The 61,081-nt window shown below is 41.1% G+C and overlaps 1 protein-coding gene across 3 annotated transcripts; it reads right to left on the bottom strand.

The window, feature by feature from the left end:
• Positions 1-4,666: 4,666 nt before the first annotated feature.
• On the bottom strand, positions 4,667-21,693 carry NUDT4 (nudix hydrolase 4). 3 transcript variants are annotated; one of them, XM_081061569.1, is made up of 5 exons: positions 21,201-21,693; positions 11,221-11,331; positions 10,007-10,051; positions 7,792-7,879; positions 4,667-7,508 (listed from the first exon to the last, which is right to left on the bottom strand). In XM_081061569.1, exons 1-5 carry the CDS (start codon positions 21,297-21,299, stop codon positions 7,306-7,308), a joined length of 546 nt encoding a protein of 181 aa, XP_080917695.1. In that variant the 5' UTR covers positions 21,300-21,693; the 3' UTR covers positions 4,667-7,305. The 3 variants fall into 3 exon arrangements, with proteins under 3 accessions (XP_080917695.1, XP_080917696.1, XP_080917697.1); XM_081061570.1 differs by having other exon boundaries at positions 7,792-7,876; XM_081061571.1 differs by having other exon boundaries at positions 11,221-11,371; positions 21,201-21,416.
• Between the last annotated feature and the right edge of the window lie 39,388 nt (positions 21,694-61,081).

Genomic DNA, 61,081 nt, shown 5'->3' with positions numbered 1-61,081 from the left:
AGAGCCAGTGTGTTCACTGAGCTTCCTTAGGATTTAAGGGGTTCTGGGAGAGGGCGATGGAACGTTTGAAAACTGGTAGCTGCATCCGGCTTTGGGCCTGTTTTCCTTGGTCCACACAATGGCTGGGTAAGCCATTTTGAATTCTGTGCCAACATTTTTAGAAATTGGGAGATTGCAGAACTTTGGTAACTTGAATGATGTGGCAGCTGTGGACACGACCCACTTTTGTACGTGGCACCTACTTGGAGGAGCAGAGCAGCGGCCACCCTAACAAGAGCTTGTCCTTCTCTTCTCCAGATCCTAACATTGGCCCAGTCACCTCCCAGCCCACCTGCTGCTTTCCGTAGTCCTGTTCCCTTAAGCCTTGACTTTGTAAGTCCTCAGCTAAAGGACACCGTTGCCTTCTTTAACATATACGCGTTTAGTATGTGCCCCGGACCAGACTACTTGTTGGGGAGGATTAGCTGAATGAGACCGGCCTGTGGCTTTCTTCCCCTCGTGGACTTTTTAATTAATAAGGGAGGGGACACGGACAAGCAGCAGTTGCAACTGTGTCATGGTTCTCCAGGCCAGGCATCATGTGCTTGGGAGGGGCTGCCCTCTGGATCTGAGCCAGGTGAACACGTCCAGGCAGGGGGACAGCGTGTGTAAAAGGCCTGGGAGACGGAGAGGGTGCACGTAACAGTCAGTGGCTTCTTGAAAATCAGCTCTGGCCGTTCATGAGCTTTTCCGAAACCCTGAGGTGTTGGTAGCTGTGTTTTTTATTTGATTTTAAAATTTTGTTGTAGTCTCCTTTGCTGTGATTTGCTTCCACAATAGTTCTTGGTCCTCTCTGAGCAGCCTAGTAAGATCTGAGGAGTGTAGAACTTAAACCCTGCTCTAGACCAAGAGCATACTTGAATACAAAATTCAGAAGATGGAATACAAATCAATACAAAAGCCACAGCTCTGTGGTTTAATACTGCTAACGGAGAGTGTGGGAAAGGAAATGGGGTATTCTATAAGACACTGTAAACACAATTTTAGCTAAATAGAACCAAATGTTGTCATGGGAATGATGGGAATCGGCCTTATTTTTTCTATTTGATGGTCCAGGAATCTTTTGGCTACTCCAGGCACATCAATTTCTGTTGCAGTAGCAAAGGTTTAAAAATACACTTAACCTACAAAAGCTGGCCAAAAGGAATAAAAGAAAAAAAGCAGCCATAATTTATAGAGCAGCTAATTCCTCAAGTCTAAATTATTTAAGAAAAATGTATTTCATTGGATAATGTATTTTGGGGCTGGGGGCAACATTTTATTTAGCTATTTAGCATGCTGCTTAGTTTAAGGAATTATACCAGGGGTTTATTTTTTAAATGACTTAATGATCACAAAAGCAAAACATGTTGAATGTAATAACTTGAAATACAAAGAATAAAAATCTGTAATCCCCCACCAAGACTGGTGATACTTTGTCTGTTTTCTTAACTGTACCCCCTACATTAATTTCCATTTTATCATTGAGATTGGAAATTAGGAGGATTGGTTCCGAGAGTTGGCTTCGCTAGAGCTTTGTTACAAATTGGGTCAGTTCCCATTGGCTGCAAAACTGGCAGTTGGACTAAATTTTTTCCTGGTAAGTGTAGAACTTGACTTGAAGAGTTTGGGTCCTCCCTCCTTTCCCCAATTTTGTCTTTGCCACCCTACGGCTGATCTCATTCCACATGTACCTGTTGGTGTGGCATCTCAGGTGAACGTAGAATTGCCACCAAACAGAACCTCTGATGACTACAGTCGTTTCAGTTTCGGACTGATTCTAGAAGCATCTAGTAGTTGTCTGAATATTCAGACCTTGTAGCAGAGCAACAACTGAAATCCTATTGTCTTGCAAAAGTACATTTTATGGTTCTCATTAAGAAGCTTTTTAACATTTTTGCTGATCTTCATATCTGGTGGACAAAACATGTTTTAGAAATTACAAGTGATAACTTTATGTCCCTACCATGTAGAGGAACTAGTGTATTTACTTTTTACACTCCTGATCCAGTCTCGAGAACCCACCACATGACGCCTTTTGAAATAGTTCCATGATCTAGATTAGTAAATCCCAGTCTTAAATTTCATTATAATCTAGCAAATTTACAGAATATTCAGGCCTTATGTTCAAAGAACTACTCGACTTACTCAGACCTGTCAAAAGCAGCTTAGACATGATAGGTTGTTGCACTAGACTTGAACTTGGTGCTGTTTTCCTTGAGTTTTGGCAGGAAGCATTAGGACTATGGGTAACCAAGGCAGAAGGGCCACATTCTTGCAATCTGTTTTTTTTCCCTTCTAAAACAGTAAATATTTTGAGCTTTGCAGGCCATTGATCTGTCTCGAGTAAGTGACTCCATTCTGCCATTGTAGTGAGAAGGCATCCATAAACAATTTAAATGAATAGACGTCTGAGCTCTGATAAACTAATTTTCACGTCACAAAGTACTTTTTTTTTAACCACTGAATGTAAAAACCATTCTGTGTGGGGGCTGTACAGACGGACTGGGTTTGGGCCTGTAGGCTGAGCCGGCTTCCCCTTGGAGTGATTGATCACTCACTGCTCAAGTGACAGAAGCAAATGTGTCTCTACTTCCTCTTTTAAAAAATGGTACGTGGCTGTTAATCTAATAATTCAAGTAAAGTCTTTGTGCAGGTTTCCTTTTTACCCTTTGATGTTAATATACATATTTTGATAAAAGCCATATACAGATTGAGCGTTTATCAAGTCGTTTTTTCATGTAAGAGATGATCATTCTCACATTGCAAGTTTCTCAGAACGTTCAGTTTAAAATTACAATTTGACAAGTTTTTTAAAAATCTGAAACATGTATGGGCTCCTTTTTAGAAAGTGACCTTTAACAGATGGTGCTGCAGTGAGTGCCCTCCTTTTTTCAGTGTTATTGAAAGGACCTCCACCTGTGGCAGCATGTTTCTGTGCTAGCAGGATCTGTTGACTAGATGACCGTGATTTTACTCCGTTTGTAATTTAAATTGATGCCAGTTTTATAAATCATGCAATACACATCTTTGACCATATTTTGGTTGTGCAACTTGTATTTGTTGACTAGATTCCCAGAATTGTTGGGTGAAAAGGTTATATTTTATGTCTTTATAACATTCCATTGTATTTACTAGTTAACCATTACCCCTTTAGGCGTGGGCATTTTATTTCCATGCCTTACCATTTTAGTTGCTGTATCTTGGTACATAAATCTTTGTCCACATTCCAGGAGATTTCTAGCATAATTACTTGATCAAAAGGCACGTTTAAGTTTCTTGATATACACTGATGGCCAAATAAAGTATCACTTCACTAACTTGAGTGAATTTGAGTAAAATTGAGAAAAGCAGGAAGACTTAAACAATACTTTTGTACACGTCTGGACTTGTATTTCGTAAGAACCAGGAAATGTGATATTCAGAGTGTAATATAATAGTCCACATATTGGGAAGTGTAACTTTGGGGATAATTGACATCACATCAAATAGAGGAATTTAAGGCTAGTTTCTAGCAAAAAGACATGGAGCCTTTGATTAAATTTGGCCTTTGTTACATGCAGTCTACAATAGGCCTTAGGGCCTTCTCATCTTACTGCTAGAATTTAGCCAGTGGCACTAGTCAGAAAGATATTACCAATAAGCGGGAAAAAGTAGCACCCAGGATGAGATCACTTTTCAGCCTGATTTTTGCTACAGCTCCATACGAAATGGAGTATTTGGTGGGGGATCATATTTTTAAATAAAATGAAGAAAAAATCTTGAGAGACATTTCAGGAACTTCTGATGTGTAAATAAACACCTAACTCAGTCACTGGCTCTACTAAATGTAAGTTCCCTGTGCTATAGCATCAACCTAGGCAGAAAGCAGACACTGATTGTGCAACTGCTGGTCAACACTCAAGTTTCCAGTGTGACAACCGTAACGTATTAAGAATTTATGAAACAAAGTGTTGGTTAGAAACGGGACAAAATCAACTTCACAGCAACATTCCAACTTGAACCAATTCATTAAAAATTATATTTTAATAAACTAGTCCTGTGTCATTTTGTCTACAAAATTGTGCTTAAAGAGATCTGTATAGAGAATTCTTGTATTTCAACGTGAAAACACTGGAAAATGCCAAGGTTTCTCTTTTCCTATAACTGAAATGACATTTGAGTAGAACTTTTATGTGAGGATTCTAAAGTTGGTCTTGGGTAAACAATATTTAGAGGAAATACAATGGCAGGCAGGGTGCCTAGGGCCAGTTACCCTTTTAAAGGGAGCTGCAATAATTAAAGTGCTGGTAGGGTAGCGAGCATCTACAACACATGACAGCAAAACAGCATAAGTCAAGAGCTCTTGAAAATTATTAAAACGGCCCCATGAGGAAGGGAGAAGAGCAATCAGACAACCACAGTGGTACACCATTCAACTGCTGTCTAAGATGAGAAATACCCATTGAGAGAGTGATGGAAACACCTGCTGAGCAGTTGCTTTTAACCTGGCTAATTCCACTAGTAAGGACCATACATGGAAAGTGTGTACTATGTATATGTACTGCTACTGAGATAACAGAGCCATCAATGGGAGAAACGTAATGTTACTGTGGAATGCCAGGCAAGTTTTCATTTGGATGGTCTTATGTTTAAGGAAAAAAAAAGATACTTTATTTCCACTTTTATTCGATGTTTCCAAATATAAAAAAAGTCAAGATTCTTACACCAATTATCTCCAATGAGACCATGCAAAGCAATTCAAAGTGTATACAACAATCATCCCCCCCTCACTTTTGCTGCTTTATACAACTGTGATCAACAGAAAACTGAATGGCATGTGCCTGGTTGGAAAATTTCACCTGTTTACAAAAAACAAAGCCAACAAGGAACATACAGGATAGTTGCTACTTTGTGTCTACAAGTCAATTTACAAACTTAATTTTACTTAGGAGGCACGTGGGGCTGGAAATTTTATCCAACTACTGCACAGAAAGCACAACAGTCCAAACACTGTAAACTTTGGAGCGTTGAGATAGTAGACACTTTATCTGTAGTAGATTAAACTGTTGAGCCTGAAAATGTAGGCTTTTTCTCTTAACAGAAATTTCCTTAGGGCCTTTCCTCAATTTTGCTAGCCTGGGTTCCAGAAGAATATGAAGAAATCCTCCTTTGAAATGTAAAGTGTGACAACTGTGAAGTATCCTGTTGCATTGTACACATTTTTGCTAGTTGCACAGACAAAAGACAGCTGGTTTGCTAAATAGCACTGAAGAAAATCCTGACCCAGTGGCACTACTTTGTCCAAATGTTTCCGACCACAGAAAATTATACAACAATATTTATAGGCTCACTTTTAAGAGATGGCTGACATTAATACTGTACATATTTTACAGGTCAAATACATAGTCCACGAGTTTATAAAATAATCATGCATTAACTCTAAAAATTCATGTACAAGAAAGATCCCCCAAGTACTTTTGACAGCATTTCAGATGGACACAGTCTTATATACAAAAACAATCCAGTTCCTCTGCTGTGTGAAGTATGTAATTTAAAGAAACTTCAGACATTACTGAGAAAAAAAACTTAGTCCATTGAAGATTGATAGAAAGTGTCAATCTGTGGGTTTTAAAATGTTTTCTTTTTAAAAAAACCACCCAAAATACATAACCTCTGTACAAAGAAAAATAGAAAAATTCCGATGATCACGTTTGATCACACTACATAATTTAGAATGAAATGTCATTGGTTAAATTACTCATTCTTTTGACAGCATTAATTTGTGAATTAATGTTTATATTTAGTTCAGCTGCATTTATGGCACAAGATCTCACTTTTAAAACAGTGGCACCAATTTTCGTTAAGTGTAACAGCACTTATTTTTAGCAGCTCTTGTATTTTTAAAGGTTAATAATTTGTAGAATGTGTAACTATACTTGTTTACTACTTTATTACTCACCAGTTACAATTATTTACAAAAAGCTAATGTCTATATATAGAATGATCTTGCCCTTGTCCCCCACCCCGTATCTTATCCAAAGGTTTCTCCTACCACCTCATTTTTGACCTTTGGGGAAGTGCAGGAGTTTCAAGAAGGTACCTGTGTATTTTAGATAGGATTCTTGATTTGAATAAGTATAGACAAGTAAAAGACAAACTAATTCTTAGTTCAGGTATGTTCCAGTGCCCCCCAAATTAGCTGTATGATAAATAGTACCTATTGACAGTCTGTAAAAGGTGAAACAATCTAAGGTGCCTGAACAATCTAAGTCTGTAACAGCTGAGCAGCAAGGCAATTTTAATCATGATGCAGTCACCACTGACTGGCATTGGAGGTTAGACTCCAATCCCCTCTCTGGTTATTGGTAACCAGAATGGGTAACTAAAGAGGTGTCACTGAACTAAAAACAGAATACATTTTGAAAGCAATTCACATTGAGGAAAATACAGTTCTTAAGTATTCTGTGTAAAGGGAGATTATGGATAAAATTGGCACGTTTGCTCCATGTGTTTTGCTTACAATAATACACCTCCCTTAAAACTCGCCAACTACACAGTTAAAATTTTGTTAAAGGACAGTTGAGTTATAGGGGAATTGGCCATGTATGTAGCTAGTGACATGAATACCAGTTGTAAAAATTGAGACAAATGAGTTGATCAATTCCTGAAAATAGCAAATGAAGTCCTTTGTCAAAATGGTTATTGCACCATACAAAAAGAATCCAAATCTGGAGTTTACGAATTAAAATTGTGATCCGATGAAACAGGTTTTCAGATGGATGGATTTTTTTTCATTCTGAAATGTATTTTTATTAAAGTTCTATGTTTAATAATTATTTATAAAATTGTTTTAAGTTGTATGAATGGATTTTTTTAATACCAAGAATTGGTTTTGGAAATTTCCAGAAGGATTTGTTGAATACGTTAATGCTGTGAATGAGAAAACAATTTAGGGGTAAAATACACCCACAAGTAAGTTGACAAAAGAACCACAGACTGACGTTACATGGACAAAAAGCTGGGAAAAATGCTGTGAGAAAAATGACAACCAAAATAACACGGAGTAGGATGGGGCAGGAACACAGTTAAGGCATCTAAAAAAAAATCCACATGGCTTTGGCTTATAAAATATTTTACACTATTAAAAAAAAAGATTTGAAAGCATCTGAAAAATATGCAAATTGTTTGAAAATCCTGCATGGCAAATTCAGACACTTTGCAAACGTCATTCAGATGTTTGCCAAGGAAAAGAAGCCTCTCACTGTGAGACTGCACATGGTGGGAGAGGCCTTCCCCCCATGCTCTCTATCTTACACTAGACGGTAAGCCAGAGGTCTGTGCAGCAGTAACGAACAAGGTGCTAGTATCTGGGAGAGAAGGGACTGTGGCATTTCCATTGGATGGAGAACAACCCAGCTTTAGTTTTTCCAGATACTCTGCATGGACAGGCTTATGACACTGGAGAACTTTGATGGCATCTTCTACTTTGAACCACTCTCTCTTCCTTCCTAAGAAAATAGTAATGACATTGATCACTATAAAATAAAGTCAAAAGTAAGCCATACCCTGTTAACAGGGCCCCTCATTCTTCTCCCATAATGACTTTTTTTTTGGAATGGCTCAGACGAACAATATATTGAAGAAGAATTTTAAAATAATTCAAATATGGAGATATATGTATTGACCTTTCCTTCTCTAAAAGAAAGGTAACCAAAAATAAGATAAAAATGGGATACAAGTATGCAATATTTGAATTAAGAGAATTCAGATAGCAAAAGAAAAGGAACTTACCTATATTAACAGAATCTTCCCAATCTTCTAATATTTCCGTGACAGTAAGAACATAAACGTATGTTCTGTGCTTTCGATCTTGGTTCTGCTTGAATGTAAAAAGGAAAGCATTTTAATCTACAGGAGCCAGCCATGTACATATTTTTGAGGAAAAACTTCAGTGGTGGCATGCTGCTGATTAGCCAACACAGGCAAGTATACCTAATAACAGTTCTATAACCCAGTACAGAAGTGAGTTGATTATGTAAGACAAAACATTGAACATGGTGAGACTAACTCCCAATACTAAACATTTTAGAACTTTGATTTCTGCCCATCAGGCAGGTAATCTTCATAAAGAAAATCTTAACATTGGAATGGAATTTATATGAAAAGAACGGCATTCCTGTCATTAGCCCAGGTCCTGCTGTTCCCGGGGGGCTAACGCCCACAGCCTTTCACCGGGACGGAACAGTGCTTCCCTCAGGACCTCCGTATCTTCAGTGTGGTCTCCCAGCCCATTCAGAACGATCCTCTGAGCTTTCCGAGACGCACACAAGCACAGCCCGACTAACCCAGGCCAGGGCCTCTCACCCTTGGCATCATGCCATCACCCAGGATGGGTGGTTTTTTAAGAGACATCAATTCAGTTAGTTTGAGATGAGGTAGTTTGAAAGCTTCCAAATGAACTGCACACAGCCAAGGTTGAGAATACCTGGTTGATCCAATTCTGGAGCATTATTTTTAGTCCTATATATTCAAACTCAATTTTACCAATATTAAAACTGCCACCTAATCTTGTCTCGAGGTGCAACATTAAACAAGTTGGCCTGAAGATGAAGAGGGCTGCTCACCTTCATCTCAGCTCGTTAGCCTTGGGCCCTGTCGTCTCTACAACTAGAGATAATGGCCCTAATTTTTTCCACCACAAATAGCCCGAGGAATCCACTCATTCAAACTATGTCTGGTCTTTGGGAAGGAATAAGAATAGTAATAAATTTGAGGCCTCTCACATAAAACATTATTGTTCATTATTTTTAAGAATTCGTTGTCTAATCTCTATGCCTGGCAAACACTACCTTTATTATGTTATGTTTACAAATACATGGAAATCACAGGGTTGAATGAGTAGGACAATTCTAATTTTCAGAAAAGTGACAATGATTTAAATAGTAGTCTATGAAAATTCAATAGTAAAAACGTTTAATACTATTACCAGTATTATATAAGCTTTATTTGTACTGTGAAAAGTTTTCTTCAAAAATCCTGTCAGCATACTGACAAATGAGCTATTTGTACCATGGCTACTCTGAATTACAAAAAACTCTCAATATGTTTTTTAGTTTAACCAGGAGGTGGTGCTATTTAACTAGCTAAAGCAAGTGCTGAATTCTGGAAAAGTGTGAACAGTATCTTAACTTTACTCTCAACAATTGTGTCCTGGGAATCAATTCTACCAAGTTCTTTTAGGATTTTTTCCGAAATCCTGTAAAAAGGCTTAAAAATCAAATTTTTAAAAAGTGGAAAAGTGGAGCTTTTCTGGATGAGCTCCAGAAAAGTGGAGCTCATCCTTACAGATCATGGGAAAAAGTCACCATGTGTGGTATACCGTGGATGTAGGTTGAATCTTGGGTGAAAATCTCTTTCAGAATAGTGTGGGTCTCATGACTGCCCTCATTTCTCCCCACATTCCACCCACAGAATACCTACTCCTTCCAAATTCCCTCCCCACAAATTGCATTCTGCGTTCAGTACTAAGGGATTATACAGAAGAGAATTCAATGCTTTCAGCATCTGTTCTATGTATCTGAGCTTTGTACCCCCCCTCACACAGCCCTTAAGGATAGTCACTGTGTATACTGTCTAATGTTATGTGCTTAAGGTAAGGGTACATTTTCAGACAGTGTCCACCAGAAACCTAAGCCCTTATGTGATACTGAAGAGACTGTACCTCCTAAAGTCTATACCTAATAAGTATGCAGTGAATCAAGAGGTAAATCTTTCTACATCAACTCCACTGTATTGTCATAGAGAAGTAACTACCACGATAATAAAGCTGTATATAACTGATGGTATAGGAAGGTTAAGACATTTGTGCTTCCCTCCCTGCTTATCCTTAGACTTGCCTACAGTTTTAGGGCAATGTCTAGTTCAGGCTGCTGCCAGATTGTCTGGCTGGTTAGGAAGGAATCATGAATTCTCTTATCAGCAAGCCAAGGATTACTTTGTAACTCACCTCAAATATGCCCAGCAGTCTGCCTAATTTTCCTTTGACTCCAGCCTGTTGAAAAAAGATGAAATGTAAAAATCTTACCTTTTCGTAACAAAGTTGGTATGAAAATTACTTTCTGTCTCTTTCAATTTTTGAATCTAAACAATGGGCCCCTGCACCAAGCCTGCTTCTGTGACCTTTTTCAGGCTGTGCTAAGGTTCACGGCCTGTGGTTTGTTGCAACACGTGATTTCATTTGGCCCGGCATGCATCTTGTTGATCAGACTCATTGTCATTTATTTGACAAGAAATAGCAAGGACTGACCGAAAATGAGACTTTCTACAAATTTCAGGACTAACTTCCTGAATGAAATCACTTTTCTCTGTGAACTGATACTCTTCCCCTTTCTTAAAGGCCCACCTTTCTTTGTTCCCAGCCTCAGGAGGTCCAACTCGTTCTGTGCTACCCAGCTCCTGCAGAGGCCTCCTTATTTTACCTAATACTGTAAAGGAATGACTGGCACTTCAGTGCCCCCCATTAAAGGCCAGACTGTGACCTAACTGGTACATGCTGTCTTCTCTATCTGCAATGTGTTCTTCCCTCAGGAAGCTGCTCATCCTTCAAGACCCATCTCCATGAAACCTTTCTGACTACACATCAAAGCCCAGTGAGAGCTTTGCATTTGTTTCCCATTTCAGTAACTCTTTCTGGCACTTAATCCATACTGTTTTGCCTGGGAGTAAAAGCAAGTTGTATATTAAGTGCAAGAAAACAGCAAGATGAGTGCTTTTGTGCATGTATACGCACCCTATTTTACTGAACTTCCATACAAAACAAGTAAAATAAAAGCAATTTGCTTCTCATTCTCTTGACAAAGAATCACGGCACCTGATTAGTGTCTCTATGTTCTTGCTCAGTGTGATACCAACTTGCTCCGGGGTTATATACTGATCACTGACCAGACTTCTGTCTGTTAGGCAACTGTATATTACACAACTCGGGGGGGCTTCCATATTGACTTTAGCTGTTGTACAAGGTGTTTAGCAAAATGCCAGCAATAGTCACATGCTTAAAAATGGTGAACTAGGCAACAAAAAGGTACCCATGTGACCTGCTAGTCTTCTTGCCTTCTCCTCAGTGTACGTAGCAAAACCTTGTTTGTGAACCAGAAGACTATCCTATAAAATCCCAAAATACAGTCTGTGTGAAAAGAACAAAAAAACCAGTGTTCGCCTCACCTCTTCGTAAACCTCCCTCACGGCAGCACCACCAGGCTCCTCCTCGGGCTCCATTCCTCCTCCTGGGACGATCCATTGGTCTGGGTACCGACTGCTGCTCACCAACAGCACCTGCAAGACCCACCAGGACCATAAACTCCCAGAAGCAGCACTGTGCATATAAGCAGCATTCTTAAACCTGGGACACAACACTTACCAGGTTGTAAATCACATCTAGATTAACCCATTTTTATATTTCATTAAAATTATTAGAGGTAACACATACCACAGAAAAGCAATTGCTAGCCTTTGTAAACACTCTTTCTGAATTCAGAATTCAACAATAACATGATCTCATTACTAAATAATTCTTACCAATGAAATCATTTCAACTACCAGATTCAATGAGTAAAACTCTCTAATTGGGTATTAACAAAGGATAAAAGCAGAAACTTAGTTTAGTAGCTCCAGAGCTGTATGTACTGACATTTGTGGCCACATCCATTATTCTTTAGTTATAGAATCTTATTATTCTTCCAAATTTAAGGGTATGTGACCATAGTTGCCCTGTTCCTTCACCTATAAAATGTAAAAATACTTAGAAGATAACAGATGCTGTGCAAAATAGGAAAATTCACATATAGCTGATGCTGGGTACCTAATAGAGAATTCCTGTTTTATTTATACTTAAAATTAGATGGAAAGAAGTACCCATCATATTCCAAACCTGTATAAATGATCAAAAGCCACTCCGTTTGGATAATAAACAGCCATCATTTACAATCTAGGACAAGGTTGGCAAGCTATAGCTTACGGCCTGTTTTTGTACAGTCTGTGAGCTAAAAATGGTGTTTATATTTTTAAATAATGAAATTCAAATTTCAATGTCCATAAATAAAATTTAGTGAGAATCCAGTCACATTCATTTCTAACATACTGTCTCTGAATGTTTTTGTGCTACAACAGCAGAGTTGAGTAGTTCTGACAGGGACTGTATGGCCCGCAAAGCCTAAAACATCTGATCCTTTACAGGAAAAGTCTGCAGACCCCGGATTGAGAACAGCATTCAGTAAGCTTGAAATGTACAAACACTTTGAAAAACAAACGATATTATCACAGTACTATGTATCACAGAGTATACTGGAGGCTCAAAATTTCAGCATTACCTGAAACAATGATTACATATCCATCTTATTAAAAACATTTTGTGGGCTAGGCAAGGTTGAAATTCACCCAAGTTACCGGGCTGGCTCTGTGGCTTAGTGGTTGGAGCGCTGTGCTCCTAATGCCGAGGTCACGGGTTTGATTCCCACGTGGGCCAGTGAGCTGCGCCCTCTACAGCTAAGATTGTGAACAAGGCTCTTCCATGAGCAGATGGAGGTTGGTGTGGGCTGCTGTGTGCTGCCATGAATGGCCAGTGGCCAGTGTGAGTGGCCGGCAGCCGGTGAGAGCTGCTGTGAGCGACCGACTGCCTCAGCCAGGGGGGAGCGCAAGGCTCCTAATACCAGCATGGACCAGGGAGCTGTGTCCTACACAACTAGACTGAGAAACAACGGCTTGAACCGGAGTCCGGGCCGGTTGGAGCTTGCGTGCTCCTAATGCCAGTTCGATTCCCACATGGGCCAATGCCAAATGGCTAGGTTGGAGCGCGTCCTCAACCACAAGGTTGCCGGTTTCGACTCCCGCAAGAGATGGTGGGCTGCGCCCCCTACAACCAACAACGGCAATTGGACCTGGAGCTGAGCTGCGCCCTCCACAACTAAGGCTGAAAGGACAACAACTTGACTTGGAAAAAAAGTCCTGGAAGTACACACTGTTCCCAATAAAGTCCTGTTCCCCTTCCCCAAATTAAAAAAAAAAGTCTGATAAACCAATGACATTTATGAAAATAACAGATGTCTTACCCAACTTGAACAAAATGTCTGTAAAATTACTTTAGTATAGTAGTACTGCCTTCAAGTAAGCAGTTCTTATCAAATTAATCGATTTGGAGCAAAGTTTAATCCCTGCTGTGGGTCCATTTTTAGACACGCACACCAGTAGTTCTATCTGCCCAGCTCCCTCCTTACTGCCAAAACACCTGCTGGCCCTGAAGAGTTCGCAGACAGCACTGGACTCACCTACTTAAGTAAACTGCCAGGAACTCAACCTTCCCCCCAAACTCCGGAAAATATGGTAATGCCGGTCCAGGCACGTAACCTCCCGAATCTGAAAACAAAGCAGCACACCTGTGCCTGTGGACACGCCATCAGCGCAGAGTAGTGATCCATTAATGCTCAAGGGGTCTGAACATTGTTTCTCTCACTCTGGACCTGGTTAGGATTATGCTTTCCTCTAGCATTATTCCTTCAAGTAAATAACTGGCAGAGCAGTGAGTGGCAAATTGAGAAAAAAGCACTCAAAATTAACACAATGGTTGACAAAACCTTAGCTCAAATACTAATGGCTGACAGTAAGGGTATCACCAAATCCAAATATAGCAATTTTGGTAAAGTGAAATGTGAGGTCTTAAATTTAAGCTTTCTTAAGTATTAGCAAATAGGGCTTATGTATCAAAATCAGAATTGTAAAGAGGCAGAATACGCAAACCTGCCAAAAATTGGAAAACATAGGTTTGAACTTGAAGGTGTTTGTAACTACACAGAAGATCATAACCACGATGTGTTTCATTCCTTGCTGCACATAATGATGGGCTAATAAGCTACCTTTTAGTGCCCCGGTTTCATCATCTGTAACAAGTAACTAGCCTTATAGGATTAAGTGTTAATGAGGATGAAATATCTTAGATTCTGGCCAAAGCACTCACTGTTGGCTATCTCTAGCTCTTCTGCTTTCCCACCAATTGAGTTGAATCACCTTACCAAGAATTAGGCTTGTTCCCCAAATTTTGCCATTTGTACTTGTTTTATTAATTACTGGGAGTTAATGATGAAGTGAGGACAGAAAGGAACTATCCAAAAGACGCTGCAAAAACTTATTAGAGGTGGGTTACTAAAAACTGCTATTAAATTAACTGTGGATGAGGCTACTATAAAAGATTGGAAAAAATACAAAACTCCAAAGTCTGCAAAGGTCTCTAAGTTCAGAATCTACCTTAAACAAAGTGAAACTGCAAATTAGATTTCACCTTTGTATTTTATTCAAAAAGGAGGATTACCAAGGGTTTGTGGTTATTCAAACCATGCCATTCAAATTGCCATTAAGACTGGCAAATGAAGGTTAAGTTTTTATGTTAAAATAAAAATGTTAAGGCACAGAAGCATTACATCTTGCATCAAGGTGAAACTAAATGGTAACTAACCACTGGTGGTCCTGACTGCAGAGCTGGAGGCCTCTATCCTGGTCACCAGGCGTGGGTTAGGGACAATCTGGTTCTATTGCCTGGAGAAAATTCTTACTACAAAATTCTACGCTCTCTAAGCAACTTCCCTGATTATCTTCGTAATGGGACAGAATGGTGCAGGTGGCTAGCACCCAAAAAGTACATCTTCATTTAGTAAATAGGAAATTTCAAAACCATAGATATTCATAATGTTTGAGTCCTAAAAAAAATGAAACTCAGTGTCATGTATCTAGGTCAATGACTGTTATATTCCCATTTGTTCAAGATAAGAACTAAAGTACATAAGGTTAATAATGTTGAAAACCCCATTAGTATAGTCTGTGTCTGCTTTTCTGAATTAACACTTAAGCTTCCAATTTAAAACCAAATCTTTATAAGACACCATTAACATATGACTACACTTCTCTTCCAGAAGTCAGTGACATTGAACCCCTGCATGGTTCAACATCTCCCTTCATAAATTACTACTTAGAAAGCCTCAAGAAAACACATCTATATAAATTTTGGACAAATGATTTCAATGAAACCAAGAACTTATCGTGTGTTCACATTCCAAAATGATTAAATTTGATTAAACCATTAACTTGAAATGCATCGTTCCAAAAACGATCAATTTAAATGAGTCATTAATACATGTGGTACAGAAATAATCATAATCTAAATTACTCCCATTTCGCCGAAAATAAGATATAGCTGGACAATCAGCTCTAATACGTCTTTTGGAGCAAAAATTAATATAAGACCTGGTATATTATTATATTAATTATATTATATTATTATATTATATTTATTATATTATACTATATTTTGTATTATACCAGGCCTTATATCATAGTAAAATAAGACTAGGTCTTACATTAATTTTTGCTCCAAAAGACACATTAGAGCTGACTGTTATTTTCGGGGAAACAGGGTAGCTTAACAGATTTGATAATAAGCCTTTGATAATGGTACAGATTTGAAAACCAGTATGTTTCATTAAGTACTTGAATACTCATCTGGAGTTCAAATGAAGCCACATTTGTGTGGGGAGCAGAGGGCAGGGGGAGGGAGGGTGGTAATTAAGAAAGAGCAAGAACTGAGGGATACACTCCATAGACGAGAGTAGTACAGAACTATGGTGGGTCTGCCAGGGAAGAAGGAATGAATCTGCATAGCATAAGCAGAGATAAGGACAATGAAAGCCCCTCCAACACACTGGAAGAGTCTAAACCCACAGAACCACACCCCAGAGCACTGTTATTCACCCCCGCCCCAAGCTCTCTAAACATTTCTGTAACAGTCCCAATCTACTAGGACTCTAATATAGTATTAGCATGCTAACTAATGCTCTAAAATGGGATTATTGAAGTGAGCAAAGATAGGGGACTCAGTAAGAGGATACACCAACAGCTGACAGACCCATCCACGGGTCAGTCGTAGGTTTTAAATTCCTTTTCAAGTACCTTCCTGGGTATATTAAACTTTGTATATCCAAAAAGATGACGGTCTGTCACATCAGTGACCAGATGACAGAGATAAAAGTAGACATTCGATGTTCCAGATAAGTCAGGGCTGAGACCAAAGGAAGGATTTATGAAAAGGAGGCTAGCCAACCCACTAGGTTGCAGAAGGACACTGGAGTCACACTCGCAGCGCAAAGCCAAAGCTCAGAGTGGTGTGAAGCAAAGACGCTTCCTCCTTGCTCCAACCCGACCACATTCATATACGCACTCCTCCTCTTTCAGACTGTACCCCTCTTCCCGTGTATTGGGCAACAGTCAGAACAAAACACCATTTACCTGACATTCTTGAAAAGTTATTTCTCACACTTGTCTTTTTCTTAGAAACCTAATGTTTTAAACATTTGGAATAGAAGTATTTTTCATTTTAAGTAGTGGTAGTGGTCGACGTGGAAGCAGCCCCGCGGTACTGAGTGGAGGGTTGTCTGCGAATCGGAATGGTCTGTAGTCTAGATCTATACCCTACAATGCCCAACAAAACCTCCCCACTGGGACGTGTACGACGATGTATACTACCTGACGTCCTATGCATAAAGATTTGGTTTTAAATCGCAAACTTAAGTGTTAGTTCAGAAAAGCACATGTAAGAAATGCTGTTCAAGGTCTATGTAATTCAGTCACGGCTTCAGAAGCTCGAGGTACAGAGCTTGTTAGTCCCCTACACCAAAGGGCCCCAAGGCTGTTTCAGCTTTTACTCTTCTAACTGCTGTTCTTGGTCACTGCCTCTGGGAACAAGTAGCCACTACAGATTATCCCTCCTTCCCAGTAAAAACGTAGCTAACTCTCCAGAGAACCCCTCAAGTGATCCCTAAATCAAAGAATGAAGAGTTTTGTGAATTGTAGCTATTTAGAAGCTGTTTCAGGGTGGTTGTTCTTTCTTCCCTCATTATCATGAACCAGGACAACATGAATGGTTAAAACACCTCCACCACAGTTAAATGTCCTGTCAGCATATAGCCAAAATTAGGCCAGCAGCATATTAAAAACACCCACAATGCACACAGACATTTTAAAAGGTCATACTGTAACATACAATAATGGTTATTATATCCAACTAACCAGCCACCTACTGCTATTATTAAACAAATTAGTACTACTTTTTGGACTATAGAGTCACAGTGCTACAGGAGAATCAGAAATAACAGTTCGTTCTGCAAAAATGTGTTTAACCCAAATTAGATTATATGGGACTGGTAGATTGATGTATACCAATAATGGTCAATGGGGTTGATCGTGACATTTCACGATCCAGCATGCCAATGTTCTGAAGTGATGGGGTAAGCTTTTACAGAACTAGAGAAAGCCCTGGAGATATACCAAGACCGTAAGAAAAAAACAGATGCAAATTCTACAGAGGGAAGTGGCGGACTGAGTGGCCGAGGAAGCCCTTCTTTAGGTCTGGGCAATGTGCAGGCATGGTTGTAGGGGTTGGTGACATTCCCGTGTTAAGAAATTTCCCTGTGTTTAGAAAAGGCTATCTTTGAGTATTTATTTAATTTTAATGCAAGCGGCCTCAATTTGAAGCAAGGATCATCAAGGACTTAAAGCTCTGAGGAAGTGTGACCCCAGAGAGTATGTCTGAAAAAGGTGGACTGTCTGTTGATTGTAAGTGTAAAAATGCCAGTAGACATTGAATTGTACTGATATTTCTTATCAGGACTGTTTTTGTTTATTAGAGGTCCGGTTTTAGAGTCCCATGGGTTCTGAGACTCGGGTAGAGTCCTATCAAGTCTTAGTTTCAGTGCATCATTTTATTTTGTAGAACTCAGACGTTTCAGGGATATACCTTCGGCAGTTAGCAACAATCTGTAGAATGCAGCCCCTGGCTCAGGGAGCAAAAAGCTAATTAGAGCAGTAAGTCCAAATGGAAGGGCAGTGGTCAGTTCTTATGACTGTTTTATCAGGATCCCACCCAGAATCAAGTCATTTCTATTTCTCTTTAGCACGCTCGCCTATTTTGCTATCATTTGCAAACTTGAACTATCATTTGTTCTATGCTATCCTAAGCTGCATCCCAACCAGACCACACCAAGGATTTGCTCTGTTTGTGATGCTTGGTCCCTTCTTTCCCATTCACCGAAATCCAACTCCAAATGACTACACTGGATCTTAAACCTAGAGCATCTGATGACACTTTCACCTTACTTTATTTTATTTCCTTTTATATCAGTCATTTATCTAACCTCCTGCTATGGAATATGTTCCTTAGGAGCTGACACTTTTCATATTTGCATCCCTGTTAAAACTGTCAAATCTGCAAACATGCTCAATGGAATCCATTTCTGGTTCACTTTTGTGAATGCACGGCATAAACACAGTGTCCCAGCTACTCTATGGGACATGAACTTGTGGGCTTTCCTGGAAGCCCAACTGCCAAAACTAACGGTGGTTCCCCACAGAAATAACTAGCTGAGGAGAGGATTAAAAGAACATGAGATTTAGAAATATATATATATATATATATATATATATATATATATATATATATATATATAAAACCACCCCCCCAAAATAAGACTTGCTGTACAACCTTCTTGCCTACAACAACCTGTCTGAAAGTAAGGGCTGAGAACTCCTTCAGTGTAGGCACAGCCAGATCAGAGCACTGCATAGCTTTCGGGGGTCAAACAGCAATTACTATCTATTCTTTTCCAATTTAGACTATAAACATTTCATGCTAAAATATTAATAAAACATATATTTAAATCTCCCAACCAGGATCTAGGTATTCTTAAACCCAGTACGGGGAAATCTTACCTAAAAAGAGGCGGGTTTCCCGCTGGTTGGTATCCTATCCTTGGAGAGCTGGCAATGTAATTTCAACAGAATGGAACAAATTCATAGCAAAGCACCAAGATGTCCAGGAAAGCTAACAGGGTTCACTCTATAACTATTGTAAACTCAGAAGGTGCCCCAACTATACACAGCTACACCAGACATTAAACTTGGCTATGCATTTTAGAGAATTCAAAGCCTTCCCTCAGAGCATATTCTCTAACAAACGGATTCACTTAGTTTCTCAACCCAGAGATTATCAGATTTACAGTTTTATGTAACGGATTTATCTAATAAATTCTCTAAATCTTGCTCCTTACTTCATTTTATCTAATGGCATTAGTCTTTTGACTTAGCTGGGGGCTAATTTAGCATTTATTACAGCATAAACAGTTTCCAAGTACAAAAAGAACTCTTATCTGCTGAGGCAATTTCTGAAGTTCTCAGACTTTGCTTTACCATTCACACAATTTAGATCATTTCAACTTCCTCCCATTTCCCTCTGGGAACCTGGTTTTACAAAGACTGAATTCCAAGTTCAAGTTATGGCAAGACTTCAAAGTCACTCCTTGAAGAAAGGCTTCCAGGCTCAGCTCACAAAATCTCACTCATTCAGCAAACAGTGTGCACACAGTTGCTATGGCCTGGGCCCTGTGCCAAGAGCCCAGCATCAGGAGCAGGCACCGGATCCTGAATTCTGAGCTCTACCACTTCCTAATTATGTCGTTTGGGCAAAGTACTTATGCTCTGCAAGTCTCCTCACCTATAAACCAGCACTAAGAGGATTAAATGCAACAAACTGAAAGGTCTTCAGGCAGTGCCCTCCCACATGGTAAGCACTCAACTCAGAATGTGGTTACACAACGGTGAGCATATCAGACAAGATCCTTGACCTATCTTGATCACTTTGGGCAATTATATCCTTTGATATTCAAAAGCGTGCCTTGTCCTAATGAGCCCCTTCCCTCAAGGACCTTCTGATCTTTTTTTTTTTTAAATAGAATGCACTCACTGCTTGTAGATTTTGTTACTTTGTACAAGTTAGAAACCTTTCCTCTACTATAACACTTTCTAGCTCTCCTAAGTAGGCCCAGCTCATAGGCAGACCAACTTCCTCTGAACACTCCTTCAAAATTTAGGTTTAACATGTAAAACCTGCCAACTGAGCACTGAGCACCACTGAAAAGCTTGGTTTCTTTTCAAAACTAAAGACAGAGTTTGAAGTACACCATTTTGAAGCACTGTGATTTTTGTTAGCATACGAAGAACTGGGTGTAAACTATGTCACACTCACCTAACCACAGGGATAGCAATAAGAAGCCATGAGATTCCCATCTCCAGCCTGGTATCTTATTGGACACAGATGGTTATAGAAGAACTCAGAATGTTAATTTTTCCCTCTAATCATTTGAGGAGTGGCTTTGCTAAAAGATTTTCACTGGCGACCAACCATTGTTGCCCTAAGCAATTTTAAAACAGTGAGCCCTTTTTAAATCAAATACATGTAACTGAAATAAGTAAAAACTGCTCTCCAGGGAAACCTCCAGGATCTCACTATCAACCCAATGCAGATGGATAAATTTAGAAGAGTGACTGCTTCCTCTTAGAACAAGAAAGACTGCTCCACTCCAGATGTCAAGCCAAACACAGCAAAGTAAAGAAGCTTTGATAAACACGTCCAGAGCCAGAGATTACCGTCTGAAAATGGCAACTTTGCCCATCTCTAGTCCATCTTCTCCCTTCTGGCGTCATTCCACTCTCCACTAACCACATTTTTCTGCAGTCAGAAAACTTGAAAAGGAAGCCTTAAAGAAAACATCAGGTATAATTATGACAAGTGCTTGTAAGTTAAAGGATCCCCCTTAAAAGTGGAACTGACAGAACTGGACCGAACCGGCTTTCATCGTCAAGCACCGGGGCCGGTTGGTGTTCCACCAACCGACCTAGATTTAATCCGAACCCGCGAGCTGCTGTAACACGGCAGGAACACGTAACCGACGCAGCGGAGCCTGGGCTGCAGCACTCACGCCATTTCCACCCTCTCCATTAGCACTCAAGGTTGATCTGCTCTGACGCTCCAGTCGCGTGCTAAGATGGTGACGCGGCTACGCGCGCCCCGCGCGGCCGCGGGCCTCCCCGGGCCAGGAGGCGCACCGGCCTGCAGCCCCCACGACGGCCCCGCAGGAGCACGCTGGGCAGGGCGAGCCCCTTTGTCTCCTCTCTCACCCGAGAGAAAGACAGGAAGGCAGGAAGAGGGGAGGGGAGGCGGCGGAGGGGGAGGGGGCTGGTCCCTCGCGGCCCCAACCCCACGGCGGGGCCGGCGGGAGGGGAAAGGCCAGGGCTCGGGGCCCGCACACCCGGCCTGCGCGCCGGCCTCCTACCTCGTCCTCCTGCTCGCTCCGGAAGCACAGGCACGCCGCCCGCTTCTTGAAGCCCTCGCGGTCATAGGTCCGCGTCTGGTTGGGCTTGAACTTCATCATAGAGGCGGGCTCTTGCTGCCGCTGCTCCTCCGGCCGCCGCTGCGGTGGCCCGGCCGCCGCCACCCCGCCGGGGAATGGGGACGAGGGCGCGTCGGGCGCGAGGGCGCCGGCAGGCGAGGCGGCGGCCCGGGAAGGCGCAACGAGGCCGGCCGGTCAGTCCTGGAGCCGGCGGCCGCGCTGAGGCCGGGCAGGTCGCGAGCGCGGGTCAGTGGAGCCCGGGGACCAGGGGGGAAGCGCCGCCTTTGCCGGGGCGTCCGCCGCTCTCCATGGAGCCCGCCAGCCGCTCGTCTCCGCTCCCTCCGGCCGCCGCTGTCGCCGTCGCCGCCGGGGAAAGAACGACGCTCTAAGATCGCACCACGAAGCGACAGTTGCGGACACTCGCGCCGACTGAGCCGCAGCGCCGCCCCCTCCGCCCTTATTTAAACGGCCCGCGCACGCCCCGCCCCTCGCGCGCCGCCGTGCGCGCGCCACCGCGCCTGCGTGCCGGGACCGTGGCGGCGGCGGAGGGCAGGCGGGGGCGGGGCCTCGGCCGGCGGGCGGCCCGGGCTCCGTGGGTTCCGGGACTCGGGCTGCGCGGAGCGTGGGGTGGCCGGTGCCGGGTGAAATGCCGTGGAGTGGAAAGAGGCAAAGACGCCTTCCTCCCGGTTTATAAATCCTGCGACTTTCCCCTGCAGGACTTTCAATGCCCTCGCCGCGCCAGGGGCTCTGACTACATCCATCCTCAGCCAAGTGGCGCCCTGGTCGGGGAACGCCGGGAGGCGCGGCAGTCGTGGCAGGCTCCCTGCAGGGACGAGACACGTCCAGAATTCGCCCGTCGAGTGAGGGGAGAGAGGAGAGTGAAGACCTGGAGAGGTGAAGGCGTTGGTTAAGAGATTTTGTTGTTTTGCTGTTTTCCAGAGGACAGGGAGAAGGAAAGTTTCGTTTTTTTATAAAACTGGGGTTGTATTCTTTCGAGGGTTAGCTGCGGATAACGTGGCCCACTTTGTGCCGTCCTCCAGATGTGTTCATTCATACTGGCAACGCCTAATTTGTACTAAGTGTTTTTTTCTTCCGGTGTATCTTACAGTAAGTGGCAGGCACAGCCCGCTGCTGGGGCCACCACACTACACAGAGTGGGACGTCTGCTGTCGGAGAGCTTCGTCTCCCAGAGACTGGGGACAAACAGCCTTTAGATTTCAGTGTGTCACTCGGGGCCAAAACAGGAGCCGGGAGGCCAGGTGTGGATGAAGCTAATGCACCCCATCCCGCCCCCTCCAGAGGCCCCGCCCGGGCTGCGTGGGTGCAGGCACATCTTTCTTGGTGCTGTTTTTGTATCCATACAGCTCTTCATGCACAATCTGGTCTCGTGGTGAGTTAGTGACCGCCCTACTCGTCCATCAAAGGTGGGAATGAGTGCCCATAGGCCCACGCTCCGCACGACTGTTCCCTTTTCGTTCCTGGAGGGCCTACTGTGTGCCAGGCGCGGACCTCTAAAACCTGCCCCCACCCTTGCAGGATCTTAGGCACCTGAGAGCAAACGGTCAACTATTAAACAATCACACAAGTACATATAAGAATACAAATGCGATCAAGTTGAAGGTGGTAGAGAAGTTTCACAGGGAGACGCGACCAGATCTGCAAGTCCTAAAAAGCTCCGTGAGGTTTCCTAGCAGCGCGGCAGCTGTGGGCTAAAAGGGGGAGGAGCTTAAGTAAGCCCAGAAGAGCCTGGTGAACTTTCACGGCTGAGGGAACTGGGACTTACGCGAGCTCCAGTGGGGGAGGGAGCGAGGGGAGTTTGGAGAAATGAAAGAAAAAGGCCAGTGTGGCTGCAGATGGGGTAGAGGCAGCTGGGGTCCATCTCTGGACCAGAGGGCTGTGAGGCCTGACCATTCAGAGCTCCCCCGGGGGGTACGGGGGGAGGGTGGGAGGAGGGGGGAAGGGGGTAGGGGTGGGGGGAGGGGGGAAAGGGGTAGGGGTGGGGGGAGGGGGTAGGGATGGGGGGAGGGGCTCAGGGTGGGAGGAGGGGCTAGGGGTGGGGGTAGGGGGGAGGGGGCGCGAAGGAGGGCTTGGAGAGCTCAGAGCCGTGCACGGGTCTGTCTCCCTGTCCTAGACTCTGACCTTTAGGTTCAGGACTGTTGCTTCTAACTCAGTTTCTTAGCTCCAGAGCCTAGCAGATGCAAGTTTGTACAATAGTTAATGTTGAATAAGTAATTTAAGAAATGAGGTTCTACCACAGCACAATTAGAAATCTTACCAAGTCTGTGCAGAGACATTTTCTAAGCCTTAGCTTTCTTACAGAGGCCACTAAAGATTATTCCCAGATTTACAGACAGAGACAGAACACATCGAGCGAGGAACTCCAGTAAGTCTAATAATATGCGAATGTTCTTTTTAGCTCATTGGTCCAACTGAAAAAGTGATTAATCTCATCATGGTCTTTTGACAAAGAAGATGAAGTTTCTCTCTCCATAAAACTCTTCAACAGCCTGATTTCTAGTTGACATTCAGTTGATACTAGTTGACTGAATGTTGGTTTGCACTCAAATCTTTTACCCTTAGTAACTGCATGAGATGAGGCACGAATGAAAATTAACTGAGAAGGAAAGAGGAAGATGACTAGACCCAGCGGGCTGTGGGGAGGAAATGCAGCAGCACACCACCCGTGGGTATGAGACTGGGGCCACTTGCTTCAGCTTCCAGTCCATTGGATTTGGTTGAAAAGATCTTTTGTTCAGGTCCTACATGTACCATTTACTATATGTAGCCTTTCTCACCTCTCAAATAAGTATATGATTTATACCATCTGGTACAAGACCACAGTGGGTCTGAAACTTCTATAAAACTATAAAGCATTTAAAGGAACATAAGATGTTATTAATGAGGAAATTTCCATTGGAGACCGTCCCTCCTCCTCCCTTTCCTTAAGGAGTAGAGTAATGGAGAGGACCAGACATTTGGGAGGGCTATGCATTTTCATACTGCCAGGGAGGAGGTCTTAATTTAAAAGGAATTCTGCAACAAATGACTGAAATTGAAGAATGCTGTAATGCTATGAATAACCACCTTTCCCCTTCCACTTTTTTGTTAATTAATTAATTAGATTTTTGCAATTATTTGAGAGGGACCCAACCAAAAAAGGAAACTTGTCTGACTAAAACGAGAGAACAGAGACAAAGGCCAGATTATAAATGCTAGGTCTTCATTTTCCGGTGTCAATTCCTCAGTATGAAGAAGGTACACACCCCAACCCAAAGCTCCCTCCTTGCTATTAATCAAACACATATTATGCATCTGAAATGTGCTTAGGCACTGTTCAAAGCTTAGATTATATCCAGCCAGATCACAGTTGAGATAGACATAGACGCAAGCTTGTTTTTCTTCTGTGGGGCCAGTAAGGACTGGGCTACACCGGCCCGTTCCCTTGGGGATCAGAGTCCAATTTCAGGTTAATCTCTGTTTAGTTCACTTTCCACAGTATTGTCTTACCTAGAACTTAATGTACGCAGAGCCGTTTCTTGTACTATTTTCAAATATTTGGAACCTCAGCCAGGAAGACAGTTGAATATTGCTCATGCAGGGTACTTCTTTTCCCAAGGTTCTTTTAACAATGTAGCAGGGTATCTGGGAGGCGGTGTGATAGTCAGTCATAGGGTACAGGGAGCTTGCCGCCTTCTTTTGTAACTGACTCATAATGTTACCATAAAGTAAGTTCCTTCTCTCTGGTAACACTGATCATGACAAATGTGATCCCTTCCTGTGTCTTTTTAATGATAACAAAGCTAGTCTTTACCGAGTGTTAGCCAGTGCCGGTTGCTTTTCATGATCTCCTTTGAATGATCCCAGCAGCAGCCCAATGAGGCAGCTACTATTTATTGTCCCCATTTTACAGGCAAAGAAACAGGGGACAGCATTCTCTTTGCAGCCCACACTCTTAACTCCTGAACTGGATTGCTGTGAGCTCCTCCTGCTTCTTCCAATTACACGGCAATTATTATGGTAGTATTGTTGTGTGTGTCCTATTCTAACACTGGGATTTCTTTCAATTGTGAAATCAAAAAGGAATTGTGTTTAAGGTGGGATCCTTAAGAGACATTCCTTATGGTGAGAAGTCTTGATTAATTTCATAGCACCTAAGGAGATTATTTTTTTTCTTTTACCAAAGGCGCAGACTAAATGAAGTAAGAGAAGTTTGAAAAATCTAAAAGCCATAAATTAAATTAAAGCCTTACCTTATTTTAAAGGATTCATCAATCCAACCAGCATTTGCCAACCTCTAAAAGCAGAGTGTTTGCTGTGGCTGTTTATAAACTTCTCTTTCATTGAAATAAATAAATAATAATTCAGAGTCACAACTCATTTTCTATTTCCCCAGTTCGTATTTACTGCAGTGCACTTTGTTTCAGAAGCACCATGTTTGTATGCGGCTCTCTGTGGCTACTGAAAATGTTTACCAGGAAGTCTAGTTCCTCCTTTCCGTCTTTATCATTTAGGGAAAGGTGTATGTTAAGTGGTTATCTCCTCAGAAAAGGCAATGACTTAACATTTAACCAACATCTTCAGGACAGCGTTTTGCACTCCTGCTTCATTCAGGGAGGGTTGTTTTTGCTACATAACTATTTGGCATTTTTGTTTGAGAATAAAGACACACACAAAATTGTTTGTAAGAGACATATTAATCAATTGCAATGTAAGGACCTTGTTTTGATCTAGATTCCAACCTACTAGCTGTAAGGTTAAGTTAGATTTAGGAAAGCTACAGGATTCTCAAGTGTTTGGATGATGCAATTATTCCAGAAACAAACTTGATTGTACCTAATAACATGGACATTGTTTTATACAATGTTTCTGCCATTGGAGATATTATATCACTATAAAAATTATTTTTGAAGCCAATCCAAATTATGTTAGAAAAGAAAAAACAATAGATTCGAACAAACAGGACATTTATAGGACAATTAGGCAATGCAAACACTGACTGAATATTTTATGATATTAAGCAACTATTGTTACTTCTTTTGGGGGCTGTGCTAATGTTTAAAAAGGGGAGTCCTTACCTCTTAGAGATATATACTATTAGGTTGGTGCAAAAGTAATTGCGGTTTCTGCAAATTTTTTTTTTAACCTTTTAAACCACAATCACTTTTGAACCAACCTAATAAAATATTCAGAGCTGGAGTGACTTGATGTCTGAGATTTCGTTCAAAAATAATCTGGATTGTTGAAGCAGGGAAGATGGGTGGGACTGTGCAGGATACTAGATAGGCCATGAGTTGATTGTTGTTGACGTTGTAAACCGTTAGGGAAATTGGAGAGAAGCAGCAGAGGGAAAGGCGAGAAATGTTCTGTTTTTTATGGGGCCATGGACGTGAATCTCCTCACAGTCAGAACGTAAGTTGTACACAGTCATGACTACAAGCATTGGAGAATGGTTAGAAATTGTATGTACATTTTTTGTTTGTGTGCATATATACATGTTTTGGAGGGGATGAGTTAATAGCTTTCATACATTTTCGAGAAACCCTTCAAAAGGATTAAGAACCACTACCTCAAGGGATAGACCTGTAAATCCCACACAAGGCCAGTAGGAGTCTGATCTGTTTTTAGAAAGTTAGGGTCAAAGCTGGAATCAGGTGACACTGTCAACAATCCAGGTGCAGGATTCAAGAATGAGATGTTACAGTTGTAGAGCAGGTCAGAAGCTTGTACCCACACGGAGGGACCAAACTGTCTGCAACTGGGAAGAGGAACAGAAGGAACACCACAAAGGTGGTCTTAGTAAATACCTCTTGCATGAAAAGGCATTGATTTTGGCCTTGGGTAAGACAAGTTTTCCAGCAGCAGTGATGTATTCCAGTATGGGTTAGTGTGCCTGCCTCCCGGATAACTAACTGTATGATGACTTCTAGTTTCCTTCCTAAGGGATCTCTCCACACCCTTAGAATCAGTCTATACAAGATCCAGGGATGAGGGCCTCCCTGCTTTCTCTTACTTACTCACTCCTATTCACTGCATTTATAAAATTATATCGGCGACTTTAAATATCTCCAGGAAGCAAGAACAAAAAAAGATGATTTTTCACAATAATACAACCATATCATAGAAATGCAGATTATTGTAGGGTCACGATATTCCACAAAACAATAACATTAACATTTAGTTTTACGGTTTAGAGAATGAGAACAATTTATTTCAAAGATCAGATGGTTAGGAGGACTAGTTGTCTTGGAACAATGGATGAATTAATTTCTTTAAATTCACTGTAAACATTGTGACAGGTACTGTGGAGGATACAAAAGAAATAGAAGACAGAGTTCTTAACCTCAAGGTACTTACAGTCTTTTCATGAAACAATACAAGGCAGTATAGCAGTAGAAAGTATTAAACTCAGTAAGTGCCAATTATAACCACATTCAGAGGCTCTTGTGCACACAGGTGAATGCGCGCGCGCACACACACACACACACACACACACTCACACATACACAGACCCCTAATGAAAGAAGCTTTCAGTATCACATTTCCTTCCATTTTTAAAAAGAGTCAATAATACATTACAATATGATGTGTGGAAGATGTGTTCTATTTCAGTTGTATCTTCTCCAAGAGTCTTGTACATTCCAGTTTTATAGAAAAGTCACATCATTTAAAAAGGCAAATGTCCGTATACCAGTGCATTTTCCACTGATGAATTTTTCAGGCTGAGCTTTTGTATATCTAATGTAGTCATCAAAAAAAAGTGGTTTTCTACCTTATTTGACAGAGTTTGGCACTGTTAAGATAAATGTTCACTTATTTAAACCACACACAGTGTAGATTTATCTGCGTTTAAGAGACACACTTGCATTTCTTAGCTTTGTTTGCCATTTAAATCTCAACCATAGTTTTTCAAATGTTACTGTCTGTAAAGATTTATCTTTGTCCCTTTTAACTATTTGGAAAAGTGAGTGCTAAAATCATCTTTGACTTCTACTTCTATGTAGGTCAATTAAATAATACATTTTTAAACTCTACATTTAAAGAAACTGGGAGATGCTTCAAAACAAGACATCCACGCTTCAGGAAAATACTCGGGATTTGTATGCAGATTTGAAACCAGTGCAAAACTGTGTTGAGACAGCTGGTCACAGGTACAGCCACGTCCCCATAGACTCTAACAATGCCACCTGCCAAAGCCACTGGGACAGTCTGTAGATGGCACACTGGGCTAAAAGACAAGACATCTGGCTTCCGGTGGCAGCACCTTTACCATCTTCATCTGATTTCTTGTCTTGAAATGAAGATAGTAATAACTGCCCTACCCATCTCTCAGGGTTTCTTGAAGACATACTGTGACAATAAATCATGGGAAACACTTCGGGCAAAGCATGTAGAGCGAATTCGAAATTTTAAGGTAACCTTTCTAAGGAAAAAAATTCACTAAAGTGAGAATCAAATGAAAGTATAATGATACATATATTGTGTTTTCCCCCAGATTGCCCCAGAAATCCAGGGAAATTAAGTTTTAGGAAGACTCTAAATTCTCTGTCACTTTTTGAAAGCATTCTCACAGTGGTGATTCCATCCATGTGGATTCTGTGAAAGGCTATGTGGCCACCAACTCTGTTGCTGGTAGAGTCTAAAGAGCATTCGAATAGATGAAAAGAGTTGGCGAAATGACACTCAGCAGAAGATTATTGTTAACAACTGGTTGTTAAAATTCTTTGTTTAAGAAAGCGTTCCTCCAAGATTTAAGGATTGTGGCAAGCATATCAGACAGAGTCTAGTCACCAACAAAAGCTGCAGTGGGTGGAAAACTCTGTTAGATGTCACGTAAAGAACTTGTGTTTTGTTTTCCGGACTTCGGTCTTTATACCACTTCTCAAGTCTTTACACTCACTACTTCTGGAGTATCTGTGCTCCTTATTTAAACACTGCTCCCCCCCCCTCCCGCCCCCAAGGCCTTCCTAGAACCTGTTTCAAGTCAACAGAGACCTAAGAAATACATTATTCTTGAGAAAATTTGAGAGTATTTCCTGCTTTTGTCCATAACTTGGGGATATTGTACCTGTTTTTCTTGGCTAAAGAAAACCAATGACTAAAATACTTCCTGACCTTTTCTTCTGCTGCTGCCTCTACCTTCTTTGTAGAGTTCTCACTCACTCCTTGCTAGTATTGAGAGCTTTTAAAAGGTTTAAGTCTACATATTATTATTCCAAAACATGTTTGATCAAATCTAAATGCCTATAGTAGAGAAATGGTTATATAAATTACAATATATTCGCATAGAGTACTTTGTAACTCTAAAAACAATGCTTACAGCAGTTTCTAAAAGCAAGAAGAGCTGGTTACAAAATTCGTTTTCAAGTGTACGAATAACATAGTCTCAATTATGTAAAGATCTGCATTTTTCCAGTTTTCTCTCATGAGCATGTTCATTTTTAGATCAGAATGGAATCTCTTTGTGTTTTTTTTTCCCCAGCCCAAATCAAGTACATTGCTTTCCCTTTTGTTAACAAGAATAAAAGCACTTATCATTCCAACCTTGATAGAAATATATGTAATATGCTGGGAGGAAATGGTATATAACAAATGCGTTCACTCTGGACCACTCAACTTGAAGTCAGACCTAGAGCTCAGCCTGCGAGTGTGCAGAGTAGGAAGTGGTGAGGTTACTGTCGCTTTGTGGTCGACTTCATTTAACCTCGGCCTCTACAGGCGTCGATACCTCCATGGTCTCCTTTACTGACCTCCCCTTCATCCTTCACTATCTCTTCTCTTCCAACTTCCCATTGTATTCCCATACCTCCCTGATGGCTCAAATAAGTGGACTGGAAGGGAGGAACAAACGAGGCAGGTCAAACTTAAAGGTACAGGAAAGATTCTTTTTTCCTTACTTCTTCTATCTCTGCAGGCAGGAGAGATCCCTTTGGACAAGTTCTGAGAAATAAAATTATTTCATGTGACTGAGCACTCAACGACTTCAGCCAATGGAGCTTGTGACCCAGTTGTGGGAGTAGAGTGGTGTTTCCTTTTATTTCTTAGAGTGACTTTTTGAAAAGCACTGGAGCATGTAACAGTTTCTTCTTTCTTTCTTTTGAACACTGAAAATTCACGATGATGATTAATATTACCCTATTAATATGTTGTGAAATTGATCAAGGCCCAAAGCAGCTTTACTGGCATAAGATTGTTGCAGTATCATATTCAATAAAGATTTAGTGGGCAGAGGCTGTGTAAGGACATGGAGTGGTACATACTTAGAGGCCCCCTCAATCTCCATTAGCTCTTAAAGGACAAACAGATTTTTAAAAAAAAAAATGTATTCTGTGATGCAAACAGTATTTTCTCCATCTTATTTAAAATGTTGGGGGGGGTGTGCTGTCTCTAGGAAATTTTCCCTTTGCTGTTTATTTTGTAACATATAATTTGTGAAGTTATAAGACAAATCCCCCAAGTACTGTCTAGTAGTGAAGGAGAAATAAATATCTGCAAGCTGAGAAAGAAGAACAGTAACAGATACACATCCAGGGTACAGCTGTCCCTGGGGCTCTGGAAAGGCTCGTAGTGGAGATCTTTAAAGAGTTTCCAGGCGAAGTAGAGGGAGAGGAGAGGCCCAGGCTAAGCAGAATCATGTCCAAAGACACTGCTGTGTGACTCTTCAGAAAAACGAAAGCTACCTGCTGAGACAAGCTGAAGGCAAGACCAACAACCAGACATCCGGTACATCACAGACTTAGCTGAGGGCCTGAGAGTTTGGACTCCACGGCGTGGACCAGGAGACGACCTCAGGGAGAGTTCTACTGAGCTGGCGCTGCTGTTTTAAAGTGGTTTTAGGTCTGAATGCCTTTCAATGGGACAGGTCTTCACGTCCATACTGCTCCTTACTTTGCTATATTAAACCCTGTGACTTCACATATTTAAATCCCTGGTAGTGAAGGCATTTTAGATTGTCTCAAGAAAGCTCTGGGGAGACAATGGAGAGCATGAAAGGACTAGAGTGGGCCCATGGTGCGATCAGATTTGCAATCTAGGAAGGTCATTCAGGCAGTAAACAGAATAGATTTTGACAGTTGGTGACATGAACTGGAGGGAAAGGCTGATCAGAAAGGTATTTAGAAGACAGAACCTACAGGACCTGGTAGCTGATCGGATGTGGAAGATGCAGAAAAAGGAGGTCTAAATGGCATCCTGGTTCTTGTTTTGGGAAAAGGGTGGATTAGGGTGTCATTCCCTGAGATGGGCGCTTTGCTAAAGAACTAGCAGGGTGGGCAGTGAAAGGATGTTCATTTGAGACCAGATAAGTCTGTTGGTACAGTGGGACATTTCTGGCAAACTGTCTAGTGGGCCCTGGGCATTGGGCTTCACCCCTGGTAAAAATCCAAGCCAGGTTGTTGGGTTCAAGCTTCTCTTAGCACTGTTTGTTCATCAGCTTCTTTGGCTCTAATCCAAGGAAAAGCTGGATTTCTGTTCTGACTTGTTGCCACCTATCTCACTTCTCAATCTGTATCCATCCTGAGGGATTTTAAGGAGGAGGAATGTAATTATGTCTCATCTTCTTGTGACTACGCCCTCCCTCTCCCACCCATCAACTAACTGCCCTCTGGTTGTTTGTGTTGTTATTGTTGGTAGGTGATTGTGCCTGCAGAGTTACCCTCCTGCAGCTCAGGTTGAGAGTGGTGGTCTGCGTGTGAACACGAGCTGCTAACCAGCAAGAGGTGGCAGCTACCCAGCCTTGGCCATGAGCACACCTGGCACAGCAGGCTTCCCTATTCCATGAAGCCCAGCTGACTTATCCGTAATGGGTCTACTGGAGGGGGTGGGGCTGGGCTGGGCTGCTTATGGGGTTGGAACTAATGGTAAAACCTTTCTTAGAAACTTGGTAGGACACGTGTGAAGAAACTTCTCAGACCATCAGCATTTGCATTGCCTTTGGTAATTTGAAGCTTTCTGCCCTGGACCTGAGAGGGATTTGGATGCTATAAATAAAATCTACTTAAAGCCATGTCTCAAAATAACCAATTTTTTGGTGTAACTTTGGCGTTTGAAGCTGTCTGGGAGATAAAACGACCAGTGAGTGCCCACCATGAAGGACCTCTGCAAAGTACGGCACTGAACCCTGGGATGGATCCATAATGCCTGGTAATCCACATACCACCTGTGAGGAAAGGGAGGGAATATCCGGATTAAGAGCACGGAAGGCTCTTTGAAGAAAGGAAAAATACCGATAATTCCACCCCCGCCAAATCCTTTCCAAATCCTTTTCTGCAAGTATGTATACAAACATTGTTTTCATTATCAAACTGAAATAGTGTTGTGTGGTTAGAGATTCTGTTTTTAAATTGAGGTATAATTTACATGAAATGGAAAGCATAGATGTTAAGTGTACATTTTGAGGAGTTTTGACAAATGTATACCCATCCTGTATCCCTCCTGTCTCTCAAGCCATATTCAAGATTAGAACATTTTCGTCACTCTGGAAAGTTCCCTTACCCTCTTTTCCAATCAGTCTTTACTCTCTCAGCCTGCTCTCCGCCCTCCCAGGCAAGCACTGTTATGATTTCTGTCACTACCAATCTGATTTCTGATTGGTTTTGCCTGTTCTTGAACTTCACATAAATGCAAGCATACAGTTACAAAGAATTTTCTGTTTTTTTAAAAAAACAACCTAGGGACGTATGTGAATGATTTTTATTTCAATACTGTTTATCCACAATATCACTTTTAGTGCAAAAATAATATTGCTTTTTATGAATGCACTGCCCCATATTTATATATTTAACCAGTTCCTATCAATGGACATTTTGAGTTTTTAAGTTCCCTCCCTTCCTCTCTTCCTTCCTTCCTTGCTATTATAAACATCCCTGTTATCAATCTCATCATAGGTAAGTCTTTGCACATGAGGTTACATTCCTAGAAGTGGAATTGCTGTGTCAAATAAATGCACATTTAAAAAAAAAAGCACATTTTAAGGGATATTACCAAATGGCCTCCCGAAAGACTGCCTTAGTTTATTTCTTAGTATTGTCAGAACATCACATAAGCTTGTTTTCCACACCCCCAACATTGAGAATTGGGGGGGAAAAGTCTTTGATTTTGGTCAATTTCATACTGTAAACGTGGTATTTCATTTTAATCTGTATTTCTTTTTTATTAATGAAGTTGATGACTTTTTCTTCTGAGGAACTTTTAATTTTGTCGTTTTAGGTGGAAATAAATGGTCTCGTTTTAAAAAAACTAAATTTCCAAATGACAATAAATTGGTTATGGGGGGGGGGATGATCTTACTAAAGCTGGGAGGATAAAAATAAATCAGTGAAAAAGCTGGGAGGATAAAAATAAATCAGTGAAAAAAGCCGTAAGCCAAATTTTCTGTTACTTTTAGCAGATGGTTTTATTCTATAGTGATTGACATTGGCCTTGTTCTATAATTGGTTTTGCCAGTGTTTTGCTTTTTGGGCAATGCTTTTGTTTTCAATGACTTTTAGAAAGGTTTTACTTCTGCTTGAGGACAAAATTAAATTTGGTTTTGAATGACCAGGTTTTTAAATAAAAATCCACTAAGGATACCTTTCAACCAGGACCTACTTTTGATATTTTAAGAATGATCACAGGAGATCTAAGTAGCCACTTGCTTTTTGCCATGTTGTCCAGCAACAAAGTTACTAAGTAAGGTTTGAAAACATCCCAACCTTTTGTGTCAAGTCCCAGGGCAGGCTGATACAGTCTTGTTAGTACATTGTCATTTTATTTCAAATTGTAATGATCACCATCATCAGCAACTATATACAGAGAGGTCCATTTTGTCTAATATTTTAAAGCGGTATTTTACTTATAGCTCACTTGAACTTGGAATAGCTTAGTTCCTTATCTGTAGAATTGAGGGGGTTGATTAAAGTTACCTCAAAGGTCCCTTTGGGACCTAAAACTCTTAAGATGTAGAAAATCATCATTGTTATAGCAAATGTTAGTAATTTTTTAAATAGAGATGAATAAATAGCAATTTGATAAGTTTGTGTTTTTGAAATGTGTACAGTACTGTTTAGAGACTCAGTAAGCATGGAGGCAGTAGGAGAAAATGTAGGTTCTGGAGTTGTAAGCATTTCTGCATCTGAAACCCAGCTCTACCACTTACTATATGTGTGGTCTTCAGCTAGTAGTACTTAACCTCTCAGTTTCTCAGTTTGCTCATTTGTAAAGTGGGAATAATAATGTTATCTATCTTGTGTGTTGTAAAAATTAAATGCTAAACACTTAAATCATTGTCGGACACATAAGAAATACCCAGGATATACTAGCTGCTATTATTATTATTACTACTGATCATCATTATTACTATTATTTTATCACCATCATCATCATCACAATCAGGAATGTATACAATCAGACAGAAGAACCCATCACTTTATTATTCATCGATCTACTATAATTTATGTTTGAAGCTTTTAGACTGGTTACCCATTTTATCTAATATGCAATGAATCTGATGCCCTCATCCTATCTGGAAGGATATATTAACAGAAAACTTTCTCTACTCCCTCACAGGTTCTCCTTTCTAACTAAACTATCCTCTCAAGTTGGTGGTGTTTAAGGCCATTCATTTTGTAAAGGTCCAGCTAGTCTGGAGGGAGGCCTGGAACCCCGTGTGGCCTGAATGCACCCACTTCCCAGACCGCTTCCCTTCTGAGTCCCTGGGACAATGATGGGGGTCTGGGAGACCACCTGGCAGGTCTCCAGAGGTGGTGCAATTGCTCTCTAATACATATTCCTAGAGAGACTGGTATGAACCACTCATATGTGACCCGGAAACTCCCCTGCAATGTCCTTCTCCTCAACCCTCTCTGACCACATATGTGACTGGCCCTGAAACGGACCCTTTTGTTTTCAGGACCTTCCTGACTGTCCTCTTCAACTGTCTCTTCACCCTTTCACCAGAGCAATAGCACTGTGTCTTAGAGTTCTAGTTAGTTACATAACTTGCCAGCCTAGATAAGAACCTCAGAAATGTGTACCTGACAGATAAATGAATGCATGAACAAAACAATGCCCTTCTTCAGTAGTGATGTTCAGGATTTGCCCGAACCAAAGTTTTCAGAGATCTCTCAAATACTTCCTTCCACTGCAAACGTTGGAGGCTGTCCTACTTTCCCCAGCAGGAGGGTTTTCCCTCATGCCTACCTTTCTCTGTCATCACTCTGATTAAAACTGTACATATGGTATTTTCACTACAACCCTGGAAGCTGGTTTTATTTTCTTCATTTACAGATGAGGACACCTGAAGCTCAGAGAGATATAAAGCAACTAGCCCAGAACTCAGTATTAACAAATGGATTGGATCCCAGGTTTGTCTTACTCTAAAGCCCAGTGCTCTCCCATCATACCACATTGCCTCCAGAAAGACGACTGGCAGGTCTGTCATCTCATTATCCCATCCCCTCAGGGGTATATGGGTGGAACTCCAAAGCTTTCACAAATATATAGTACTGTTTTGCAGTGTGGGAGAAGGGGGAGGGGGATGGAGTCTGTTTTGAAGGTGGCAGAAGAGCTTGAAATGTCACCACCAGCTTGTCATTGATATTTAAGTTTCTTGTGGCTCAAGGATTGTGCCCTACTGAAATAATTAAATCTACCTGGGGGAGCAGGACATCAGTAGTAAGTCCTATCTTACATTATCTGTTCAAGCCTAACTGATGTAGGTTTGGACAGTGACATATACATAATTCTCAACCCAAATAGAGAGGTAGACTTAGGCAAGGCAAGATCAGAAATTGCGTTTATTTGGGAACTCAATTGCAGACAAATTGCAATTTGGGAAATGCATGCTGTAGCACTCTCCAGGCAAGTTCGTTGAGGGCTTGGGCTGGGCTGTATTCATGAGCAAGGAGTTCAAAGAAGGGGAATCCAGCCAGAGTCCAAGCAGTAAGTTCATTGGCTTGAGGGTGGGGAGAGGTTTTTGGCGGATGTTCATTGGTATTCTGTAAATCAGACATTTAAGGAGAATCCGTCTCTCAGTTCTTAAATTCCGTTCTGTGGGAGCATGTATGAGATTGTCCATTTCATATCCTCTGGTTCCATTTAGATTGAAATCCTTTCACTTAATATTATATATAATATACAGTATATATATATATTTATATATATACAGATATTATATACTCATAAAATATATATGTATAATATAATACACATATACACATATATGTATATGTTCATACACACACTTAAATTAAGCAACTCTCTCTTGCTATCATTCTCCTGGACATGTGTTATCCAGAGATGTGTTAAATTAGTTTTTTTTCCTTTGGAACAAAATTTTAGTTGTTCTTGAATCATCTTTTAAGTAGAAGAAGAGATTGCTATTTAAAAGAATCCAAAGAAGAATTTTAGTATTTTACTTTCTAGAAGATTAACTTTGTAGATGTATGTTTTGGTATTTTTATGAAGGCTACATTTGTATATCAGAGTAGCTTTTTTGGAATTCTAAAACAACACATTAGTTAAAGCAAAGAGATGTCCTACTTTTCATTTGCTGCCTTACAATGGTCATAGTAGGCTCAATGAAGCATGTCCAGAAAAATGTAAATACTGTATTGAGACTTGCTTAGTATTGTCAAAGTTTGAAGTTTCTTTTTTAATAGAAGGATCAAGATAAGAGCAACATTAAGTTTGCATTTATGGGAAGAGATAGTTTCTTGTTATAAAGGAGTTAATGACTGGGTTTAGTGGTGTGAGACTCGGAGAGAAAGCATCTTTTAAATCAGAAATAGCCTGACAGGAGAACAACGTACATCATTAGATGTAATTACCGCATAAATGGTCTTTTTGTTTTAGAGAGTGCAGTTTATAGTAATTGAAAAAAACTTCCATGTATCATTTTCATTGTTTGCTCCATTTGTTTGCTTTCTATGTAATTGAATTTCACACAAAGGAGGGAATGAAAACTATTTTCAGGTGCATCATTGTATTTTCTATAGATTGTTTAATGTTAGAGTTTAGCTCTTACTAAGTATTCTCCGGGTGCATATGTGAGTGTGTGTGTGTGTGTGTGTGTGTGTGTGTGTGTGTGTGTGTGTGTGTGTGTTTTATGAGATTCAAAGGAGAATGACATTTCTTTTGAAACCAACTTTTAATTTGATTGAATGTTGCATTGTTAGCAAAAATTGGCTTTCGATCACATTTTGAATTTATCTCTAGCCATTTACCAAAGCAAGTCTCATTGAAATTAGGAGACAATTATATTTCACATTTCCTAGGGCTATGTTTCCAAAAATTCAGAAACACAGATATATAGCACTCTGCCACACAAACATTATTTTAAAAAATATATGTACATGTGAGATGCAGTTCTCAATCACCCTGCATTTTCTGGTCTTTTTGTCAGCATTTGGATGTTTCTGCTTGGGTGAAATGAATATGGGGAAAAGTCAGTATGTCCTCACTTTGAAGCATCAACTTTTTGCTCCTGCTTCATTTTATGAATAGTGCATGGAATTGGCACGTGGGAGTAAATGGGGGAACTATAAGACTTGGATAAATTAACATTCAAAGGATTTAGGGGAAAGACAATGAAACTTTTTGTATGGAGTTCAACCATAAACTCATGTATATGGGGAACACAACTGTTTGCTTTTAAATTTAATTGGTTATTTTAATTTTTGTAACTTGGAGACTTCTTCCTGGAATCACAGCAAACAAAAGAAGTACTAAAAATAAATTTTCTGAATGCAGATCTCTGAATCTCATTATATTTATATTTTAATCATCAAAAAGTAGTTCTCTGAGACAAGTGCAGTTTTATGAGCGAGGACAGTATTTATTGATGGAGTAGAGGGAAACAAAACGTTATTCCTTGGGAAAAAATGAACTAAGCAAAGTATAAATGACAGAGGAGCGTGTTCATTCATCGAGACATTAATTCAGTTGTTCGTTTATTCATTTAATGACTATTTGATGTCTACTATGTGCCAGGCCCTTTGCTGGGTTTTGGTAAGTCTGGGAGAATGTCAATGGGAGTGATATGACTTAGGATATTACCACTACCTATTTACAGATCCCATGCCATTTCATTTTTAAAAAGTGAGATATGATTAACCTATAACATTTATTAGTTTTAGGCGTAGAACATAATGATTTGACACGTGTATATGTTGAGAAAAATATTACCACAATTAGGTTAGTTAACATCCATCACCACACATGATTAAATTTTTTTTTGTGATGAGAATTTTTCATATCTGCTTTCTTAGCAACTTTCACATATATAATTCAGTATCGTTAACTATAGTCACCGTGCTGTACATTACATCCCCAGTACTTATTTATTTTATGACTGGGAGTTCATACATTTTGATGCCACCCACCCCACTGAAACCACCAATGTTCCATTCTATTTCATTTTAACATGAATGTGTTGTGCACAAAATTTAGTTTGATTTGAATGTAAATAAGAATCATCATTAGTTTACTCAGTTGGACAAATGTGTACAATCTCATAATTTTGGTTTATGATAAGGAGAATGTGTTTATAGTATTCTTATTTCAAGTGTATTATGTGTGATGATTGTAAAATGCAAATCTAATTTCCCATTCAAATAGAGGATGGGCTGGGGAAATATATCTTCTAGGTCAAAATTTTGGGTTCCTACAAGAAAACTGGCCCCAAGGGGGAAAAAAACTCCCTTTCCTTTCAATTTCTCTCTCCTAAGAGCTAATGAGCAAATGGTTCAGTATCATCCAATCTAGACTTTAAGATTCAGACTTTTAGAAAAAGACTCCCAGCTGTTTATTGAGATCATTTTGTTTTAGAATATTTTATTCAATAATCTTGTAAGTGTAAATGCCTACATTGTACAGTTACAGCATGTTAACTTTGGGACGCTCCCGGTCAGTTTCCACACCGCATTTTATAGTGTTTATGGACTAAGCATATTTATAATTTATTCCAAAAATATCAAGAACACAGTCTTGTTATTAAAATCCAGGCAGGTGAGAAAAGTAAAACTTACAACCATCAGCTAAATGAAAGAAAAATTCAGTTTGTCCCCAATAGGTCTAGAGATTGTTCCAAATAGGTCTAGAACTAGGGCCTAAAGAAAGTTTGGTAAATGTTTATCAGATCAGCCTTTGGTAAAATCCTGGTTCAAAGGATTTGCAATGGAACCCCTCCAGGGTTCAAGCCAATTAAGGATGGGCCTAAAAAACAAAACAAACAAAACAAAACAATATACTGGAAGTCCAGTAGCAAACCAGGTTGTGGCACACTAGACCTCTGGAGTCAGCTGGAACTGTGCTTGTGTTCTGATTTCACCTGTGTGACCTTTGAGCAAATGATTTAACTTCTCTAGTTCTTAGTTTTCTCACCTTTAAAATAGAGATTAAAATAATACTCCCTTATCACAAAGAATGGCTGTGATAGTGAAATGAGCTAATGCAGGGCACGGAACAAGGCACCTGGTGAGCTCTCATCAAATGCTAGTTATTAGGTATTTGTTAAATATATGCCTGATAACCAGTGAATGACTTAGAAAACTAGTCACCAAATAATGACATAACATTATTTATCCCAAACACATTATCTCACGCAGGGGGACAATTGCAAGTTGACCAGTCACTACCTTTGCCATTAGTGCAGTTCACACCATTTTCCTAAGCATTTCTGGGTTCCTTTTCAGGTCTTGCTTGGAGTTAATTTCAGCCCTGGCTCCTCCACAAACGATTGTCCCTTAGGTGCTCAGAAATTTCATTTTCACTTTGTGGATGCAAAAGGGGGTATGTACAAATGCATTTACTGAAAGTGACCTCACAGGGTGATCCAATCATAAATTCAGAACTGGACAGGTTATGGTGAGTAGTCATGCCCCTGGCCTTGAAAGGTTTATCTTTGCCTTAGCAAGCCCTGTCCATGATTTTTTGTGCATCTTGGTCACCATATCTTTGAAATGCCTCTTTTTTAGATCCCTTGGAAGCATAACCACCCTCAAGGGAAAAGATAGTCTTGTTAACTATACTGTACCTTGCTTTCTCCCACCTTCATGTAATCTTCCTTATGTTCCCCCTTAAATTCCAAATGTATAACAGAAACTGCAATACTGTCGTTCTCTGGAGCATTTGAGATCCTGCTTTCCAATGATGTCGTCATTTTGGCTCAAATAAACTTTTATAAAACTTCTCTACAGGTTTGAACATTTTTTCTTTTTTCAAAAGATTTTATATTAAAAATAAAGCTAACAATATTACAATATTATATTAGTTTCAGGGGTACACCATAGTTATTCAACAGTTATGTACCTAAAGAAATGATCACCATGATAAGTCCAACAACCATCTGACACTGTCCCACACTATCACAATATTATTGACAATATTCCCCATGCTGTATATTACATCCCTATGACTTATTTGTTTCACACCTGGAAATTTGGATCTCTTATTCCCCTTTGCCCTTTTCCCCCTTTAAAAAATTTTCAACTACAATTGACATTCAATATTATTTTATATTAATTTCAGGTGTACAGCATAGTGGTTAGACATATAATTTAAGAAGAGGGCCGTCCCGGTGGCTCAGGCGGTTAGAGCTCTATGTTCCTAACTCCAAAGGCTGCTGGTTTGATTCCCACATGGTCCAATGGGCTCTCAACCACAAGGTTGACAGTTCAATTCCTCAAGTCCCGCTGAGCTCCCAGATGGCTCGGTTGGAGCGTGTCCTCTTAACCACAAGGTTGCCGGTTCAACTCCTGCAAGGGATGGTGGGCTGCGCCCCCTGCAACTAGAAATGGCAACTGGACCTGGAGCTGAGCTGCACCCTCCACAACTAAGACTGAAAGGACAACAACTTGACTTGGAAAAAATCCTGGAAGTACACACTGTTCCCCAATAAAGTCCTGTTACCTTCCCCAATAAAATCTTTAAAAAAAAAAAAAAAAAAAGAAGATATCCTCCTGACTAGTCTGGTACCTACCTGGCACTATACATAATTATTACCATATTATTGATTATATTCTTTATACTTTACATCTCCATGACTATTTTGTAACTACCAATTTGTACTTCTTAATCCCATCATCTTTTTCACTCCACCCTCCAACCTCCTTCCCAAAAATCACTCCAATAAATATAGTACCCTTCTGACACCATACATAATTATTACAATATTATTGACTATATTTCTTATGCTATACCCTACATTCCCATGATTACTGTGTAACAACCAATTTGTACTTCTTAATTCCTTCCCCTTTTTTCACCCGCACCCCCAACACCCCTCCCATCTAGCAACCATCAAAATGTTCTCTGTATCTATGAGATTGTTTCTGTTTCATTTGATAATTTTGTTTTTAGATTCCACATATAAGAAAAATCACATTGCATGTGTCTTTCTCTGTCTGATATATTCTATTCAGCACAACACCCTCCAGTTCCATCCATGCCACTGCACATGGCAAGAAACCATTCCCTTCCATAGCCGAGCAATATTCCATTGTGTATATGTACCACCTCTTCTTTATCCATTCATCCATCAACAGACACCCAGGCTGCCTCCACACCTTGTCCGTTGTAAACGATGTTGCAATGAACATATGGAGGCACACGTCCCCTCGAAGTAGCCTTTAGGTTTATACCCTAAAGTGGGATTACTGGTTCCTTCATTGCCTCTTCTTATGGCCTTTGTTTTAAAGTCTATTTTGACTGGTATAAGTATTGCTACCCCAGCCTTTTTTTTGTTTCCATTTTCATGAAATATCTTTTCTTGTCCCTTTCTGTCTGTGTGTGTTATTCAATCTGAAGTGAGTCTCTTGTAGGCACGACATTGTAAGGGTTTTGTTTTCTTATCCATTCATCCCTCCTATATCTTTTGATTGAAAGTAATTGTTGATAGATATGTAGCTATTACCATTTTGTTATTTATAATTTGATTTTTGTCCCTCCTGTCTTAAAGAAATCTCTGTAATACTGGTTTGGTTGTGATGGATTCCTTTAGCTGGGAAGCTCTTTATCTGTCCTTTGATTTTAAGTGATAGCCTTGCTGGGTAGAGTAGTCTTGGTTGTATCATGTTTCTTTTTATTATGTTGAATATTTCCTGCCAATCCCTTCTTGCCTGCAAAGTTTCTGTTGAGAAATCAGCTGACAGTCTGATAGGAGCTCCCTTATAAGTTACTAGTTGCCTTTCTCTTGCTGCTTTTAGGATTCTCTCTTTGTCTTTAAACTTTGCCATTTTAATTATAATGTGCCTAGGTGTGGGTCTCTTTGGGTTCATCCTGTTTGGAACACTTTGCACTTCCCGGACTGTCCTTCACCAGTTAGGAAAGTTTTTAGTCACCATTTCTTCAAATAGATTCTCAATCTCTTGTTTTCTCTCTTCTCCTTCTGGTACCCCTATGATGTGAGTGTTGTTATGCTTGGGGTTGACCCAGAGGTCTCTTAAACTATCCTCATTTTTGGGGGGATTCTTTTTTCTTTTTGCTGTGTGTTTTCTGTTACTTTGTCTTCTACATCGCTGACTCGATCCTCTGCTTCATCTAGTCTGCTAATAATTCCTTCTAGTGCATTCTTCATTTTAGTTACTATGTTCTTCACTTGTGACTGGTTCTTTTTTCTGATATCTATGTCCTTTTTTATGCTTGCAATCTCTTTGTTGAAATTCTTACTAAGTTCCTTGAGCATCCTTATAACCATTGTTTTGAACCTTTTTCTGGTAGGTTGCTTACCTCCATTTTGTTTAGTTCTTTTTCTGGAGTTTTCTACTGTTATTCCATTTGGGACACATTTCCTTGTTTCCTCATTTTGGCTGCCTCTCTGTGTTTGTTTCTATGTATTAGGTAGATCTACTATGTCTTCCAATCTTGGCCATTTGGCCTTATATAGTAGGTGTCCTGTGGAGCCCAGTGGCACAGTCTCCCTGGTCATCTGCTCCTGGTGCTCTGGGAGTGTCCCTTGTGTGGGTTGTGTCCTTCCGTTATAGTTGAGCCCTGATTGCTATTGGCACATCAGTGGGTGGTATTGACCCTCAGACTGACTGGCTGTGGAATTTGGCCACATCAACAGTAGACAGGCTGCTGTTCAGGAGGCTTACCCCCCTGAGGGGGATTCATCCCAGTGGCTCTGGTACCTGCTGAGGACAGTACCTCTGGTACTGTCCTTTGTGCTTGCTGCTTGTGGGGCTAATTGGATGTGCTCTGCTGTGGTCTGAAGCCAACCTCCATGGATGTTGGTTCTGGGGCCTCTTGGAAAGGCTCCAGTGCAGGCCCAGGTCACCCACTGCCTGTGATCAGTTGGGGATTACCTGGTAGGAGTTACAGAGTGATCCATGGTTGTTTGCTGCCTGTGCTAAACCTGGAGGCACTGTGAACTGAGGATGTCTGCCACCAGTACTGGGCCTGGGATAGCTCTGCAAAAAGCCAGGATGCCCTGAGGCCTTCTGCCACCTTCCAGCTCCCTTAATGTTCAGCTGCTGATAAAGCCTCCTATGGTATGTGAGTTAAGTGAGGCAGTATTTTAGGGATTCACTAGCATGGGAAAAGTAGTGGTCACCAGGTAAATGTAGACTCTGGTTTGGTGCCAGGGTTGAGTCTGAAGCTACTCAGCAAAAGTCTCAGAACACAATGAGGCCATTTGCCGCCCTCCAGGGGCCTGCCAGACTCCAATAGTTTTCCAAGAAAGAATGCAATGTGTGAGTGTGTGTGTGTGTGGGGGGGCGGTGGTGTAGCTGGCTGCTCTTGGAGAAAGTGCCTCTGGAGTTGGGGGGAGGGTTTGGTTGGATCGGGATCCCAGTTAGTCAGCAGGATGGAGCAGCAGAGCTCACCAGGACAATCAGATTCAGATTTGGCTTTGGTAGAGATGGTCTCAACAAAGGAAAGATGGTGGCCGCCTGCTGGCTGCACAGGTGGACCTTACACAGGGAAAATGCAGACTGTCCTCCAGTCCGCCACCCAAAGCCACACACCTCAGTCAGCCCCCGCCCAAATGTCTCTGATGCCTCTGAAGTCACCATCCTTCCAGTGCAGTCCAAGGTGTGAGTGCCTGTGAACTAGCAAGTGAGTCTGTACGCGGGCCGTTCAAGAGAATGTCTGGGTTTCCCGAAGCCTTTTGTGCCACCCAGACTGGTGGACTCCCCACCACTGCTTTTGCAGCCAGATGTTGTGGGGGCTCCTCTTTATGGCACCCATAACCCATACTCTGGGGTGGGCAACCTGGTGTGGGGGCTGGGATCCCTCGCTGCTACATGGGGAACCTCTGTAGTTGAGATATCGCTCCTGGTGTTCAACTGCCACACATGGGTGTGGGACCAGCCTGTTTGGTGTCTCTGCCATTCCTACTAGTCTCAACGTGGTTTCTTCTTTATATCTTTAATTATAAAACTTCTGTTCAGCTAGACTTCAGGTGGCTCTCCAGGTTGATCGTTCTATAATTTAGTTGTAATTTTAATGTGTTCACAGAAGGACATGGGCACAGTGTTTATCTACTCTGCCAGCTTGGATCTCTCAGTCTGAATATTTCTCAAGTTGACAATTTCAACAGCTTTATAGGGATTCCAGTATCAGAATAAAAATAGGGATGTCAAATGTCCTGGTGAAATAATGGGTTTTAGCTTCACTTTTATTTTCTTCCAGAGCCGTATAAAAGAATGTTTCTTTTCCCTCTATTATTTGCATCTTGCAAAGCCAGTAAGTTGACCTTATGATTCTATTATCTTTTATTCGCATAGTTCACAAAAGCTAATGTCCAAATTCTATGATTAATTCTTTTGGAAAAATGGATAAGCTTTAAATATTAATTAATAAAAAACTAGAAATGTAAGGGTTTTGGAAAATATGGCTGTCCAGTGGTTCTCAAATACAGTGCTTCATGGAGAAATGAGAAAAATAAGTATGTTAAAATTTTTCTCTTAAAACTAAATATAATGATACAATTCATTTATTCTGATATGTTTTCCCTAAAATTTGAGTTTTATTAAAATATACTTTTTTTTTTAATGTTGCTTATGTTCTCAGTTTTTAAAAAATGTTCTTATTTGGGAAAAATAAAAAAGAAAGGCAAACTCTTGTTGAGTTCCTTAATTCCTTTTTTAAAATAGATTTTTAAAATCCCAAGTCTAAGAACAAAGGATGATTATAAAAACAAACACTTACATAAAGCTTACTATAAGCCAGACACTGTTCTAAAAGCTTTACAAACAATAATTCATTTAATTATTTCAGCAACTCTATGAGGTGAGTGCTGATACGTATAGATAAGAGAACATAGTGGGTGGCCGGATAGCTCAGTTGATTAGAGCGCGAGCTCTCAAAAACAAGGTTGCTAGTTCAATTCCCGCATGGGACGTTGGGCTGCAACTAAAGGTTGAAAATGGCAACTGGACTTGGAGCTGAGCTGTGCCCTCCACAACTAGATTGAAGGACAACTCCCTGGAGAAACACACTGTCCCCCAATATTACCCAAAAAAAAAAAAAAATAAAAAAAACCCAACCAAACAAACCTAATTTATCCATAAGGAATCATAGAAACAGAAGGATTAAATAACTTACCCAAGGTCACACAGCTAACCAATGATAAAGCTGGCCTCAAATCCAGGATTTTGGATCTAATCTCTTCCTAGTTACTCTTAGGAAGAGTTCTAGATACTTTTATTGAGCTAGAAATCTTAGTCTGTATTTCAATATCTAGAAGGCATTTTGGCGATATCTACCAAAAACTTCAAAAATGTGTCTGTGTTTGACCCAGCATTTCTAGGAATTTATTCTAAGGAAACAAGCAAAGAATTATGACAAAACGTATGTACAAGGGTATTAATTGTAGCATTATTTACATTGGAGAAAGATAGAAACTAACCAAATGCCCCCATAGAAGGCATTGTTTAAATACCAGGTAGGGCAGCCATGCAAAGGAGTACTCATGTGAACGAAAAAGAAGCTATTACCTAGCAGACCTGACAATCTCAGAGGGGACCCACATGGCAGGCCTGACAAGCTCAGTGACCTAAAGCACCCACACAGGATGATTTGATCATAAATTCCTAACTGGGCAGGTCATGGTGGATAGTCACGCCCAAGGCCTATAGCCTCCTTAGGGAAAGTTTTTAATCTTTACCTTAGCAGCCCTGCCCATTGTTCTTACACTTCTAGGATAGCATACCTTTGAAATGCTAGAGTAATCCTCTTTTTCAGACCCCTTAGAGATATAACCTCCCTCACAGGAGTACACCTATCAAAACTCCTCCTCTTTACCTTGTTGCCCGCATACCATCTCTATTTGCTGTGTTGTTAAATGTTGCCTAACCTGTACCAATGTAAAAAATGTATGTGTCTCTCCATTTTCCTTTTTATCCAATCCTTGGGATTTCCTGCTTTGCTTTTTCCTGCCTCCTTAATCTACCCCCAATGGATTTCATATAACCTTCCTTACATTTTCTCCTTTGATTCTAAATATATAAAAGGAACTGCAAATTGCCATTCTCCAGAGCATTTTCTTAATCTGTTGAGATCTTGCTTCTGGGCATGTTCTCAAAATTTGGCTCAGATAAATTCTTATAAGATTCTTCTATAGGTTTGGATGTTCTTTGTTCCCACTAATAAATTTTTAATTGATTTAGGTCTTAAAATTTTCGCCAAGCCCTGGGGTTCATCTGACATGCATTAGGGCTCTCCAAATTTTTTATCTGAATTTCATAGGAGATTTATATATTGCTGTCTCCAATCACCCTATGGATGAAAAAGAGGTGCTATAATAAATCATAAATTCCTAACTGGGCAGGTCATAGCGGGAAATCATATCACAGGCTTATGCCTTTTTAGTAAAAGGTTTATCTTTGCCTTAAGGAAACCCTGTCCATTGTTTCTGTGCATTTAGGTTAATATACGTTTGAAATGCCTCTTTTCAGACCCCTCATAATTTGTGAACCACCCTTTCAGGCCCCTCATTCTAAGGCAGAACTATCCTCAAGAGAGCACATAATCTTAACTCTCCTTGTAATTCCATCCCTGCCTTGCTTTCTCCCACCTTCATGTAATCTTCCTTATATTTCCTCCTTAATTTCAAAGGTATAAAAGAAACTGCAAAAGCATTTCTCCAGAGCATTTGAGATCTTGCTTCCTGACATATGTCATCAGTTTGGCTCCAATAAACTCTTACGAAAATGCTCTACAAGTTTGCACATTTCTTACGTTGTCACCCCTGATTGAATCTTTTTGTATTTGTAAAATATGTTCTCATAGATTTACTGACTAAGATGAGTAAATGGCCTACATTTGAATAGTAGTCCATCTCCATGGGGAGACAGAGGCCTTTTAATTTGTTTTTGAAATGAGGATGTTTGTAGAATATGCCTGCTTTCTTTTCTTTTTTAAAAAAATAAGTTTATTGGGGTGACAATGGTTAGTAAAATTATGTAGGTTTCAAGTGTACAATTCTACAATACATCTATATATCACATTGTATGCTTACTACCCAGAGTCAGTTCTCCTTCCATCATCATATATTTGACCCTGTTTACCCTCTTCTGCCACCCCCACCCCCCCTTACCCTCTGGTAACCACTAAACTGCCATCTGTGTCGATGAGTTTTTGTTTGTCTTGTTTATTTGTTGCTTTCAGTTTTATATCACACATATGAGTGAAGTCATGTGGTTCTCGACTTTCTGTCTGACTTATTTTTCTTAGCATAATCTCAAGATCCATCTATGTTGTCGCAAATGGCAGTATTTCATCTTTTCTTATGGCAGAGCAGTACTACATTGTGTACATGAGGTCTGACAATTAAGTTCATGAATGAATCCTAGAAAAAGTGCCACATACCTGCTGAAAATCACTATTGTCACCTTCAAAGTACTCCCCTTGGGAAGCTGTGCACTGTCGCCAGTGCCTAGTTCACCCTTCAAAGCAATTTTGGAACTCTTTTTCTGGAATGGTCATCAGAGCTGTTGTCATATTACCCTTGATGTCCTGAATGTCATCAAAATGTCTTCCTTTCAAGATTTCTGTTATCTTTGGGTAAAGAAAGAAGTCATTGGGGGCCAGATCAGGTGAGTAGGGAGGGTGTTCCAATACAGTTATTTGTTTACTGGCTAAAACCTCCCTCACAGACAGTGCCATGTGAGCTGGTGCATTGTCGTGATGCAAAAGACATGAATTGTAGACAAAAAGTTCAGGTGGTCTAACTTTTTCACGCAGCCTTTTCAGCACTTCCAAATAGTAAACTTGGTTAACTGTTTGTCCAGTTGGTACAAATTCATAATGAATAGTCCTTCTGATATCAAAAAAGTTAGCAACATGGTCTTGACTATCGATTTGGACTGACAGAAATTTTTTGCTCGTGGAGAATTGGCTGACTTTCATTGTGCACTTTGACGGTTTGTTTCAGGGATGTATTGATACACCCATTTTTCATCATCAGTGATAACATGGCCTGAAACATCATCTTGCCTCTCCAAAAGGTCTTGGCAAACTTCAACTGTCCTTTGCTTTTCATCGGTGAACTCTTTCGGGACCATTTTTACACACACCTTTCTCATGCCAAGATTTTTAGTTAAAATTTTCCTGTTTCTCTGTCGATATTTACCTGGTCTGCTATGCTTCTCACAGTCAGCCGATGATTTGGACATATCGACAAATTTTTGCAATGCTTGTTATTGGCCATCCTGACATCTCTCCATCAGAAAAATGTTTAAAGTATTTTTCCCCCTTATTTGCCTTCTTCCGTGCCCCCCCATCGCACCCCCCTCCAGCTTAAGCTGTTGTTTCTCAGTCTAGTTGTGTAGGACACAGCTCCCTGACCCATGATGGTATTATGAGCCTTGTGCTCCCGCCGGCTGAGGCAGTCAGTCACTGGTTGCTCTTGAACCGGTGACCTCGTCGTTAGGAGCACGGTGCTCCAAGCACCTGAGCAATCGGGCTGGCCACATTTAATCCATTTGTACACTGCCATTTTATTCATGGCATTATCCTGATAAACTTGGACTAACATGTCTGATTTCATGTTCAGTCTTACCAAATTTAACAAGAAATTTAATGTTTGTTTAATTAAATTTAATTAATTAATGTTTGCTTTAATTTGAGCTCAGATATTCTCGCGATGGCACACAAAAACAGGCAAGGACAATAATGAACGCTACTCAGCAAGACACTGCCACACATCGACATGAACACAGCTGTGAGACACTGATATCCCAAGGTTATGAAACCTTTCTGAGCTGTTTGTACAGCGCTGCCAATGTAAGGGCACGGTGGCAAGTTCGCGAAGTTAATTGTCAGACCTCATATGTAACACATCTTCTTTATCCAATCATCTATGGAAGGACACTTTGGCAGCCATCGACAAAACAAATACGCAACCAACTGAATAGGAGAAGATATTTGCAAACAACACCTTTGATAAGAGGCTAATATCCAAAATATATCAGGAACTCATACAACTCAACTACAAAAAGACAAACAATCCAATTAAAAATAGGCAGAAGACATGAACAGGAATTCTCCCAAGAAGATATGCAAACAGCCAACAGATATATGAAAAAATGCTCAACTTCACTAGCTATTAGGGAAATGCAAATCAAAGCCACAAGGAGATACCACCTTACGCATGTTAGAATGGTTATCAACAAGACAAATATCGTGTTTCCCCGAAAATAAGACCTAGCCAGACAATCAGCTCTAATGCGTCTTTTGGAGCAAAAATTAATATAAGACCCCGTCTTATTTTACTATAATGTAAGACCCGGTATATAATATAATGTAGTGTAATGTAATGTAATGTAATGTAATGTAGTGTAATGTAATGTAATGTAATACAATGTAATGTAATATAGTATATATAATATATATACTATAATAATACAATATAGTAAAGGGTCTTATATTAATTTTTGCTCCAAAAGACGCATGAGAGCTGATTGTCTGGCTAGGTCTTATTTTTGGGGAAACAGGGTATTAACAAGTGTTGGAGAAACTGTGGAGAAAAAGGAACCCTAGTAAACTGCTGGTGGGAATGTAAATTGGTGCAGCCACTATGGAAAACAGTATGAGTTTCCTCAAAATATTAAGAATAGAACTACCATACGACCCAGCAATCCCTCTCCTGGGTATTGATCCAAAAAATCTGAAAACATTTCTCCATAAAGATGAGCATTCTGATGTGCATTGCAGCATTATTTACAGTGGCTAAGCCTATTTCCAACACTAGCTCTCTAGCAATGGTATAGTAATGAATGCTCCCATTTGAGTTTTCTTGGCTGGCCAAACTTGCCAGCCTGTCTCCAACATATTTCTTCTAACAAACACATCCAGACTTCTCCATGTTAAACTAGTCGATAATCTGCAGGCTTCCCAAGAGGGAGATTCCTCTCTATTGTATTTAATTCTGCTTTAAGTATCAATAACCATTGTGGGGACAGAGCCCCAGAAAGCAGTTTCCAGGCTCTCAGCCTCATGTGGAGAGGTGCTGGCTCAGATAGTAGATGGCCGTCAGCTGTGGCTGGTTGGCCATCAGCTGTAGCCATTAAGCCATTGGTCACTGATATAACTGCTGCGGCTACGGAGGGGAGCCGAGGAGAGTGAAGTAGGAGACTGAAGGAGAGTAAGGAGAGTCGAGGAGAGTTGGTCGGTTGGCAGCAAAGCGGACAGCAGGTCACACGTCATGTAAACCCAGCCTCCAGTGAGACCATAGTGGTATGACTTCCCTACCTATGGCTCCGTGGGTGTTCCTTTTTGGCCTCACCATGTCCTGCGTTCTTATGTGGGGAGCGGGAGCAGAGACCCCGCCGGACACCCCGCACGACAACCATGTACAAACTTTTTGGGTGCAATCAACTAGTCTTCTTTGAAACTACTGGAAGAGGTAAGTGGATTACTGACTAGTGGGTACAACACAAACAACTTTTTCACAATTAAAACCTCTTAAAAATGTGACTGCATCTGGTATAAAGGCTGTTAAAGAATAGAATTTAACTGAGTAAATTTGGAGATCTAATCGGCTTTACTAAGTGCTTCGTGAACCAGGCAGCATACCCTCTAGCAACTAGAAGAGCCGTGAGATAACCTGTACAACATGAAAGATTTTTCTAGGCAGAAAGAGGTGGGACGAAGAGGTTAAAAGGGTGGATTATTTCAGGCAAGGACACCATCCCTTAGGGAAAGGCAGGGGGATCTCATCAGGCAGATGACCTCGCTAGTATTGATCAGGAAAATCCTATCTGATTGGTTTAAATTTCACTCCTGGAAGAGCTGTGACTGCAATTACGCCTGTTATAGAGTTTTGATTTAGTCATGTGGCTTAGCATTAAGTGACCCCATTTTGGCCTGGTCTTTTTTTTTTTTTTTTTTTTTAATAAGGAAGAGGCAGTTGCTTTCACAGACAACTGTGAATTTGTTTTAGCTGTTCTCTAGTTGTGGGATTCTGGCAAGTTATTGGTCTTTCTGAGCATTAGATCTCTTGTCTGTAAAATGGAAATTATCACCTTTCAGGTGGTTATGAGGCTTACATGAGATACACTTAAGCACACAACAAATGTTGACATAAAAGGAGTATGTTTGATTTAGATAGGGAGTCAGGGAACTTTCCATCCATTTAATTCTTTCTCTGCATCCATCACCCAAAATACTGGAGGCCATTTCAGGCATTTCATATAACAGAGGGATAGAAATGTATTAGACTCCTAATTTTAAAATGTTTCCTATTTTTTACCCTCAGAAATTCTCTAACTTAACATTTGTTTAGAATTTTACAACTCACGTGAAAGATAATATTATACTAACACTTTGCTGTGTAAACCATGCAAAGTTCTCTAGCCAAAAGCAATAAATTTCACTCTGGCAAGATCAAAGACTATTCAAATAATATGAGTATAAAGGATTGCACAATGTTTTCAACGTATGGTCCATTTATACACAGGCTCACTGCATTGCTCCCGGGCCTTTTGGTGAAGCTCATTGCCATAGAAAAAGCACCTCAATTGTTTTCTGGTGGTGGCAGTCGTTTTATGGAATGCTGTTTTCATCCTTTCTCTCCCTCCTTTTTCCCCTCCCTCTCTTCTCCCTTCCTCTCCTCTTACCCCCCAAGTTTTCCTTGGCCCTCCCTGTCTGAGTTGAGTGCCCTTTCTATAGGCTTCCATAGTCTTTGAACTGGCAAGAACTCTGAGTATTCCTGGCAACACCCACCCCCTGGCCCCCAACACCCACAGCTGTGCCACTGCTATCGGCTCTGGGGTCCTGTACTAATTCCACCATGCCTTTCTCCTCACTTATGTCAATCCTGATTTCCCAAGTCACCTCTCATCTTTTGAACTCTGATCTCCACATGGCCTCATATACCCCTTTTCTGACTCTATGCCTCACCATCCCCAACTTCGGAAAACCTTCCACAGTGACCTCACAGCATCCCCTCTATACCTTACTTTTCTGATTATTCTTTTCTACTCCTTGCTATAATGGAGACCTGGTTCTTGCAAGGAGACAGGTTTCTTTGCAGGTGGTGGCCATTTTCTCTCCCTCACTTCTCATGCCATGGGCCTACAAGTGCTGTGGGTACTATACACTGAATGTTTACCTGCCCCCAAATTCACATGTTGAAACCTAACCCCCAATGTGAGGGTATTAGAAAGTGGGGCCTTTGGGGGGTGATTAGGTTATGAGGGTGGAGCCCTTCTGAATCAGATTAGTGCCTTATAAAAGAGACTTCAGAGAGCTCCCTCACCCCTTCTGCCTGGGGAGCACACAGGAGAAGTTGGCCTTCTAGAACGAGGAAGTTAGTTTTCACCAGACATCAAGTCTGCCGGCATTTTGATCTTGGAATTCTGGCCTCTAGAACTGTGGGAAATAAATTTTTGTTGTTTATAAACCACTTAGTCTACGGTGTTTTTGTTATAGCAGCCCAAACAGACTAAGACGCGGGTTGTCCTCATAACTGCTCCCTGAGCATTTCCCCTCCACTTCCTCAGTTCTCCTAGTCAGCTCCTGACTCTGACGTCATCAGATGACACCTCACCTTCTTGTCTTCTATTGCCTCCTCCTTCCAACACATACTTTCATTTCTTATGATTTTAGCTTCAGATCCCTCTCTCCTTCACTACTTCTGCCATACTTCTTGATGATTATTTTATCCTCATAAGTTATTTTTGTTGATATCTGGTCTTGGTTTTCTTTGGATTCTCCTCCTCTGATGACCTTGTCCCAACCCTGCTTCATGCCACTCACTCCCACGGTCATTCCTTAGACATGGTCATCACTGATAATTGTAACCAGTCCCTAATCTCAGTCTCAAGTGCCAGCTATTATTGTTAATATTACTATTTTTACAGAATTTATGGAGTTACCACAAGTAAATAGATTATATTCTTTCCGTCCATTTTGCTCCCTTCAGGGGTGCAGTGTGGATGAGTTTGGTGACAAGATACCTGAGAAGAGAAACAAGAGGAGCTGGCCAGTGAAGGAATGAAGGGCTTTGAATTAAGCCAGGAAGGAAGAGGTAAAGCCTGGGGGACAGGAGAGTGGAGAACAATGTTCTATTCTGGAAGGAAAGGATGGCCACCTGCATGTCAGAAGGTGGGACATCACTAAGGAACAGTAAATAGATTATAAACTAGAGGGTTGCAGGGCCAGCAAGGGTGAAATAGATTAAAGCAGCCCCCAGGGATCCAGGGAGAAGAAAATGTTCCAGAACACACAGTAGGGGCTGAATAAATATTTGTTGAATAAATGAATAGATGACAGGATTCCAGGCTTAGGGTTTTGCTGTTTTCTTAACCTGTTTTAGACTGAGAAATGCAAAGGTGTCATATTTTAGGTAGGTGTGGGGGCGGGGAAGGTCAAGGCTTCTGCTGGCTTCTTGTGCAAGTTGGAAACTGCTCCAGGTTTGGGCAGATGGATTAGAAAAGGGCTTCCAATTTTTCAGGTTCTAGGCAGCTTTGTGTCAGCATTGTGTGGTCTGGATTTCAGCACCCGATCTCTGTGCCTAGGTTGGCGGTTGGTGGGTAAGATAATAATGTGGTAAGGGTCTAACATTCATACTTGACCCTCTCCCCTTCCCGTAGTCGTTACACTGCTTGAATCTGGGCTGCTGCAATCTCTGAATCCTAAAATACTTCTAGGTTCTCTGCTGTGCACCCCTTTTGCTATAACAGTTGAGGTCAAGGTCTAGTTTGAAACAAAAATGAAGGTTGGGTAGAAAAACAGAAAGAAGAGAAAATGGGTTTATATGGGGCTTCTCTTTCCTTTCTGTGTCAGACATCATTACTCTTACCTCATTTTCAATCTTCACAACTGTCTTGCCAGGCAAATATTAATTACCCCCTACTTACTGATGTTCAAGGTCATGGAGCAAGGAGTAGAGTTGAGATTCAAACTCAAGGTATTCCACTGTGCCACATGTTTGCTCTATTTTCTTCTGGTGAAATACACTCCTAGATGCAAACTCACTGAAGTAGGCCTGACTTCGTTTTTTCACCTTTGTGACTTTCCCAGAGTTTGGCATCATCCCTGACACTAAGAAATGCTAAATTAAGGTCCATGGTTGGAACAGAATGAGGATGAGCAAGGGCTGCTGATGACCAGTGTTCCCCTCTCCTTGCAGTCATTTCATCCTGGGCATCAGTCATGAGAAGGCTGTCTTCAGGATATGCCCCTTCTACCGTCCCCTCCTAAGGAAATGCGTCTCATTTTAGAAATCTGTCTTGTGCGATGAGCTGTGGTCATGTGACCCCAAGGGAGATCTGGAAACACTCATTTCCTAGTGGCTCTCACAGTTACTGGGGTCTAACAGTTTCCCTAATTGTCTCTGATTGCTCTTATTTGGCTTTTGCACCTAGGCATGTATCCAAGGATACTTAAGAAAGGTATTTTTCAGCCCTTTTTAAAAATTGACCTCAATACGGCACTAGACAGCCTGCGTATCTACAAATTATCCAATAATTATAAAATTATTCAATAATTTTGAAGTGCTTAATAAACCATTCATTGCCAGTTTTAAGTTTAAATTGATATGATGCAACTTCGACAAACTTTTAAATCCACTCCCTGATGTTAGCTTTCTTTTGGTTTTCAAACGTGTCCAAGCCATAGAGTCGTACTTGGCAAGGCTGGGATTGGAAGCCTTTGAGGTTTGGATTTGAATGGTGACTGTTGACAAGCTGGCCCAGTTTCTTAGCTTCTATAATAAAAAGATCCAATTTTTAATCACCTACCAGATTGCTGGCACTATTCTAGGAACTTTTCTCATCTGTAAATTGGGATAATAATAGCACCTACTTAGTTCTTAAGTGTTGTCTTGATGATGACATGGGGGCATGTGTGTAAGGTCCTTCCAATGAAGGCTGGGTTACTGTAAGTGCTGAGAATAATGGTAGTCACTGTAATTGCCGTTAGCAAAGCCTTGTCTGCCAAGAAATATGGCTAGCCACAAAAATGCAGTGCTACCCTCGCCATTTTCATTTTAAATGGTACTGTTCTGAAGAACGTTTGCAAACATGTCACAAATACTCTTCTAAAATTTTTTAAATGAACTTTTGATTTTGAAAGAAAATCAATTTATTACAGATTTCCAAAAAAGTTGCAAGATGATACATAGAATTCCCCTATATCCCTTACCTGCATCTCACGTTACAATGGTTACATTCGTCACCCCTAAGAAGACAACATTGGTACATTTCTATTAACTAAACTCCAAACTGTTTTCATATTTCACTAATGTTGTTTTTCTGTTCCAAGAGCCAGTACAGGATTCCACCCTGCATTTGGCAATGCTTCCTTGGGAACTAAGCAATCACTTCTTTTGTTAGCCTTATCTCTGTGCCTGCCCGTAAAAAGTGCCACAGCAAGCGTCTTGGGTACCCCAGCTCTGGCATCTGCGGCTTGCTGCCCTACACTTTTCTGACCAAATGCTTTCTTACACTCTGACAGATCCACAGGACTCGTCCACAACAGTGTTCGTAGCTGTGTGACCTGACTTAAATCCTCTAGGAATCCTCGGTTTTCTCATCTGTACAATGGGGTAATGATATTTCCTACAGGGACTCCTCAAAAAATGTCCATTATAGCTTTTGCCATATTGTTATATTTTCTTTCAGATCACAAACCATCCTAACTCCTGATTCTGTCCGTACTTTTTCAGTCATCTAATGTTATTTCAGATTCTACTCAGTTTATTAGATGAATATGCTGACTCTGAGGCTGCCTATTTGCCAGAGAAGTTTAATAAATGATCCTTTTTAAATGCTTTGCTACTTTCCTTCCCTTATAGAAAATATTTGGGGAGTACATAGACAATGAGAGAGAATTTGAAGTACCAGACTCCCAAGCTCTCTTCTGATTCCTTTCCCAGCCTTTATTTTGGTCTTTCTTATTCCTAGAACTCCCACCATACTGCCTACAAATAGGAGAAGGCCCACCCGTCCATCTGCTGTGAGCAGGGAGGGAACAGAACTGTCAGCTATGGTAGAGGATAAGCGATTTCGAGTATTTGAGTTCTCGTCAGTGGGATGCATGTGGGTCACATGGTCTAATCAGGAAATTTCATGCAATCTGACATTTCCCATCAGAGTTGCTTAGGAACCTAAGAAGGATCTGACTCTGAGGGCAGGACAGTATAAATTAGACAGTCCTGGGTCCAGCCATCTGCTTTAAGTAAATTAAGAGCATAACCCATATGGGATTTATCTAAAATAGCGACTCTCATTTTTTTCCCTCTTCTCATTTTTATTCCTCTTTATCTGGTTTAAATTGGTTTAACTTTGCATAAAATATCGCAGCTGTCTTTATCCTGTGCTTTATGAATTTCCTACCCTTTCCTCCCCGTTTAGGCAGCCAGCCTCAGAGTCTGCTAAAGCCTACTAACGAGGTCCTCTTTAATGGCTAATGATTTTAACATTTTATTTTGAGAATTGCCTGATTGGAGACTAATGCATTTTGATTCGGTGTTCTTTAGCTATCTCAGCTATGCCTTTGCAGTGTGTCCTTCACTCTTTTGCCCACTGTCATTTATCATCTTCTTTAGTATCTCCCCTTCTCAGTCCCAACTGACTTCTCTGATCACTTTCCTCTCATCTGTCCTCCTATCATCATCAGTTTTCATTTTCAATCTTTGCCCACCAGTCATCTTTATAAACCATTTTCATCATGCCACTCTCTTGCTCAAAAATCTGCACTGCTTACAGGATGAGCCAGATGTTTCTACCTTAAATTCCTCCATCAATTGCCAACCTGCCTTTAAACCCCGTCTACTTCTTACCAGCTTTTACCCTCACTTCAGGCAGTATGTTCTCTTCACCTCCTTCGGAGCGCACCTCCTTTGTCCTGCCTGATTTATTTTAGTATTTTAAAACCATAGCCTGCTTTGCTGAACTGGTATTTCTAATTCAACTGTAAACACCTGGAAAGCATTGTTAGACTTTTTTGTAGTCCCCCACACCATGCTTATCACAATTCTAGACACCAGGAGGTATTCATTAAACACTGGATGATAGAATGAACGAATGAATGAACTGCTTTGTCATGGTGATGCTTCTAGTTCGGTGAGACAAAAGTTAACACAAATAAGTAAAATGTATAGCTGGAAGGGGGGTTGCAAATGTAAAGGCGATAGTCAGGAATGGCTTCCAGGGACAACAGTTGGGTAAAGACGTCATAGTGGTGAATCTGAATTCTGTAAGACCGAGTTTTAATCGTTAAAGAAAAAAATCCATTCCAGAGCATAGTACAGTAACATGCACACGTGTGATGAATACAGTTGGAATGACATATATCATGGTGACACAAAAACACAGAATACAAGTCAAATGAGATTTTTGTGTGTGTGTGTACAAGTTATGTTGTCCTAAAGGTGGACAAAGCCACCCATTTAAATTCCCACTTTAAACTGTACACAATATTGTGGGGGTGAGGTGCGGGGAGTAGAAAAAGAAAGAAAGAGCTTCATGACACTGAATTTGTTTAGCATAGATATGGTTATAGACTGTAGGAAAACAGTAAGGACAGTGCTTACGTGAACATTCAGTGGAATGCGATGCCGAGGGCCGGATCCCTCCCTTGAGCCTGTGTGGAGGACCAGAGCAGCGGAGCTGGAACTTGATCGAGTGGGGTTCAGCCCAGGGAGGGTCCAAGCACACTGGAGCCGAAGGGAGTTATCCTGGGTCTGAGCGGCTTCTGGGGCCAAGGCCCATCAGAGGGGGGAGTCACCCAGCAGACAGGGAAGCTGCTGCCAGCAGGACATCAAGGTGCTCTCAGAGGTGGTCTTCCCAGGAATCAATCAGTTTGCAAAGTTCACCGACGTTGAATGACACCGGGAGCTTTAACATTTTTATTTTCTTTCACCTATTAATTTCGCAGCGAGGAACCTAGTGTAAGGAGGTCTTCAGAGACGCAAGTGTAGGGTTATGTACTCGATGTTCAGGTGTGCATTATTCCACAAAACAGTAGTTGTGCATTCATAAAAAAATGCTTTAAAAACAGCATAGGAAAATGCACCTATTGTGTTAAGTAAAATTTTAAAAAGCAAAATTTTATAATGAATATAAGTATCATTCTAATGTATAAAATAAAATTATATTCGTTTATTCATCAAACATCCATTAATATTAACACATAGGTGTTTCAGACACTGTGGTGGTAGGTGCTGAATAGACGATTTTTTTTCCTTGTGATTAAGGCTTTACGAGGGATCACGCACGTCTGGGCAGGGTCCATGCTGGGTGAGCAGCGCCTTCACCCCAGACCAATACTAGTCTTCAGGGCAGTGCTGGGAGCTCGGCATTGAGCTCTCCAGGCCAGGGGTCCTGTTGGGCTCCAGTTGGTTTATGTTCTCCTCTTCCAGAAAGAGCAACCAGAGGAAGGTCGGTCTGGTTGGTGTTAGTGCAGGAAGGACAATGTTAGCGGGGAGACTTCACTGAGAAAACTGGGGTGCTGTGGAGTTTTCAGATCCTGGGTGAATTGGGATTGGGGAAGGGAAAGGGGCCAAATAAGGCCTGAGTGAAGGAAAGAATGACAAATGAACAAGACAGCTGGTTCCGGTGTTTCAGGGATATCCGGCTCTCTTTCAGGGCCCACACATAGCAAGCACAGCACTGGCTTCTCACGCCCATCTCCTGGCTGTAAAGGCCCTGCTTGTTTTCCCAGACACCATCTTTGAGTACATAGGACTTGGGAGGAAGTAGCTGGACGTCATGTAGGCCGAGATCTTCTTCTGGCCCTGGAAGCAGGCCACAAAGGCTTTCAGGTTCGGGAATGCCTCCAGGCACTTGGGCTCAAACCTACAGTCTGGGATGCAGGTCTAGGAGGTCGTAAGCCAGGAAATTCACCTCGGTGAGCTTGGCCCCTGCAAACTAAGACCTCTTCCCCAGAAACTGTGCAAAGAGCTTCGTCTTTTCAGGGAGCGCCTTCAACGACTCAGGCTTCAGTTTCTCAAAGTCAGGGCTGTAGCAAACCCTGGCCAGTTGATTGGACGAGTCCACAACCTCTTTCTCCAAAATGTCTTCGTGACTCTTCTCCTCCTCCGTCTCCCCACATAGGTTATCCTTGCAAACAATGTAGCAAAGGATGACGTTGCTCTGAGTGAGCCAGTGAGCCCCGTCAATTAAGTAGGGCAGATGGGGAAGTCCAGGCCCAGCGTGCACTTGTCACTCAGCCCTTGGCTTCTGTCATAGCCGGGAGCATTCCCCACGTACCTGCACTTCTCCTCATTGGTTGAGGCTGTGTACTCCAGGCATCAGCCAGCCTGTGGACGTCCCAGTAACCCACAATCATGGCCATGGGCCGTGTTTCGTGGCTTCCAGGCACTCAGAGACGTGCTGGAAGTTGAATAGATGAATTTTTATGTAGATGGGAGTGTATGTGTTCATAGAAAAAAGACTGGAAAGAAACACTACAAAATATTAACAATGGTTCTAAGTGATTGATTTACTATAATTTTAATTTTATTCTTTGTATTTCCTCTAATTTCTATATTTCTTGCCCAGTATATATTTCTTTCAGATGGGAAAAAAACTACCAGGATTATAAATACTGGGGAACAATTAGATTTGGGCGTTCCCAAGTAAATAAAATTGTTAGGACTTTATTTCCCCTTGTGAATTCTAAGATACAAAGCGACCTTAGGACAGGTTGCATTTCCCTGTGGAGTGCCCCCCCCCCACATCACTGTCTAAATGTTTCTCTTTTCTGGAAGAAGTGGACATAAACCAGCAGAGCAGGTATGTGGCGGTGAGGCGCAGCTCTTCAGAGCCGGGCAGCTTTGAATCACGGATTAGTACTTGCAGCTGGACAAACGGACCACTTGGGCGGCCTTACATGTGCCAGCTCAGAGTCATAGGAGGACACGCACGGAATCTGATACCCCTGGATGGAAACAAAGCAAAGCATGGAAAAAAAAAAAAGATGCTTTTGTGCCAAGCAAGGTTTCTAGGCAACAACTCACTTAACTACTTCAGTGTCCCAATCATTCAGCTCTGCTGGCCTTTAGAGCCTGTCTGATAAGCTCATCAGATTTCCGCAGTGAAAGGGCTGACATATGCAGATGAGGCAGATCAACATTTGGCTCCTGCCTCACTTTCCAGCCTCATCGCCCTCTCATTCCTCCTGTTCTTGTCCTAACAAGAGGCTGTCTTGGTGTCTCTTGACTTTCCTATACCCGTGCTGGTCCCTCTGCCTGGAACGCCTTTTCTGGACCTGGCAGTCTCTTTAAAATTTAGTTCTAGTTTCATTTCCTCTGGTACCCTTTTCTTGCACCCCCGTCTCCTCCAACTCTCCCCGACAACCCCCAGTTAAGCACAGAGCACCACGTGTACACCTGCACGAGAGGGTCCTTGTTTCTTTAGAAATCTGTGTGTGAGCTTTCCAAGGGCAAGGATATCCATCTT

Source organism: Rhinolophus hipposideros (assembly GCF_964194185.1).
Source record: "Rhinolophus hipposideros genome assembly, chromosome: 9".
Classification (NCBI taxonomy): domain Eukaryota; kingdom Metazoa; phylum Chordata; class Mammalia; order Chiroptera; family Rhinolophidae; genus Rhinolophus; species Rhinolophus hipposideros.
The sequence above is the reverse complement of the archived record's forward strand: the minus strand, read 5'-3'. Positions and strand labels throughout refer to the sequence as shown.

Bases quoted from the DNA above. Each gene is read 5' to 3' on its own strand.
- NUDT4 (XM_081061571.1), bottom strand. From the start codon at position 21,265: ATGACCGCGAGGGCTTCAAGAAGCGGGCGGCGTGCCTGTGCTTCCGGA. The intron at 11,372-21,200 runs GTAGGAGGCCGG...TTATATGCACAG, and splicing joins GGAGCGAGCAGGAGGACGAG to TGCTGCTTCTGGGAGTTTAT. The intron at 7,509-7,791 runs GTAAGTTCCTTT...CTATTTTCTTAG, and splicing joins GGAAGATTCTGTTAATATAG to GAAGGAAGAGAGAGTGGTTC.